At 43.3% G+C, this 72,089-nt stretch overlaps 3 protein-coding genes across 4 annotated transcripts in view; 1 reads left to right on the top strand and 2 right to left on the bottom strand.

The window, feature by feature from the left end:
- si:dkey-199f5.8 (beta-1,4-galactosyltransferase 3) overlaps window positions 1-21,552 on the top strand; it is a 30,650-nt gene extending 9,098 nt beyond the window's left edge. For both annotated transcript variants that reach the window (XM_046302093.1, XM_046302092.1), the window contains exons 2-7: window positions 11,251-12,547; window positions 13,600-13,835; window positions 16,974-17,161; window positions 17,394-17,516; window positions 17,690-17,794; window positions 18,020-21,552. In XM_046302093.1, coding sequence (XP_046158049.1) covers window positions 12,259-12,547; window positions 13,600-13,835; window positions 16,974-17,161; window positions 17,394-17,516; window positions 17,690-17,794; window positions 18,020-18,257 — 1,179 coding nt within the window. In that variant the 5' untranslated portion in view covers window positions 11,251-12,258 and the 3' untranslated portion in view covers window positions 18,258-21,552. The remainder of the gene's footprint in view (window positions 1-11,250; window positions 12,548-13,599; window positions 13,836-16,973; window positions 17,162-17,393; window positions 17,517-17,689; window positions 17,795-18,019) is intronic.
- A 12,239-nt stretch (window positions 21,553-33,791) lies between these two features.
- On the bottom strand, window positions 33,792-46,061 carry LOC123997545 (serine/threonine-protein kinase Nek8-like). The gene is made up of 5 exons (XM_046301903.1): window positions 45,961-46,061; window positions 36,428-36,573; window positions 36,103-36,241; window positions 35,787-35,894; window positions 33,792-35,616 (listed from the first exon to the last, which is right to left on the bottom strand). The coding sequence occupies exons 2-5, from the start codon at window positions 36,571-36,573 to the stop codon at window positions 34,405-34,407; spliced, it is 1,605 nt and encodes a 534-aa protein (XP_046157859.1). The 5' UTR covers window positions 45,961-46,061; the 3' UTR covers window positions 33,792-34,404.
- An 11,619-nt stretch (window positions 46,062-57,680) lies between these two features.
- LOC123996355 (aurora kinase-like) lies at window positions 57,681-70,314 on the bottom strand. Its single transcript, XM_046299729.1, has 5 exons — window positions 70,213-70,314; window positions 63,561-63,706; window positions 60,053-60,191; window positions 59,755-59,862; window positions 57,681-59,568 (listed from the first exon to the last, which is right to left on the bottom strand). Exons 2-5 carry the CDS (start codon window positions 63,704-63,706, stop codon window positions 58,444-58,446), a joined length of 1,518 nt encoding a protein of 505 aa, XP_046155685.1. The 5' UTR covers window positions 70,213-70,314; the 3' UTR covers window positions 57,681-58,443.
- Window positions 70,315-72,089: the final 1,775 nt, after the last annotated feature.

The following is a 72,089-nucleotide window of genomic DNA, read 5'->3' as shown; positions in this document are numbered from 1 at the left end:
CCCCTGGTAAGACAACTGTGACTTGTCAGTGAAGAGCACTTTTTGCCAGTCCTGTCTGGTCCAGCGACGGTGGATTCGTGCCCATATGCGATGTTGTTGCCGGTGATGTCTGGTGAGGACCTGCCTTACAACAGGCCTACAAGTCCTCAGTCCAGCCTCTCACAGCCTATTGTGGACAGTCTGAGCACTGATGGAGGGATTGTGCGTTCCTGGTGTAACTCAGGCAGTTGTTGTTGCCATCCTTTACCTGTCCCGCAGGTGCGATGTTCGGGTGTACCGATCCTGTGCAGGTGTTACACGTGGTCTGCCAATTCAAGGATGATTAGCTGTCCGTCCGGTCTCCCTGTAGCTGTCTTAGGCGTCTCACAGTACGGACATGGCTATTTATTGCCCTGGCCACATCTGCAGTTCTCATGCCTCCTTGCAGCATGCCTAAGGCACGTTCATGCGGATGAGCAGGGACCCTGGGCATCTTTCTTTGGGTGTTTTTCAGAGTCAGTAGGAAGGCCTCTTTCGTGTCCTAAGTTTTCATAATTGTGACCTTATTTGCCTACCCTCTGAAAGCTGGTCTTGTCTTAATGACTGTTCCACAGGTGCATGTTCATCAATTATTTATGGTTCACTGAACACTCATTGGAAACAGCGTTTAAACCCTTTTACAATGAAGATCTGTGAAGTTATTTGGATTTTTACGAATTATTTGAAAGACAGGGTCCTAGAGAATTTTTAAAATGTTTATATGTATATATACTGCTCAAAAAATAAAGGGAACACTTAAACAACACAATGTAACTCCAAGTCAATCACACTTCTGTGAAATCAAACTGTCCACTTAGGAAGCAACACTGATTGACAATAAATTTCACATGCTGTTGTGCAACTGGAATAGACAACAGGTGGAAATTATAGGCAATTAGCAAGACACCCTCAATAAGGGAGTGGTTCTGCAGGTGGTGACCACAGACCACTTCTCAGTTCCTCTGCTTCCTGGCTGATGTTTTGGTCACTTTTGAATGCTGGCGGTGATTTCATTCTAGTGGTAGCATGAGACGGCGTCTACAACCCACACAAGTGGCTCAGGTAGTGCAACTCATCCAGGATGGCACATCAATGCGAGCTGTGGCAAGGTTTGCTGTGTCTGTCAGCGTAGTGTCCAAAGCATGGAGGCGCTACCAGGAGACAGGCCAGTACATCAGGAGACGTGGAGGAGGCCGTAGGAGGGCAACAACCCAGCAGCAGGACCGCTACCTCTGCCTTTGTGCAAGGAGGAGCACTGCCAGAGCCCTGCAAAATGACCTCCAGCAGGCCACAAATGTGGATGTGTATGCTCAAACGGTCAGAAACAGACTCCATGAGGGTGGTATGAGGGCCCGACGTCCACAGGTGGGGGAGAACACCAAGATTGGCAAATTCGCCACTGGCGCCCTGTGCTCTTCACAGATGAAGGCAGGTTCACACTGAGCACATGTGACGGACGTTACAGAGTCTGGAGACGCCGTGGAGAACGTTCTGCTGCCTGCAACATCCTCCAGCATGACCGGTTTGGCGTTGGGTCAGTCATGGTGTGGGGTGGCATTTCTTTGGGGGGCCACACAGCCCTCCATGTGCTCGCCAGAGGTAGCCTGACTGCCATTAGGTACCGAGATGAGATCCTCAGACCCCTTGTGAGACCATATGCTGGTGCGATTGGCCCTGGGTTCCTCCTAATGCTAGACCTCATGTGGCTGGAGTGTGTCAGCAGTTCCTGCAAGAGGAAGGCATTGATGCTATGGACTGGCCCGCCCATTCCCCAGACCTGAATCCAATTGAGCATATCTGGGACATCATGTCTCGCTCCATCCACCAACACCACGTTGCACCACAGACTGTCCAGGAGTTGGCGGATGCTTTAGTCCAGGTCTGGGAGGAGATCCCTCAGGAGACCATCCGCCACCTCATCAGGAGCATGCCCAGTTGTTGTAGGGAGATCATACAGGCACGTGGAGGCCACACACACTACTGAGCCTCATTGTGACTTGTTTTATGGACATTACATCAAAGTTGGATCAGCCTGTAGTGTGGTTTTCCACTTTTAATTTTGAGTGTGACTCCAAATCCAGACCTCCATGGGTTGATAAATTTTGATTTCCATTGATCATTTTTGTGTTTTTTTTGTCAGCACATTCAACTATGTAAAGAAAAAAGTATTTAATAAGAATATTTCATTCATTCAGATCTAGGATGTGTTATTTTAGTGTTCCCTTTATTTTTTTGAGCAGTGTATAAATATGACATCCATCTAAACTGGAGGATTTACCAAAAACTTAAGTGGCAGTGACAATGAGAGTGAATATGCACGGTGCACACTCACCAGGGATATGGCTGATTCTCTCTGCTGGTCCCAATAAGATTAGGCTATGGGTCTACTGTTGTTCACTCATTTAAAAATCAGCTTAGTCTTTTCATTGTCTTTACAGCAATAGCCATTTGCTTTCCACACTATTTTCCCTCAATTTGTATTTTGAAATATTGTGATATCCCTGGCTGGGCTCCTACATTTCACTGACTGTCGCAACTCAACAATCATTTTTCCTTTTTAGTTAGCACATTTTTCATACTTTTTTGAAACTCCGCATTGTTGGTTAACCAGAAGGGGACTAGGGTTCCAATTTTGGAACACCCCCCCCCCCCCACGTTCAGCTGGAAGGTGGAGCATGGAACGCAAAAATATTCCTAAAAATATTTTACCTCCACACATTAACAAGTCCAATGGCTCAAATGAAAGATAAACACCTTGTTTATCTACCCAGCAAGTCAGATTTCTAAAATGTTTTACGGCGAAAACATAGCACATATTTATGTCAAACCACCACCGAAGACACAGCTAATTTGCATAGCCAATTTGAAAAAAATATGCAATCAACAAACAAACAGTCCTTCCGACTGTAGGCAATGCGATTTTAAAACGACCTACAAATTGTTTTTTTTAAGGCTCGGTTCAGCTAATGATCCTCTGTGGCCAAATCATACTTTAGTAGCCTATTTTGAATTATTTTATTTCTGGAGAGGAGTATGGTAATAAGGCTACATAATTTTGGCAATTAAATGTATTTATTTAAGGAAAGCTTAGCTTCCCCTAGACTTATGGATGTGCTGCCTTTTGATATAGGCTCAATCTACCATCCACCATAGTACAAAAGTTGACCTATTTCATTGGCCAGCTTGTCAAAAGAAATAGCCCAAACAGGCTCTGGGACAGTTGTGGGATGATGGATCCTAGACTACGTAGAACAATGTTAAAAAGTAATGAATCTGATGCAACGGATGAGAACGTTTAGTTTCAAAAATTTGATAAACCTATTCCCCCCCCCCCCCTTAACATTATTAGTGCAGCAACGCATACAAGACAACGTGCGATTGTGCATTTGGCTACCAGACAATGAAACAAGGTTGATGACCAATAGCACATTAGAGAAATAGGCTACTAGTTTCAATGGCATGTGGATGTCTGTATAAAATAATTGCCTCCACGGATATGGTCAGATTTTGTCTAGGCTACTTTAAAGCAAGCTAAAACATGCCTCATATGTAGTAAAACGTTCAGGATTCAAGCAATTACGGTGCATTCAGAAAGGATTCAGACCCCTTTACACTTTAACGCATTTTATGATATTACAGCCTTATTCAATTTTTTTAAACCCCCCCTCAATCTACACACACTACCCCATAATGACAAAGCAAAAACATAAAAAATGTACAAAATTGCAAATATGTTACATTACTGAAATATGACACCTACATCAGACCCTTTACTCAGTACTTTGTTGAAGCACCTTTTGGCAGTGATTAGTCTTGGGAATGACACTACACGCTTGGCACACCTGTATTTGGAGAGTTTCTCCCATTCTTCTCTGCAGATCTTCTCAAGCTCTGTCAGGTTGGATGGAGAGCATCACTGTACAGCTAAATTAATTTCAGGTTTCTCCAGGATGTTTGATCGGGTGCAAGTCCAGGCTCTGGCTGGACATTCAGAGACTTGTCCCGAAGCCACTCCTGCGTTGTCTTGTCTGTGTGCTTAGGGTCGACTTAAATGTAAATGTAATGTAATGTCGTTGTCCTGTTGGAAGGTGATCCTTCGCCCCACTCTTTCATCAAGAATCTCTCTGTACTTTGCTCTGTTCCTCTGTCCCTTGACGCTGACTAGTCTCCCCCGTCCCTGCTGCTGAAAAACATCCCCACAGCATTACATTTACATTTACATTTAAGTCATTTAGCAGACTCTCTTATCCAGAGCGACTTTACAAATTGGTGCATTCACCTTATGACATCCAGTGGAACAGTCACTTTACAATAGTGCATCTAAATCTTAAAGGGGGGGGGGGTGAGAGGGAATACTTATCCTATCCTAGGTATTCCTTAAAGAGGTGGGGTTTCCGGTGTCTCCGGAAGGTGGTGATTGACTCCGCTGTCCTGGCGTCGTGAGGGAGTTTGTTCCACCATTGGGGGGGCCAGAGCAGCGAACAGTTTTGACTGGGCTGAGCGGGAGCTGTACTTCCTCAGTGGTAGGGAGGCGAGCAGGCCAGAGGTGGATGAACGCAGTGCCCTTGTTTGGGTGTAGGGCCTGATCAGAGCCTGGAGGTACTGAGGTGCCGTTCCCCTCACAGCTCCGTAGGCAAGCACCATGGTCTTGTAGCGGATGCGAGCTTCAACTGGAAGCCAGTGGAGAGAACGGAGGAGCGGGGCGACGTGAGAGAACTTGGGAAGGTTGAACACCAGACGGGCTGCGGCGTTCTGGATGAGTTGAAGGGGTTTAATGGCACAGGCAGGGATCCCAGCCAACAGCGAGTTGCAGTAATCCAGACGGGAGATGACAAGTGCCTGGATTAGGACCTGCGCCGCTTCCTGTGTGAGGCAGGGTCGTACTCTGCGGATGTTGTAGAGCATGAACCTACAGGAACGGGCCACCGCCTTGATGTTGGTTGAGAACGACAGGGTGTTGTCCAGGATCACGCCAAGGTTCTTAACGCTCTGGGAGGAGGACACAATGGAGTTGTCAACCGTGATGGCGAGATCATGGAACGGGCAGTCCTTCCCCGGGAGGAAGAGCAGCTCCGTCTTGCCGAGGTTCAGCTTGAGGTGGTGATCCGTCATCCACACTGATATGTCTGCCAGACATGCAGAGATGCGATTCGCCACCTGGTCATCAGAAGGGGGAAAGGAGAAGATTAGTTGTGTGTCGTCTGCATTGCAATGATAGGAGAGACCATGTGAGGTTATGACAGAGCCAAGTGAGTTGGTGTATAGCGAGAATAGGAGAGGGCCTAGAACAGAGCCCTGGGGGACACCAGTGGTGAGAGCGCGTGGTGAGGAGACAGATTCTCGCCACGCCACCTGGTAGGAGCGACCTGTCAGGTAGGACTCAATCCAAGCGTGGGTCGCGCCGGAGATGCCCAACTCGGAGAGGGTGGAGAGGAGGATCTGATGGTTCACAGTATCGAAGGCAGCCGATAGATCTAGAAGGATGAGAGCAGAGGAGAGAGAGTTAGCTTTAGCAGTGCGGAGCGCCTCCGTGATACAGAGGAGAGCAGTCTCAGTTGAATGACTAGTCTTGAAACCTGACTGATTTGGATCAAGAAGGTCATTCAGAGAGAGATAGCGGGAGAGCTGGCCAAGGACGGCACGTTCAAGAGTTTTGGAGAGAAAAGAAAGAAGGGATGCTGGTCTGTAATTGTTGACATCGGAGGGATCGAGTGTAGGTTTTTTCAGAAGGGGTGCAACTCTCGCTCTCTTGAAGACTGAAGGGACGTAGCCAGCGGTCAGGGATGAGTTGATGAGCGAGGTGAGGTAAGGGAGAAGGTCTCCGGAAATGGTCTGGAGAAGAGGAGGGGATAGGGTCAAGCGGGCAGGTTGTTGGGCGGCCGGCCGTCACAAGACGCGAGATTTCATCTGGAGAGAGAGGGGAGAAAGAGGTCAGAGCACAGGGTAGGGCAGTGTGAGCAGAACCAGCGGTGTCGTTTGACTTAGCAAACGAGGATCGGATGTCGTCGACCTTCTTTTCAAAATGGTTGACGAAGTCGTCTGCAGAGAGGGGGGAGGGGGAGGAGGATTCAGGAGGGAGGAGAAGGTGGCAAAGAGCTTCCTAGGGTTAGAGGCAGATGCTTGGAATTTAGCGTGGTAGAAAGTGGCTTTGTAGCAGCAGAGACAGAGGAGGAAAATGTAGAGAGGAGGGAGTGAAAGGATGCCAGGTCCGCAGGGAGGCGAGTTTTCCTCCATTTCCGCTCGGCTGCCCGGAGCCCTGTTCTGTGAGCTCGCAATGAGTCATCGAGCCACGGAGCGGGAGGGGAGGACCGAGCCGGCCTGGAGGATAGGGGACATAGCGAGTCAAAGGATGCAGAGAGGGAGGAGAGGAGGGTTGAGGAGGCAGAATCAGGAGATAGGTTGGAGAAGGTTTGAGCGGAGGGAAGAGATGATAGGATGGAAGAGGAGAGAGTAGCGGGGGAGAGAGAGCGAAGGTTGGGACGGCGCGATACCATCCGAGTAGGGGCAGTGTGGGAGGTGTTGGATGAGAGCGAGAGGGAAAAGGATACAAGGTAGTGGTCGGAGACTTGGAGGGGAGTTGCAATGAGGTTAGTGGAAGAACAGCATCTAGTAAAGATGAGGTCGAGCGTATTGCCTGCCTTGTGAGTAGGGGGGGAAGGTGAGAGGGTGAGGTCAAAAGAGGAGAGGAGTGGAAAGAAGGAGGCAGAGAGGAATGAGTCAAAGGTAGACGTGGGGAGGTTAAAGTCGCCCAGAACTGTGAGAGGTGAGCCGTCCTCAGGAAAGGAGCTTATCAAGGCATCAAGCTCATTGATGAACTCTCAGAGGGAGGCTACCGGAGACCTGGAACTCCACGTGGGTCGTGCGCGCTGGGACCACCAGATTAGGGTGGCCGCGGCCACGCGGTGTGGAGCGTTTGTATGGTCTGTGCAGAGAGGAGAGAACAGGGATAAACAGACAGTTGACAGGCTACAGAAGAGGCTACGCTAATGCAAAGGAGATTGGAATGACAAGTGGACTACACGTCTCGAATGTTCAGAAAGTTAAGCTACGTAGCAAGAATCTTATTGACTAAAATGATTAAAATGATACAGTACTGCTGAAGTAGGCTAGCTGGCAGTGGGTGCGTTGTTGACACTACACTAATCAAGTCGTTCCGTTGAGTGTAATAGTTTCTGCAGTGCTGCTATTTGGGGGCTAGCTGGCTAGCTAGTAGTGTTGTTTACGTTACGTTGCGTTAAAAGAACGACAATAGCTGGCTAGCTAACCTAGAAAATCGCTCTAGACTACACAATTATCTTTGATACAAAGACTGCTATGTAGCTAGCTACATAGCTAGCTACATAGCAGTCTTTGTATCAAAGATAACGGTTTGATTTGTTTGATCGTAGCTAGCTACATAGCTAGCTACGATCAAACAAATCAAACCGTTGTACTGTAATGAAATGAAATGAAAATGTGATACTACCTGTGAATGCGACCGGGTTGTGAGTCTATTCGGTAGACGTTGGCTAGCTGTCGGCTAGCTGTTGGCTAGCTGTTGGCTAGATAGCAGAGTCTCCTACGTTAAGGACGACAAATAGCTGGCTAGCTAACCTCGGTAAATTAAGATAATCACTCGAAGACTACACACTCTAAACCTAAACAACACAATTATCTTGTAACGAAGATACGAAGACAGCAAAGACAGCTATGTAGCTAGCTAACACTACACTAATCAAGTCGTTCAGTTGAGTGTAATAGTTTCTCCAGTGCAGCTAATCAGTGGACTTTAGCTAGCTGGCTAGTGAAGACTACGTTAGGACGGCGAAATACGATAATTACGCAATTATCTTTGATACAAAGACGGCTATGTAGCTAGCTGAGAAGAAAATGCTAAGATTAGACAAATCAAACCGTTGTGCTATAATGAAATGTAATGAAATGTAATGAAGAAGTTATACTACCTGCGGGAGCGAAGTGCCGATGCGACCACTCGCTCCAAACCGGTGAGGTAGTCCCCTGCAATGATGCTGCCACCACCATGCTTCACCGTAGGGATGGTGTCAGGTTTCCTCCAGACGTGACGCTTGGCTTTCAGCCCAAATAGTTCAATCTTGGTTTCATCAGACTAGAGAATCTTGCTTATCAAGGTCTGCGAGTCTTTTAGATGCCTTTTGGCAAACTCCAAGCGGGCTGTCATTTGCCCTTTTCACTGCTTCGTGGCTTCCGTCTGGCCACTACCATAAAGGCCTGATTGGTGGAGTTCTTCAGAGGAGCTCTGTCAGTGACCATGGGTTCTTGGCCACCTACCTGACCATGGCCCTTCTCCCCTGATTGCTCGGTTTGTTCGGGCGGCCATCTCTAGGAAGTGTTTATTGGTGATTCCATACTACTTCCATTTAAGAATGATGGAGGCCACAGTGTTCTTGGGGACCTTCAATGCTGCAGACATTTTTTGACCGGTGGATGGACAAATCCTTCGACTTCATGGCTTAGGTTTTGCATTGACAACTGAGACCTTATATAAATGTGTGCGTGTGTGCCTTTCCAAATCATGTCCAATCAATTGAATTTACCACAGATGGAAACAGGATGCACCTGAGCTCAATTTTGAGTCTCAAAGTAAAGGGTCTGAATACTGATGTAAATAAGTTATTATATATTTTGCAAAAAATGTTAAAATCCTGTCTTCACTTTGTCATTTATGGGTATTGTGTGTGAAATTAGGGGGGGATCCATTTTTTTTTATAATGCTGTAATAGAATTTGGATAAAGTCGAGGGGTCTGAACTTTCCGAATGCACTGTAAGTAGCTATACATTTTCAAAATATATACTGCCTCCAGCTCATTGCAAAGTGGTGTGTGTGATGTGCTGATGAAGCCTGCCTTCCGTTGACTATGCATTTGAATGGGAAGCGAGCTTCAATTACCAGTTGATGATGATTTTTTTTTAAGTGCATGTACGTACGCCCCCCACCCACCCACCCACTCCCGGTCAAACGTTTTAGAACACCTACTCATTCAAGAGTTTTTGTACTTTATTTTTACTATTTTCTAATAGTGTATAATACCAGTAGTGAATAATAGTGAAGACATCAACTATGAAATGGCACAAGTTACAAGTTCGAATCCCCCGAGCTGACAAGGTACAAATCTGTCGTTCTGCCCCTGAACGGGCAGTTAACCCACTGTTCCTAGGCCGTCATTGAAAATAAGAATTTGTTCTTAACTGACTTGCCTAGTAAAATAAAGGTTAAAAAAATATATAAAAAAATATGGAATCATGTAGTAACCAAAAAATATATACATATATTTGATGTTCTTCAAATAGCCACCATGTGCCTTGACAGCTTTATACACTCTGGGCATTTTCTCAACCAGCTTGATGAGGTAGTCCCCTGCAATGCATTTCAGTTAACAGGTGTGCCTTAAGTTGTGGAATTTATTTCCTTAATGCATTTGAGCCAATCAGTTGTTGTGACAAGGTTTGGGGGTGTATACAGAAGATGGCCCTATTTGGTAAAAGACCAAGTTCATATCATGGCAACAGCTCATATAAGCAAAGAGAAATGACAGTCCATCGTTACTTTAAGACATGAAGGTCAGTCAATACAGACAATTTCAAGAACTTCAAGAAGTGCAGTCGCAAAAACCAAGCGCTATGCTGAAACTGGCTCTCATGAGGACTGCCACAGGAATGGAAGACCAAGAGTTACCTCTGCTGCAGAGGATAAGTTCATTAGATTTACCAGCCCCAGAAATTGCAGCCCTAATAAATGCTTCAGAGTTCAAGTAACACACACATCTCAACATCAACTGTTCAGAGGAGACTACTTGAAACAGGCCTTCATGGTTGAATTGCAGCTAAGAGACCATTACTAAAGGATACCAATAAGAAAGAGAATTGCTTGGGCCAAGAAACATGATCAATGGACATTAGACCGGTGGAAATCTGTCCTTTTGGTCTGAGTCCAAATTGGAGTAATTGGAGGTTTCAACCGCCATGTCTTTGAGATGTGGTGGGGGTGAATGGATGAACTCTGCATGTGTGGTTTCCACCGTGAAGCATGGAGGTGGAGGTGTGGTGGTGCTTTGCTGGTGGCAGTCTGTCTTATTTAGAATTCAAGGCACATTTAACCAGCATGGCCACCACAGTATTCTGCAGTGATATGCCATCCCATCAGGTTTGAGCTATCATTTGTTTTTCAACAGGACAATGACACAAGACACAAAACACGCCTCCCAGGCTGTAAGGACTATTTTATCAAGGAGAGTGATTGACTGCTTCATCAGATAACCTGGCCTCCACAATTTCCCTACCTAAACCATATTGAGATAGTTTGGGATTGAGTCGGACCGCAGAGTGAAGGAAAAGCAGCCAAAAAGTACTCAGAATATGTGGGAACTCCTTGAAGAATGTTGTGAAGCTGGTTGAGAGAATGCCAAGAGTGTGCAAAGCTGTCATCAAGTAGGTGGCTACTTTGAAGAATCTCAAATATAAAATAGATTTAGATTCGTTTAACACTTTTTTTGGTTACTACATGATTCTATATGTGTTCATAGTTTTGATGTCTTCACTATTATTCTACAATGTATTGTACGACGACTACAATTCAGTAATTTCATTTATCAGTGTTTCAATTTTTTTTATTTACGGCCAAAAGCCAGCTATCAGAAACCCTGCTACATATCATTATTATACACACACACTCTCATCCTGTTTTCTGTATCTCTCTACCATTCTGCCAATCCCCAGGCTCTCCATGTGGGATTAGGATTAGAGTTAGTCTGAGGCTGGCGTCTTTAATGAGCACTAATTGATCCATGAGTGCCGGCGTGTCGGATATTCTCCAACGGCCATCGCAAGGACAGAGGATTACATGAGCACAAGTAGCAGGACCGTTTAACGACCCACGATCGTTCTATGGTCTGTCTGAGGAGGTAGTAGTGCCTAGCGCTAGAACGACCACTGCTTTTTAACTGGATTCCCTTCAGTTTCTATAAGCATGTCTCTTTCCTCTCCTCGGTTGCTTTCAGTGGTCTATCGACGAAGGCGTCCGTATTGGAGCCCCTGTTATCCCTGAATCCTCCTGGCTCTGTTTAGCTGAAAACAAACTGTTTTATTCCGGCTGTGCATCATTTGTGGTAAACAGTTAGTCTATTTGGGAAAGATGCTAGCAGCAAGAATGGATTGTTTATAGGATTTAAATCGTAACAACTTCTTAACCACCTACCTATCTCATTGTCTTTCAGAGCACCATTCTCGTGATTTGGTCCGAGCCCCTGTCTGTCAGGCCCAGTGGACCCCTTCCCCTTGGAAGTGTCTTTCAGCCCAGTGTGTCAGTCAGAATGGGACAATAGCCGCAGTCGCCATCGGACCTCCCCCTTTCTCTCTTTGCTCTCTGTCTGCCCCGTCCCCACACCCCTTAACACTCGCACATATATATACATATATATATATACATACATACATACATACACACATACACATACAGACCCTGACCACTCCTCCCACTGTACTGGTTTTGGTCCACTCCCTCTTCCTACCGCTCTAGGCAGCCAGCCTTGTCAAGCCAAATGAAACCATAATCCCCTGTAAAAGATAGAGGCCTATACAGCTGCCTATCCTCCCTTTGTTGTTGGTGGCTTTTTGTTTAGAGGGCCCCCATGAGAGTAGCGGCTAGAGAACACAAGGCAGCACAACAGCACCCAGTCAGCCGTTTTACTGGAAACAAACGAGCTGTGGTGGTGGTTGGGACACTGATGGAATTCTAATAGCATGATGTTGGGCTGGCATAGCCACCACACGCCATCAATGAACCAGAGGGCCACCAGCAGACTTTGGAGATTGACACATCTCAACTTGTGGTGGGACAAGAGGTTGAAATAAAATATTTTTATTCAGGATATTTTTTGCCTCCTTTTTTTGCTTCTCCAGTGATCAGCTAAACCAAAGTGCCTTTATTGGTTTCTCACTGTGCTTTTACTATAAACTTGATCTAACTTCATATTACACTCCAATATCTGAAAATAATATCTATAAGAAACATTTCAAGGATTTTGCACTTTTCATTCATACACCTCCGTACCCATTGCCTGTTGCACTTGTCATATCATACAGTTGTCCAGTACTGACAGTGCACAGGTGTTTACAGTAAAAACATACACCCCCGTAGTTAGTCTTAGGTTGCTAAGACTAACGAAGCCAAACATATCACCAAACCGCTCTCCAAGGTCCTTTGTTGTGACACAGCCGGTGACATGGCGACGTGGCTACAGTCAAAATGGCGCTACCTGTTCATGTTTCTGGGTGTCCAGCTGGTTGTCATGGCGCTGCTGTCCCGTGAGGGCTACCACAAGCGAGTGTCATACTTCATCAGGATTTTCCGCAAGCTGGAGACCACTGCGACGGGGACGTTCGGTGCCGGCTCTCTCCACGCAAGCAATCACACGGGCGGTGACGTCTACGCCAACTTGTCCCTCCTGGCCAAGGCTCACCACGGCCGGGGCGAGGACATGCCTTACTGCCCCAAGACGTCTCCCCTGATAGGTGAGTTCACACACACAAGTCCTAGAACTGGCAGCCCCATCTTATTTCTCTTGAGTTCACCAGCCACTGTCTTCAGTTATCCAGCCCTCCCCCTGTATCTCTTACTTCATTCCCTCTTCAGAATGAAACTGAAAAGGGAATGTTTTTTTTTTTTTTATATTGTATGCCAGAACAATACTTTCTCGTAAAAATAAAGTGGCTCAGATACTTGATTAGTGTGCCAGAAAACGTAATGTGAAATGTGGGCAGTCAGAAAGCCTCGGTTGGTTTGTTGTGAAAGGGAATTTCCAAATAATTCCACACATGCCACTGTCCTTGCTAGTTAGCTACTGATCTGACCAGGTTGGATGGGTAGCGGGCTTGCCAAATCCTGGTTGGAGAATTCTGTATTTCCTGCTTATAATGTTGTGATTCCGGGAGGCCTTCAACTAGGATTTCTGGGATAGTTACCAGAATTTTGAGTAGACATGATATGGTGGAACCTTGGCTTCGCATATAAAGTCAGGTTTGGATCAATGTTCAATGATGGCCCTGGATAAGAGAAGGAAGGATGTGATTTGACTTTGAGATCATTCAAACTGAGCTGAGACTTGGTGGCGGCTGACCCAACAGGAGAGTTTGTTGTACGCTTCCATTAGAGGGACTGAATATACTTGTGTTCAAATGGTCAGTTTACCTTGTGTCCAACTTCCTACTTTTTTTCATTGAAATAAAAAAAAGTGACACTTCAAAGCACATAGGCTACACTCCCCTAAGTATTTATTTGGACAGTGAAGCTAAAACTTTTTTGTCTCTACTGCAGCATTTTGGATTGGAGATGCAATGTTTTTGAGAGACGACAGAACAGCATGGATAAAAGGGGGCACGCTGCATTCTGTGCTGTCGCCTCATGTAAAAGTTTTGATCTCAAATCCAAAAAACCCTGTTAGAATGAGCATACTAGCATGGACAACCTACAGATTTTTAATTAATTGGTGTGTGTTATGATATAGGTATAACAATAAAATGCCGTTTTGACATCTGGCTTCCTCTCACCCCGTTTCTCTTTTCAGGTGGACCAATCCACGTCATCTTCCCCTCTGGGTTGACACTGGCCCAAGTGGCGCGGAAGAATCCTTTGGTGGTCCGCGGGGGGCGCTACAGGCCGCCTGACTGTGAGGCGCGGCACCGCACCGCCATAATCATTCCCCACAGAAACCGGGAGCACCACCTGAAGTTCCTCCTCTACTACCTTCACCCATTCCTACAGCGACAGCAGCTCAATTACGGCATCTACGTCATCCACCAGGTGAAATGCATATGTGCAGCCACACACACTTTCAGAAGGTTAATTTTTAAAGGGGCAATCTTCAGTTGCTACATACATTTTTAGGTGTATAAATGAAGATGTACCCATTTTGATTCTTGAACAATATAACTTATAAATACCTCATGAGCTTAGTTCAACTGGCACACTCCATGAGAACCGAAAATATAAGCTTGGTTTACTCCAATGTTTGTAAACAAAGTAAATGTAAACAAACGCTGCTTAGCCTCAAAACATGGTTAAAACTATGTCATGAATGGTCAGTCCTTGCATCCATACCTCTATGAATTGGAGTGGTTACACACTTCTCCAGCCCCATCCTTCAGCCTTTTACCGAAATGGGTTTGTGAAAAACACTATTGTTTCAACTGCTGATTGCTGTTTTTAAAGACAATATGAATGTTATCAATTGATTGTGCAATCTGTAACACAGCCTATCTGTATGAAGATGTTCTTTACACTTCCTACAATTGACCAAAAACATATTCAATGGACTACCTTCTAGCTGTAGTGGTGAGGCCAAGTATACATTCAGCCTAGATCAAAACCACCCTCTGGTGTCCTAACCATGGAATCACACACAGCCTTGTGGTTGAAAGATGCTCACCGGAAGGCTTAATCTTCTTAACAACATTGCTTACACATTAAACATGCACTTTGTCTTACCCTCACACTGTTAGTCAAGTTGTCACTGCCTGCTTGTTGTTTACCTGCAACATATGAATGCCAAGCCAACCTCTACCAAGTTAGAGCCAGCTTAATTTTGAGACTCTAAGGCATTTGTCATTAGAAAGACGTTACAGCATCATGTCTAAAGCATTTATTCATGACTCTGCATGTGTGCAGTATTTTTGCATAACCAGTGCCAGATTGCACTCAGCTCAAACAAGATAATGCAGGCTAGTAGCAGTTCAAGCATCTTCATGTTTTCAGCTGTCATAGTTTCTCTCTCACACACACACACACACACACACACGCACACACGCACACGCACACACACACACACACACACACACACACACACACACACACACACACACACACACACACACACACACACACACACACACGCGCGCGCACACATACTGAACCACAGGGACAAATACTACTCATTCTATTGACCTCAGTGATGCTCTCAAATGTCATATCTTGTCATGGATTAGGTGTAATCCTCTTGAGATGTTTTAAATCCTAATTTTGTGAATATTATTAAACCATTTGAGTATGCTGTACTATTGTATCGATTTACAGGTGATCCGTTGTACTGTAAATGATCAGACTATTGATTTCATTGTATGTAGACGACACAATTCATTTCCATGTTGAATAGTTGCAGGTGACTAGGGTCTGGTTTCAATTATGGACTTTTCTGGCATAGAGGAACTAGTAATTCAATGCCTGTCGATAAGGGGAAAAAATATATACTTCCGGACACTCCCCCCAACAAATCACGATGCAGACATGCCAGAGCGCTGTATATCATTAGTGGATAATTTCACTGCTCTCAGGGCAGGTCTGCCGGCTTTGACAAGAGGAAGTGACTTTTCATAGCAGGTTAGGAGCATTATTAACGTAGCAGGTTAGCTAAAACGTAAAAATTGTCCCTGACGTGACTTGAAAATATGTAGCTTACAACCAGCCCTGAGACCAGTCTTGGTTTCCACTAATGCGATCCACGGTGCGATTCAAAACCAAAGTTTGCAGGCAAAACCTTTTGCAGTGGTTTTATTCAAGCAGATAAAGTAGTAACCTAGGCAGTGATGTAGTTCCTTTATGCCAACAGAGACATTGTAACCAGACCTGTGTTGCCTAGGGTCGGCTTTACGAGACCAGTAACAGAGAGTAAACTGTATAAAAATGAAGTCGCACACTCCGTATATTTAACGGGTTAACCCCATTACCCATTATTGTTGTATGGACACAATATGTCATTGTGTTGTCATGTATGGAACCACCGTCGTCAGTGTTTACCCTATATTCATTTAGCAGCGGGGACCCAAATATGATTTATGCACCAAATGGTCAAAAGTATGTGGAGACCCCTTCAATGTGAATTTGCCTATTTCAGCCACACCCATTGCTGACAGATGAAATAATATTGCGCACACAGCCATGCAATCTCTATAGACAAACATTGGCAGTAGAATTGCCTGTACTGAAGAGCACAGTGACTTTCAATGTGGCACCGTCATAGGATGCCACCTTTCCAACAAATCAGTTCATCTATAGAGCAGTGGAAACGCGTTCACTGGAGTGATGAATCACTCTTCACCATCTGGCAGTCTGATGGACGAATCTGGGTTTGGCGGATGCTACCTGACCCCTAATGCATAGTGCCAACTGTAAAGTTTGGTGGAGGAGGAATAATGGTCTGGGGATGTTTTTCGTGGTTTGGGCTAAGCCCCTTAGTTCCAGTGAAGGGAATTCTTAATTGGCAACAGTTTGGGGAAGGCCTTTTCCTGTTTCAGCATGACAATACCCCTGTGCACAAAACGAGGTCCATACAGAGATAGTTTGTTGAAATCAGTGTGGAAGAACTTGACTGGCCTGCACAGAGCCCTGATCTCAAACCCATCAAACACCTTTGGAATGAATTGGAATGTCGACTGCGAGCCAGGCCTTAATCGCCCAATATCAGTGCCCGACCTAACTAATGCTCTTGTGGCTGAATGGAAGGAAGTCCCCGCAGTAATGTTCCAACATCTAGAGGAAAGCCTTCCCAGAAGAGTGGAGGCTGTTATAGCAGCAAAGGGATGACCAACTCCATATTAATGCCCATGATTTTATAATGTTTGACAAGCAGTTGTCCACATACTTTTTGCCATGTATATCTTTATCTAGCTATCGTTCTGCTGAGACAAGCTTTTAAATGGATAGTCATTAGCTCAATGACTGGAAGTCTATGGGAACAGCTAGCATGTCATTGCGCTACCACTTGCAGCAATGCACCCCGCTACCCTTGCCACCACTGCTAAAAAAAATCCTAGGGGAAATACTGAACGTTCATATTGAATAACCTATTGTTATTTGTATAGAAACCATGTCAAGATTGAATATTTTTCGGTTGTTGCTAGCGTAAGGGTCTCTAAAAATAAATAACTGTCTGTTGTGCCTCTTTAGGCTGGTAACTACACATTTAACCGGGCCAAGCTGATGAACGTTGGGTTCCGAGAGGCCATGCGGGAGGAGGACTGGGACTGCCTGTTCTTCCATGATGTGGACCTCATCCCTGAGGACGACCGCAACACCTACATGTGCGACGCCAACCCCAAGCACACCGCCATCGCCATGGACAAGTTTGGATACAAGTCAGTCTATTCTCTTTATTTTATTTTGGCTTCTTTTTCCCCCTCATGGTTTATTAGTTCCTGTTTTCACTGTAAGTCTCTCTTGGATTTTCACAAGTTTATTCAACACAATGTATTCCATTTTAATTGTGAATACTCTAGTTCTTTCATTGTGTGGCTTCACTAATTTCTGATTTGACTTGTTCCTTATCTGATCCTATATTTTTATTTGAATCTGCTGTCATTCTCCTAGGCTGCCATACAAGATGTATTTTGGAGGGGTGTCAGCATTGTCTCCACTGCACTACCTGAAGATGAACGGCTTCCCCAACAACTACTGGGGCTGGGGAGGAGAGGACGATGACATTGGAGTCAGGTGAGAGGGGGTCCTTGGCAGTTTTGGGGGTGGAACATTGAGCCAATTCATTGAGCTATGGACCCATTGTGGTCAAAATGACAGAACAAAATGATACAATTTGAAGACACTGAATAACCCTATTATTTATAATTGATAACTAAATTAAAATTCCTTTCCGATCCCTCTCTCAGAGTATCCCTAGGAGGGATGTTCATCTCTCGTCCATCGGTGAAGGTTGGCCGATACAAGATGATCAAACACAAGCTGGACAAGGGAAACGACGTGAACCCCAGGAGGTATGGTACAAGACTGACACACACGTGTGTGCATTGCATGCATGTGTTTGTGTATGGCTGGGGTCCATTCAGTAGGGTGACAAGTTCAGATTATTTTAAATGGGATGTGCCGCCTATCTGTACATATCCATCTGCTACCTCTGAATGTTGCCCTCTGTCGAATAAGACAGAGGTCTGTTGAACAAACCCACAGTCCATCACTAACCTCTCCCTGCCTCCCCCTAGGTTCAACATGCTGGCCAAGACGCGCCAGACGTGGAAGCTGGACGGCATGAACACGGTGGAGTATGAGGTGCTGTCACGTGACTACTTCCCCCTTTACACCAACATCACTGTGCACATCGGCACAGAGGCGGGCCTGCATGCCACGGCTCCGTCCCCCAAGATCCTTGCCAAAGCCCCAGCAAAGCCGCCGGTCGAAGCTCCCGCCAAACCTCTAACCAAGCTCCATCAGAACCACTGACTTGGATCAACTTTACCCACTCCACTCCCATCCCTCACCCTCCTGCCGCCGACTCTCCCCTCCTAACTTATGCCTGGGAGCAGGGATGTGACAGAGGGGCCCTGGGCCCTTAAAGCGCTCCTTTCTTTGCCTTCACCCTTCAACTGAACCTCATATCAATGCCTACAGGTGGCAGGTAGCCTAGTAGTTAGATCGTTGGGCCAGTAACCGAAAGGTTGCTAGATCGAATCCCCGAGCTGACAAGGTAAAAATCTGTTGTTCTGCCCCTGATCAAGACAGTTAACCCATCAGCTGTCATTGTAAATAAGAATTAGTTCTTAAATTACTTCCAGTCGGGAGAGGTGGGTGGCTCCCCCTATTGGACTAGAGGCCATGCCTTTTCCTTCTGTTCCTTCCCCTGATCTGATCAGCATTCTCAACTGAAACTTTATCAATAGTATAGCAGACTTTGAACTTGAAGACCAATGCTCTCCACTGCCTAGATAGAATCTGTGGGCCGAGGCTTTGTCTGTCTGAATGAATTACTGTAGCATTCTCCACCCTAGTTCTGATTTTCCAGCTATATCTCACCACTCCACTGACTTTGACTCTATGAAAGGGACTTATGGTAGAGGAGAGAAAAAAAGACTGACTCTATGAGCTTTTATATCGCTGCCGAAAACCCCCGTTGCCTTAGAACACCTGTCTTGTTCTATTTTTCCTTTTTAGTAGAACTTCAGGTCGAGAGTTATGAATGGAACCGGTTTCTAGTGATAGATAGCGAGATTAGGGGATAGAATAAATAAATGAAAAAAACATTTTATGCTACTGATATTGCAATGGCATATGGGTCTTTCTGCCAATTAGGTGCCTTTTTTGAGTAGTGTAAAACTTGATTTCACCCAATTTTAACAATCTGCCATAAAGAGCACATGTTCAAAACACGTTTTCCCATCTTGAGGTTAAATTAAATAAATGACCATAGTAAGTGCCAAATAAAGTAACAGGGTTAAATCAGCCATAAATCCCCTTGTGACAGAGGAAATGGAAGCTTGTTGTGTGTGTGCAACAGGGAGGGGCAATTTTAATGCAAATTAAATTGTTCAAACATTTCTAGCCTGTCTATTTATGGGTAACAGGGTAGACGTGTTATGTTCAACCGGCTCTGTTTTCCACAAAAAAAACCACCAGAAAATTGCCAAAAAGAGTAGAACCAGCTCACCTGCTTGTACGCTATGATTTGACTAGAGAAATATTTACAAAGGCATTTCACCATATTAAAACGAGAGTTCAGTTTGTTTTTCGTTTTTTTTTTTTTACTTTAAAATGAATCACTAATCACATGAAATAATGAACTCTTCAGAAATTACTTTGTCAAAGCAACAAAATAACTAGGGCTTTCAAATTAAGTGGGTTAAAATCTTCCTAGGAGTCACAGGATGCTTAGAGGGAAATGTCAAATCTGATTTAATATGAACAAAAGGTTCCATGTGGTCAGTATTAAAGGGCACTTCACTTAATATAACAGGCTTTTAATATTTGTAACTGGCACTAATTTCGGAACGACCCATATGTAACTGATTTTACAGTTTAATATTATACGAAGTGAAGCTGCTCTCCTGAATATTGACGGGGGTATGTGCTGTTTGCAGTTAGCATGGTAGTCGCCCCCTGGGCCCAATCTTCATAAATCGTCTGAGTAGGAGTGCAGATCTAGGATCAGGTTTTCTATGTTCATATCAAATTCATTATTACCTTAAAGGCAACCATGATCCTAGATCAGAACACCTAGTCTGAGGCACACGCACAATACAGGCCCTGAATAATCAGGCTGATTTATTGAAGGATTTTCTCACAGTAGGTTCACAGTTCGGGCACAGCGTTTTGGTATGGTTGGGTTTCATCTTATCGCTACAATCAGAATGTGTCTTTTCTCCAATTATCTCCTTCAATCCCTAGATTGCATTGATGTGGGGTTGCATTTTGCCTTGTGTCAAATAGAATAGGTGCGGGTGAAATGGTCAATGCACTACCTTCAGGTGGGCTGGCTATATTCACATCAGAATGGTGGTTTGTCTTTTCCATTTGTGTTTTATGTTATTGTTCATTACCTTATGGAGCTTTTATGTTGGTTTCCTATGATTGTCAATGTAGCTTAAAACTGAGGGATTCAAGTCCTAGTGGACTCTCCATAGTCAGAGACTTGGGATCTATCTCCATACTCTAAATTGGCTGAAAGGTTTGAAAACCAGGAACTTTGTCCATGGATGACCAGAAACCACTATGGTCTATAAACGGAATCAGGCACTGGTAAGTGACATGAGAACTGATGCCTGTAAGACTGTGTAGTACACTCATTGGTTGTACTGATTCTGCTGAACCACTGATTTAAAGATTGATATAGGTACACTGGGTTAGCATTTACAGCATTACCCCACTAGCCATTCTTTCATTCTGTGCTGTCTAAAATCTGTCACCCCTAGAATTCCCCAGTGCAATGTCCTCCTCACTGCATGGCTTGTCCTCTGACTTTCCTCTTTGCACACCGTCTCGACCCCCTGACCAATATGATTGTTTAATCTAGATCCCTACTGGGAATTGAACCTCTGTGTGTGCATCACATAGAGGACTCGTGCCACTTGGCTGAAACCAAAGATGGCTTAGAGAGAAAGCATTGGACGCCTGATAGTTGTGCTGGCGGATGCATGGTGACATGGGAATAGATGGGATTCCACTTACTCCGGGTATGCTGAGTTTTTGTGTGTGTGTGTGTGTGTGTGCTACTATCTGATCTAGGAATCTCTTGAATGACCTTCTTCACTATGTAGGCTGTCTTTACCTTTTCTACTCTATATGAAGCCTGATTATGCATGACACACAGACCCTGTATTAGATGAGTGGGATGTACAGAGAACCACACACAGACCGCTGACATGACTTCACATTTGAGTCTCCTGAAGCATGCAACCGTGTATGCTTGTGTAGTGATTCGTAAGACATATGTCCACATGCACCATGTACTTTTTTAACACTTCATGCAGTGGTTTATTATGTCATATCATGTCTATTTGTACTCTTCAGTTTGCTTCAGTTGATGTATAACTTGACTTTTACTCCATTATGATGTGGATATGCTGTCCAGGGTGACTGCGCCAGGAGATGGAGCTCACCGCAGGGCATTGAAAATGTAACAAGGACAATGTGATACTGTATTTCTGATTTAATTCCTCCTCTCTAAATGAAGTCTGCACAGTCCAGAGTGGCCTTATACAACGATTAATAAACAAAAAGATTAGTCAAACACTGGTGAAGTGGATAAACTGAGTGTGTTACCATTTCTGTTGCTGAGCATGGCTCTGGTTAACTGTCTTGCAAGAGGCCATTTTGTACACTATTGTAAATAGTCTGGCTAACACAGCTCTCGGTCACAGCTCTTCGCTGTGTAGTCACGTGGGTCGCGTCAGCCAGGCTAGTTGTAAAGAGGATATAACGCAATATATTTGTGGAAAGTGACTTATTCTTAAGAGTAACAACTTCTTGTCGTAAATTATACAAAGCAAATGCTTTTTACAAGGGCAACAGGGTTCTTTTGTCTACTGTAGTGGTAAATTGTCACTTTTGGATACGTATCGTTTCACTGGACATTAGAATGATTAGATTCCTTAATCCCACCTCCCAAATATAATATTCGCCCCCTCTCCATAAACATGTCAGATTAAGGGGAGTGGCCCACCCTCTGGAGAAGCAGTCAAATCACTATTTCACAAACACTCATAACCTTCTTATGACTTGTTAAACATCACATCCTCAAACTTCACTACCCTCCCTCCTTTAGTCGACACCTCGTTCTGTTCTAACTGAACAGCGTTGCATATATCCAGATTATATACCTGTCCCAAACAGTAGCCCCCCCCCCCCTCTAAAATATAAACACATACCTAGATAGGTGTTGTCATGGATACTGATACAAAGGGGTGGCTCAGAATCTCTCTGTTCAAGCCAGTCCTTAGCTTCTGCCACTTGTCAAGAATTATCCACCACTGCTCACTGATAGGCTACATTCTAATCGGGGGGAGGCAATAGGGCAAGGGGTTGGTTTGAGACTCACCCTTTGTTCCCACCCCTAGACACCTCTTTTAGATCTGAAAGGGTAATATGGATGTGTACACGATATGGTCATGGCTCCAGGAAGGTGGCGTTTCCCATCTTATTAGCTATCCATACATAGGGAAAAGGTCTGCTTCTGGTCAGGGGTCTGTAAGGACTGAATGGGTACACAGTGGATTGGATGCACACACGCACAAGTGGTTTGATCAACATTTAAATAGATGAATTGATTATAGTATGGCATGAATATGTAATGATCCTTCTCCAAGATAATGAATGAGGACCTTTTCACCAAAATAAGTAGGATGAAACAAAAACTGAAACTAACAGTAACATCCCTCCCCTTTTCTGTTGGCAATTGTAAAGTGACTGGATAAAAAACTGGATGAGCTCATTTCGAGTTTCCTATCAACGGGACCTGAAAACGGTAATATCCTATATTTCTCAGAGTCGTGGCTGAATGAGGACATGGACAATATACATCTCGCTGGTTTTTCATCGTCAAACCAGAGAGCAGACCCGGGCAAGATTGCAGGATTACAGCTGGATTCGCAATCTGTAATGTTATGAAAGACAAGTTTTTGCTCGCCTGAGTTAGAATACCTCATGATAATCTGCAGACCATACTTTTTAAGAAGCGACCCACATGTACAAATTCTACAGTTTGCTATAGAAGACTATAGTACTTACGATAGAATACGATAAACTAATATACAGTACAATACTATACTACACACTGTAGTATCCCTCAATCATGTGTAATACTTACTATAGATTGCTGTAGAATACTATATCAAATACTGAAGTACTTACTATAAAAGCACTGTATTCAATTCTACAGTAATGTCTGCAAAAACACTACACTTTTTCAACTACAGTATTTCATTTGCATATACACTGCCAATTCCCCTCCCCCATATCGCAATTTGTGCCACCCATATGTGAGAAACAAACATACCAAGTAGAGATGATATATTGTGTTCCCTACAGTTTATATAAAAGAGCAGAAGTGCTGAACAATCTGTTTAGACCCCAGTCCTACATAGCTACAGATTATAGCAAAGGTGTTTTACTATTTCTGCTGAAGGTTTCCTCCACTTCTACAGTGCCTTGGGAAAGAATTCAGACCCCTTGACTTTTTCCACATTTTGTTACGTTACGGCCTTATTCTAAAATGTTTTTTATTTATTTAATTCACACAATACCCCATATTGACAAAGTGTAAACAGGTTTTTTAACATTTTTACAAAAGTATTAAAAATGAAAGTCGGAAGTTTACATACAACAGCCAAATACATTTAACCTCAGTTTTTCACAATTCCTGACATTCAGTCCAATTAAAAATTCCCTGTCTTAGGTCAGTTAGGATCACCACTTTATTTTAAGAATGTGAAATGTCAGAATAATAGTAGAGTGATTTATTTCAGCTTTTATTTCTTTCATCACATTCCCAGTGGGTCAGAAGTTTACATATACTCAATTAGTATTTGGTAGCATTGCCTTTAAATTGTTTAACTTGGGTCAAACGTTTTGGGTAGCTTTCCACAAGCTCCCCACAATAAGTTGGGTGAATTTTGGCCAATTCCTCCTGACAGAGCAGGTTTGTAGGCCTCCTTGCTCGCACACACTTTGGCAGTTCTCCCCACGGATTGTCTATGGGATTGAGGTCAGGGCTTTGTGATGGCCTCTCCAAGACCTTGACTTTGTTGTCCTTAAGCCATTTTGCCACAACTGATGGCATCTATTTTGTGAAGTGCACCAGTCCCTCCTGCAGCAAAGCACTCCCACAACATGATGCTGCCACCCCCGTGCTTCATGATTGGGATGGTGTTCTTCGGCTTGCAAGCTTCCCCTTTTTTCCGCCAAACATAACGATGGTCATTATGGCCAAACGGTTCTATTTTTGTTTCATCAGACCAGAGGACATTTTTCCAGAAAGTACGATCTTTGTCCCCATGTGCAGTTGCAAACTGTAGTCTGGCAATTTTTATGGCAGTTTTGGAGCAGTGGCATCTTCCTTGCTGATCGGCCTTTCAGGTTATGTCGGTATAGGACTCGTTTTTACTGTGGATATAGCTACATTTGTACCTCTTTCCTCCAGCATCTTCACAAGGTCCTTTGCTGTTGTTCTGGGATTGATTTTCACTTTTTGCACCAAATTACATTAACCTCTAGGAGACAGAACGCGTCTCCTTCCTGAGCGGTGTGACGGCTGCGTGGTTCAATGGTGTTTATACTTGTGTACTATTGTTTGTACAGATGAACGTGGTACCTTCAGGTGTTTGGAAATTGTTCCCAAGGATGAACCAGACTTGTGGAGGTCTACAATTTTTTTCTGATGTCTTGGCTGATTTCTTTTGATTTTCACATGACGTCAAGCAAAGAGGCACTGAGTTTGAAGGAAGGCCTTGAAATACATCCTTAGGTACTCCTCCAATTGATTCAATTATGTCATTTAGCCTATCAGAATCTTCTAAAGCCATGACATGAAACTATTTAATCCATTTTAGAGTAAAAAAGTGAAGGGATCTGAATACTTTCCGAAGGCACCGTATGTCAAAGATAATAAAACAAAAACAGTATAGTAAATATTACATTAATGTCTGAAAAACTGTCCAGTTAATACTACAGTCCACAAAAACACTCCAGTAAACATTTGTGTATTACAGTCCGCAAAAACCCTACAGTAAGTATTACAGTATACTACAATCCACAAAAACATGACATTCATTACGGTAGTATATACTAGTTTCCTTTTAGTATAGTTATTGAAGAATTTTAAAAACAATGGGAAAATATCGGACAATCCAGGTGTGCAAACCTCATGAAGACTTACCCCAAAAGACACTCAGCTGTAATCGCCTCCAAAGGTACTTCTACAAAGTATTGACTCAGGGGTGTGAATAATTATGTAAAACATTTTTTTTCTGTATTTCATTTTCAACAAATTTGCTAACATTTCTGAAACCATGTTTTCATTTTCTCATTCTGGGGTATTGTGTGTAGATGGGTGAGAAACTATATATTTAATCGATTTTGAATTCAGACTGTAACATAACAAAATATTGAGTGGGATGAGTCAAGTAGGATGAATACTTTCTGAAGGCAGTGTGTGTGTGTGTGTGTGTGTGTGTGTGTGTGTGTGTGTGTGTGTGTGTGTGTGTGTGTGTGTGTGTGTGTACAGTGGGGCAAAAAGTATTTAGTCAGCCACCAATTGTGCAAGTTCTCCCACTTAAAAAGATGAGAGGCCTGTAATTTTCATCATAGGTACACTTCAACTATGACAGACAATGTTAAAAAAACATCCAGAAAATCACATTGTATGATTTTTTTTATTAATTTATTTGCAAATTCTGGTGGAAAATAAGTATTTGGTCAATAACAAAAGTTTATCTCAATACTTTGTTACATACCCTTTGTTGGCAATGACAGAGGTCAAACGTTTTCTGTAAGTCTTCACAAGGTTTTCACACACTGTTGCTGGTATTTTGGCCCATTCCTCCATGCAAATCTCCTCTAGAGCAGTGATGTTTTGGGGCTGTTGCTTGGCAACACAAACTTTCAACTCCCTCCAAAGATTTTCTATGGGGTTGAGATCTGGAGACTGGCTAGAACACTCCAGGACCTTGAAATGCTTCTTACGAAGCCACTCATTCGTTGCCCGGGCGGTGTGTTTGGGATCATTGTCATGCTGAAAGACCCAGCCATGTTTCATCTTCAATGCCCTTGCTGATGGTAGGCTTTGTTACTTTGGTCCCAGCTCTCTGCTGCAGGTCATTCACTAGGTCCCCCCGTGTGGTTCTGGGATTTTTGCTCACCGTTCTTGTGATAATTCTGACCCCACGGGGCGAGATCTTGCGTGGAGCCCCAGATCGAGGGAGATTATCAGTGGTCTTGTATGTCTTCCATTTCCTAATAATTGCTCCCACAGTTGATTTCTTCAAACCAAGCTGCTTACCTATTGTCTTCCCAGCCTGGTGCAGGTCTACAATTTTGTTTCTGGTGTCCTTTGACAGCTCTTTGGTCTTGGCCATAGTGGAGTTTGGAGTGTGACTGTTTGAGGTTGTGGACAGGTGTCTTTTATACTGATAACAAGTTAAAACAGGTTCCATTAATACAGGTAACGAGTGGAGGACAGAGGAGCCTCTTAAAGAAGAAGTTACAGGTCTCTGAGAGCCAGAAATCTTGCTTGTTTGTAGGTGACCAAATACTTATTTTCCACCATAATTTGCAAATAAATTCATAAAAAATCCTACAATGTGATTTTCTGGATTTTTTCCCCCTCATTTTGTCTGTCATAGTTGAAGTGTACCTATGATGAAAATTACAGGCCTCTCTCATATTTTTAAGTGGGAGAACTTGCACAATAGGTGGCTGACTAAATACTTTTTTACCCCACTGTATGTATGTGTATATGACTAGAAGTACACCTGTCATCGAACTTCTCATTCTATAATCATGGGCATTAATATGGAGTTGGTCCCCCTTTTGCTGCTAAAACATCTTTCACAACAGCCTCAACTCTTCTGGGAAGTCTTTCCTCTAGTTAGAACATTGCTGTGGCGACCTCCTTTCAATCAGCCACAAGAGCATTTGTGAGATGGGCACTGATGTTGGGCAATTAGACCTGGCTGGCAGTCTGCGTGCAATTCATTCCAAAGGTATTCGATGGGTTTGAGGTCAGGGCTCTGTGCAGGCCAGTCAAGTTCTTCCACGCCGATCGCAACAAACCATTTCTGTATGGACTTCACTTTGTGCACAGGGGCATTGTGATGCTGAAACAGAAAAGGGCCTTCCCCAAACTGTTGCCAGAAATTTGGAAGCACAGAATCATCTAGAATGTCATTGTATGCTGTAGCGTTAAGATTTCCCCTCACTGAAAATAAGGGGCGTAGCCCAAACCATGAAAAACAGCTCCAGACCATTATTCCACCTCCACCAAACTGTACATTTGGCACTATGCATTGGGGCAGGTAGCGTTTTCCTGGCATCCATCAAACCCAGGTTTGTCAGTGAAGCTGATGCTAAGCTACAGGACTATATCGCTAGCATAGACTGGAATATGTTCCAGGATTCATAAAATAACATTGAGGAATTTACCACATCAGTCACCAGGTTCATTAATAAGTGTGTCAATGACATCATCCCCACAGTGACTGTACATACAAACCCCAACCAGCAAAAAATAGATTACAAGCAACATCCGCACTGAGCTAAAGGCACTAATCCGGACGCTTATAAGAAATTCCGCTATGACCTCCGATGAGCCACCAAACAGGTAAAGCGTCAATTTAGGACTAAGATCGAATCCTGCTATGCCAGATCTGACATCAGACAGATGCCCACAGGTCCTCAAAATGTTCTACAACTGAAACATTGAGTGCATCTTGACTGGTTGCATCACGGCTTTGTATGGCAACTGCAAGGCACCCAACTGGAAGGCGCTACAGAGGGCGGTGAGTATGGCCCAGTACATGACTGGGGCTGAGCTCCCTGCCAGCCATACCAGACGGTGTCAGAGGAATGCCCCCAAAATTGTAAGACTCCAGCCACCCAAGCCATAGACTGCTCTCTCTGTTAATGCAAACTAGTGGTACCAGTATACCAAGTCTGGAACCAACAGGACCCTGAACAGCTTCTAACCCCAAGCCCAAAGACTGCTAAACAAGACGGCTTAATAGCTAATCAAATGGCTACCCAGAGTACTTGCATTGACCCCTTTGGCACTAACTCTCTTGCATTGATTCTATGCACACACACGCTGGACTCTACCCACACAATCACACATACTTACACTACCACCCCAACACACACAAACACACTAAATACGCCCACACACGCATACTGATGACACACACACACAAATAACAAAAGACCAAGTCCATATTATGGCAAGAACTGCTCAATAAGCAAAGAGAACCAACAGTCCGTCATTACTTTAAGACATGACGGTAAGTCAATACGGAACATTTGAACATTTCTTCAAGTGCAGTCGCAAAAACCATCAGGCACTATGATGAAACCGGCTCTCACGAGGACAGCCACAGGAATGGAAGACTCCTCTGCTGCAGAGGATAAGATAAGTTCATCAGAGTTAACTGCACCTCAGAACTTGCAGCCCAAATAAATGTTTCACAGAGTTCAAGTAACAGACACATCTTAACATCAACTGTTCAGAGGAGACTACTTGAACCAGGCCTTCATGGTCGAATTGCTGCAAAGAAACCACTACTATATGACACCAATAAGAAAAAGAGACTTTCTTTGGCCAAGAAACACAAGCAATGGACATTAGACCGGTGGAAATCTGTCCTTTGGTCTGATGAGTCCAAATTTGAGATTTTTGTTTCCAACTGCCGTGTCTGGTGCTGTACTTACTCTGACACTTCAACACATATATACACACACACATATGCACACTCACACATAATATGTACACACATTTGCCACACACACTTACACACTCTATCCTGTTGCCTAGTCACTTTACACCTACCTATATGTACATATCTACCTCAATTTCCTCGTAACCCTGCACATCGCCTCGGAACTGGTACGCAATGTATATCCAAGCTATCATTGCTCATTTTGTATTTATTTCCCATGTTAATGTCTTTTTTCTATAATAATTTTAATTGTTTTATTGTATTCTGAATTGTTGGGAAGGGCTCATAAGTAAGACTTTCACTGTTAGTCTACACCTGTTGTTTACGAAGCGTATGACAATTTAAAATGTATTTGGTTAGATTTGTATTAGATGAGTGGAATGTATAGAAAACCACGCATAGACCACTATGAATTCACATTTGAAAATGCTGAAGCATGCTATAGTGTTTGTGTACTAATTAATTAGACATACACTATACGCACCAGTGGAGGCTCTTCATAGGAAGGAGAGGACCATCCTCCTCAGTGAATTTCAGAAAATGTTTAATAGTGGAACATTAAAGTTGTTCTTTTTAGATAAAAGTTTACTAAATATATTCACGTCACCAAATAATTTATTAAAACACTGTTTGAGAATGAAGGCCTACAGTAGCCTCAACAGCACTCTCTGGGGTAGCACCATGGTATAGCCGGAGGACAGCTAGTTTCCATCCTCCTCTGTACATTGCCTTCAATACAAAACCTAGGAGGCTCATGGTTTTTAGCCCCTTCCAAAGATGACAACTTCTGGAGGACGTTCTCCAACATATCAGAGCTCTTGCAGCATAAACTGACATGTCCACCCAATCAAAGGATCAGAGAATAAGTATAGTACTGAATCTATAAGCTACAGCTAGCACTGCAGTGCATACAATGTGGTGAGTAGTTGACACAGAGAGAGAATGACAATAGTTGAACAGTTAACAAAATAATTTTGCCAAAAATGAAGGAAAAGCAAGAGAGAGTAATATATATTTTTTCCCACTTTCACTTACTTAGCTAGTGAATACAGCTAGCTAGTTTAGCCTACTCAAACACCCGTGTCAAACAGAGAGGAATGCTATGTTAGTTAGCTGGCTATGGCTATCCAACACTGGCTTGATTTATTGTCACCGGGCCCATCGGTGTAACTACTAAACTGCTTGCTGTACTGCATGATTGTAGTGGGTTTCTAACACGTTAGTTCAAGTAGCTACGTTGACTATGACGTTAGCTAATATGGTGACACAACGATGTAGGCTGTGTATAGTGGTTAGTGATTATGGTATGAAGGTTTAACTTGGAAATATTATTTTGCCTGGTCACAATGAAGTCCACAAGCAAAGGAAAAAGTTGAGAGGAAGAGAGTGCGTAGATGCGAGATAGAATCATACGATGAGCAAAGTGATCATGCCGTTTGTATGTGGCGGATATGAAAGTGAACCGTGTTTGCTGGTGATCAGGGGTGTATTCATTTCGCGGATTCTTAAACGGAAGCAAATGGAACAAAATTTGAATAAAAATACCTGAATTTGTCCATTAGAAACTCTCGTTTGAAACTGTTTGGACTTATGATTACACCCTCGATCACATCGATGCATGCAAGAGTGTGCAAGGTGGTATTGAATGTGTCACTTTCTGTCACCTTGATTGAACAAAATGTTCTCTCGGCCTGTGTGCACCTATATCGTAAACTATTATTCGTAGTCTAAGTTGTAGCAACCTCATGATGGCTATAGGGAATATTTGATGATCATGTAGTAGCCTAAACCTATTGATATTACATTGAGCTGGGTGAATGGAATATGAATGACAGTCATTCAATATGCTGTAATAGAAATAAAAATAACGTCTTCCCTGATCTAAAACGGCACGACCACCACTGATATGCACCATGTACCCTCTAACAGTTCATGCAGTGACTTATAATCAAATCATAATATTGTGTTATCATGTCTGTATGTATGCTCTTTAGTTTGCTTCAGTTGATGTATAACTTGACTTTCACTACATTGTGATGTGGATATACTGTCCAAATCAAATCAAATCAAATTTTATTTGTCACATACACATGGTTAGCAGATGTTAATGCGAGTGTAGCGAAATGCTTGTGCTTCTAGTTCCGACAATGCAGTGATAACCAACAAGTAATCTAACTAACAATTCCAAAACTACTGTCTTATACACAGTGTAAGGGGATAAGGAACATGTACATAAGGATATATGAATGAGTGATGGTACAGAGCAGCATACAGTAGATGGTATCGAGTACAGTATATACATATGAGATGAGTGTGTAGACAAAGTAAACAAAGTGGCATAGTTAAAGTGGCTAGTGATACATGTGTTACATAAGGATGCAGTCGATGATGTAGAGTACAGTATATACATATGCATATGAGATGAATAATGTAGGGTAAGTAACATTATATAAGGTAGCATTGTTTAAAGTGGCTAGTGATATATTTACATTTCCCATCAATTCCCATTATTAAAATGGCTGGAGTTGGGTCAGTGTCAATGACAGTGTGTTGGCAGCAGCCACTCAGTGTTAGTGGTGGCTGTTTAACAGTCTGATGGCCTTGAGATAGAAGCTGTTTTTCAGTCTCTCGGTCCCAGCTTTGATGCACCTGTACTGACCTCGCCTTCTGGATGATAGCGGGGTGAACAGGCAGTGGTTCGGGTGGTTGATGTCCTTGATGATCTTTATGGCCTTCCTGTAACAACGGGTGGTGTAGGTGTCCTGGAGGGCAGGTAGTTTGCCCCCGGTGATGCGTTGTGCAGTCCTCACTACCCTCTGGAGAGCCTTACGGTTGAGGGCGGAGCAGTTGCCGTACCAGGCGGTGATACAGCCCGCCAGGATGCTCTCGATTGTGCATCTGTAGAAGTTTGTGAGTGCTTTTGGTGACAAGCCGACTTTCTTCAGCATCCTATGGTTGAATAGGCGCTGCTGCGCCTTCTTCACGACGCTGTCAGTGTGAGTGGACCAATTCAGTTTGTCTGTGATGTGTATGCCGAGGAACTTAAAACTAGCTACCCTCTCCACTACTGTTCCATCGATGTGGATAGGGGGGTGTTCCCTCTGCTGTTTCCTGAAGTCCACAATCATCTCCTTAGTTTTGTTGACGTTGAGTGTGAGGTTATTTTCCTGACACCACACTCCGAGGGCCCTCACCTCCTCCCTGTAGGCCGTCTCGTCGTTGTTGGTAATCAAGCCTACCACTGTTGTGTCGTCCGCAAACTTGATGATTGAGTTGAGGCGTGCGTGGCCACGCAGTCGTGGGTGAACAGGGAGTACAGGAGAGGGCTCAGAACGCACCCTTGTGGGGCCCCCGTGTTGAGGATCAGCGGGGAGGAGATGTTGTTGCCTACCCTCACCACCTGGGGCGGCCCGTCAGGAAGTCCAGTACCCAGTTGCACAGGGTGGGGTCGAGACCCAGGGTCTCGAGCTTGATGACGAGCTTGGAGGGTACTATGGTGTTGAATGCCGAGCTGTAGTCGATGAACAGCATTCTCACATAGGTATTCCTCTTGTCCAGGTGGGTTAGGGCAGTGTGCAGTGTGGTTGAGATTGCATCGTCTGTGGACCTATTTGGGCGGTAAGCAAATTGGAGTGGGTCTAGGGTGTCAGGTAGGGTGGAGGTGATATGGTCCTTGACTAGTCTCTCAAAGCACTTCATGATGACGGAAGTGAGTGCTACGGGCGGTAGTCGTTTAGCTCAGTTAACTTAGCTTTCTTGGGAACAGGAACAATGGTGGCCCTCTTGAAGCATGTGGGAACAGCAGACTGGTATAGGGATTGATTGAATATGTCCGTAAACACACCGGCCAGCTGGTCTGCGCATGCTCTGAGGGCGCGGCTGGGGATGCCGTCTGGGCCTGCAGCCTTGCGAGGGTTAACACGTTTAAATGTCTTACTCACCTCAGCTGCAGTGAAGGAGAGACCGCATGTTTCCGTTGCAGGCCGTGTCAGTGGCACTGTATTGTCCTCAAAGCGGGCAAAAAAGTTATTTAATCTTCCTGGGAGCAAGACATCCTGGTCCGTGACTGGGCTGGATTTCATCTTGTAGTCCGTGATTGACTGTAGACCCTGCCACATGCCTCTTGTGTCTGAGCCATTGAATTGAGATTCCACTTTGTCTCTGTACTGACGCTTAGCTTGTTTAATAGCCTTACGGAGGGAATAGCTGCACTGTTTGTATTCAGTCATGTTGCCAGACACCTTGCCCTGATTAAAAGCAGTGGTTCCGCGCTTTCAGTTTCACGCGAATGCTGCCATCAATCCACGGTTTCTGGTTAGGGAATGTTTTTATCGTTACTATGGGAACGACATCTTCGACGCACGTTCTAATGAACTCGCACACCGAATCAGCGTATTCGTCAATATTCCCATCTGACGCAATACGAAACATGTCCCAGTCCACGTGATGGAAGCAGTCTTGGAGTGTAGAGTCAGCTTGGTCTGACCAGCGTTGGACAGACCTCAGCGTGGGAGCCTCTTGTTTTAATTTCTGCCTGTAGGCAGGGATCAGCAAAATGGAGTCGTGGTCAGCTTTCCCGAAAGGGGGGCGGGGCAGGGCCTTATATGCGTCGCGGAAGTTAGAGTAACAATGATCCAAGGTTTTACCACCCCTGGTTGCGCAATCGATATGCTGATAAAATTTAGGGAGTCTTGTTTTCAGATTGGCTTTGTTAAAATCCCCAGCTACAATGAATGCAGCCTCCGGATAAATGTTTTCCAGTTTGCAAAGAGTTAAATAAAGTTCGTTCAGAGCCATCGATGTGTCTGCTTGGGGGGGGGGGATATATACGGCTGTGATTATAATCCAGAATGCTCTTTAGGTTTTATCCCCCAAAAGACATGGTAAATCTCCTGTCAGTGTTATCCCCCAGAGGCCCATCCTCAGTAGAACACACACACAATAGTTAAGAATACTCTATTCTGTTGCGTAAAACAACCATTTGATGCAATAAAAGTATTATAACATAATCTTGCAATTTCTCCACCATATTGTAAAGAGGATATAACACAGCATATATTTGTGAAAAGATGACTTTAATTCTTAATTGTAAGCTAAATGTAAGATCTCTTGTCTTAGAAGATACAAAAATGTTTTTTACTATGTTCACAGTCAGATGAATGACATCAAGCTAAAGATAAAACTGATTTGCAAGAGGGATGAGATTTCAGAAACATTCACAGATAGTTATTTGACTCCAGTTCCCTCTGCAAACTGGCACCTAACCAGATGTGCAACATTGTAGCAATACTGTAAAGTGATATAGTCCTTCAACATCATTCATGACTCCTTACTCAACCTCAGGTTTCCTTCTTAATAGTGCAATACAACTCTTATTGTTGTTGTTCTGGAGAAGCAGAGTCAAATCAACTCCCTACTATTTCACAAACTGTCAATAACCTACTTACGACTTCTTGTTAAACTTCACATCCTCAAACTTGACTATCCTCCCTCCTTCAGTCTCCACCTCCTTTTGCTCCCAAGTCTCCACTTCCCCATTCCTTTGCTCATAACGGCGGATTCACACCTTGCCTGTTGTTGGGAGTGGGCATGGGAGACCCTTCAAGGCCTCTTCGTAGAGAAGCTGTTTCATGACATTTTGATTGGGTTGAGCTATGCCTGATGGAACCAGAGTATTACCATGGTCTACCTTTTTGAAGGGGAGTTGGTGAGTTCTTGACCTCAGTCTTTGGCAAGGCTGCTCGCTCCCATCTTGACAGGGAAGGTGAACGCTGTACGGGTTGTGGTTGCAGTGTCGCCTTGACCTCAAACTTCAACTCAGTCTTTGGCAAGGCTGCACGCTCCCATCTCGATGGAGAAGGTGCTCGCACAGGAGCTCGCACTAGCGTCTTGACCTCAGGCTTTGGAGAAGCTGTACGCTCCCATCTCGATGGAGAAGGTGCTCGCACAGGAGCTCGCACTAGCGTCTTGACCTCAGGCTTTGGAGAAGCTGTACGCTCCCATCTCGATGGAGAAGGTGCTCGCACAGGAGCCCGCACTAGCGTCTTGACCTCAGGCTTTGGAGAAGCTGTACGCTCCCATCTCGATGGAGAAGGTGCTCGCACAGGAGCCCGCACTAGCGTCTTGACCTCAGGCTTTGGAGAAGCTGTACGCTCCCATCTCGATGGAGAAGGTGCTCGCACAGGAGCCCGCACTAGCGTCTTGACCTCAGGCTTTGGAGAAGCTGTACGCTCCCATCTCGATGGAGAAGGCGCTCGCGCAGGAGGCCCCACTAGCGTCTTGGCCTCAGACCTTGGTAAAGCATTGCGCTCAAATCTGGATGGAGATGGTGAACGCTGTAGAGGAGCTTGAGGACTTAGTGTTCTCTTGACCTCAGGCTTTGGAAAAGCTGCACACTCAAATCTCGATGGAGAAAGTGAGTGCTGTACAGGAGCTTGAGGACGTGGCAAGGTGACTTTTACCTGAGTGTGAGGAAAGGGTGTCAGAAGATGTCCTCTTTTTTCCCCCCCGGTGTTGCCAACACCGCAATCTATCCCTGCCCTTTGTATCTCCGGCATGATTCCGGCCATGGTGGCTCGCACTGTGGGGTCTCTCTGCACCATCCTACAGACAGCGTTACAGTACTGCTGGCCTTGGAGACTGAGGATCTCCTGGATCTTAGTTGGACAGACACTGGGGGTGTACAGCCTGACTCTGGCATAAAGTTCGGTAATGATTTTACCCATAGCCCACACATCCGAGCGCTGATCTCTCTGGCCCCTCCTCTGCAGGACCTCAGGTGGAGAGTAGGCCTCATTGCCCATATCCATGGCAGAATTTAGGCCATTGCAGAAGAATTTGGCAAGTCCCATATCAATGATCACAGCTCTGTGAGAATCATGCTCTACCTGGAAGAGATCATTTGAGAGGGGTGGAGAAATATAGTTTTATATCTAGTCTATTTATTTACAGTGATAATGTGATAGTGATAAATAACAGATGGACAACTGCTTCTAAAGTCTTGCATCATTAATGACGAACATCAGAACAACAAAAACAACTTTATTGCCTTTCTCACCATGATGTTCTCGGGCTTGAGGTCCTGATGGACGATGTCTTTGCTGTGTAGGTGAAGCAGTCCTTCACACATGCCTGTGATGATGGTGGCCTTTATAGCTGGAGTCAACTGTGGGGAATAAAGGCTTTGATTATCAACCGATGAGCTAACTTGCACATAGAAATATTTTAATAAAGTTGGGAAGGCCCCCTGAAAATCCTGTAGGCATAGATACTTGTTAAATCAGATATTTCAGACTAACATTTTGCTAGGGTGAACTTTCATCAACACTGTCACACGTGTGTTTGGTGGCAGCAGTGGGATCCCATAGACCTACCTGTATTTTAGATTTTTGTGATTTGAAGATGGTTGTCTCCAGTTCCTCTCCAAAGATGAACTCCATGGGGATGATCCACTTAGAGTCCTTGAGTGTTGGATTACCCAGAAGCTTCACTATGTTAGGATGAATTGCCTTTCTGGTGTCCCAGGTCACAGAGGGGGTGTGAAAGAAAACGGAGAGAAAGGGTTATGAGAGGCATTGGACTACAGCAAAACCAAGCACTTCTGTAATGCACTTCTCATCAGCACCCTCATCAACACCATCTCTGACGTCATCACCTTTTAGCAACATACCATGATAGCACAGTGTCTGTCACACTCACTTGTATACTTGACACTCTCTCTCCAGGTCTCTCCTATTGATTAAGTGTTGTGGCACCTTCTTGATTGCAGCCCAGGTGTCATTGTACTTCTCCTTGTATACCTTCCCAAAGCTGCCAGCAGCAAGAGTTTTGGTGGAGTACGCCATCTAGGGGTTTGGTGGGGAGTGGGCAGTGAGGTCAAGATCCAATAGAAATGTTAAACATTGTGACCAAAAACAACAAAAGCATTCACCTCTGCATACCATTTTATCGTATTACTATTGTTAGGGTAAGTAGCGGTAAGTACACCCTACAGAGTCACTTCTCTCAAAGTTATAAAGGGAGAATTCCAAACAGAAAAGGATAATGAAGTGGGAGAGAAGGGTGTGCATGTTGACTACAAATTAAAGCAAACAGTGCTGAAACTGTAGAACAGAGGAATTCTGCGGACAGTTTATCATATAGTAAGGTGGAAAATCTGTTGAAAAAAAAATCATACTGGTATTCTAATCCACAAAAAAACAACCAACTCTGAGGCATTCCTAAATCCCTGTTTGCACTATTTATGCCAGCACAGTCAAATGTTGTCAAACTCTACACAGGAACAAAAAAGTCACATGCTGTGTTATGTGTCGTTGGCATAGTAGCAATACAGTGCCTTTGGAAAGTATTCAGACCCCTTGACTTTTTCCACATTTTGTTACATTACAGCCTTATTCTAAAATGGATTAAACAAATACAAATCCTCAGCAATCTACACACAATACCCCATAATGACAAAGTGAAAACAGGTTTGGAGAAATCTTTGCAAATGTATAAAAAATGGTCTACCTTATTTACATAAGTATTCAGACCCTTTGCTATGAGACTTGAAATTGAGCTCAGGTGCATCCTGTTTTCATCAATCATCCTTGAGATGTTTCTACGACTTGATTGGAGTCCACCTGTGGTAAATTCAATTGATTGGACATGATTTGGAAAGGTACACACCTGACTATAAGTTGGCATTGCATGTCAGAGCAAAAACCAAGCCATGAGGTCAAAGGAATTGTCCGTAGAACTCAGAGACAGGCATGTTTTGAGGCATAGATCTGTGGAAGGGTACCAAAACATTCCTAAAGCATTGAAGGTCCCGAAGAACACAGTGGCCTCCATCATTCTTAAATGGAAGACGTTTGGAACCACCAAGACTCGCCGCCCGGCCAAACTGAGCAACTGGGGGAGAAGGGCCTTGGTCAGAGAGGTGACCAAGAACCTGATGGTCACTCTGACAGAGCTCCAGAGTTCCTCTGTGGAGATGGGAGAACCTTCCAGAAGGACAACCATCTCTGCAACAGACCTTTATGATAGAGTGGCCAGACGGAGGCCACTCCTCAGAAAAAGGCACTTGACAGCCCGCATGGAGTTTGCCAAAAGGCAACCTAAAGACTCTCAGACCATGAGAAACAAGATTTTCTGGTCTGATGAAACCATGATTGAACTCTTTGGCCTGAATGCCAAGCAAGGAAACCTGGCACCATCCCTACAGTGAAGCATGATGGTGGTAGCATCATGCTGTGGGGATGTTATTCAAGGGCAGGGACTGGGTGACTAGTCAGGATCGAGGGAAAGATGAACAGAGCAAGGTAAAGAGAGATCCTTGATGAAAACCTACTCCAGAGCACTCAGGACCTCAGACAGGGGTGAAGGTTCACTTTCCAACAGAACAATGACCCTAAGCACGCAGCCAAGACAATGCAAGAATGGTTTCGGTACAACTCGCTGAATGTCCTTGAGTGGTCCAACCAGAACCCGGACTTGAACCTGATCGAACATCTCTGGAGAGACCTAAAAATAGCTGTGCAGCAACACTCTGCATACAACCTGACAGAGCCTGAGAGGATCTGCAGAGAAGAATGGGAGAAATTCCCCAAATACAGGTGTGCCAAGCTTGTAGCGTCATACCCAAGAATACTCAAGGCTGTAATCGCTGCCAAACGTGCTTCAACAAAGTACTGACTAAAGGGTCTGAATACTTACACTACCATTCAAAATGTTGGGGTAAATTAGAAATGTCCTTGTTTTTGAAAGAAAAGCTGCATTTTTTGTCCATTGAAATAACATTAAGTTGACCAGAAATACAGTGTAGACAATGTTAATGTTGTAAATGACTATTGTAGCTGGAAACAGCTGATTTTCTATTTTCTATATCTACATAGGTGTGCAGAGGCCCATTATCAGCATCCATCACTCCTGTGTTCCAATGGCACCTTGTGTTAGCTAATCCAAGTTTAGCATTTTAAAAGGCTAATTGATCATTAGAAAACCCTTTTTCAATTATGTTAGCATAGCTGAAAACTGTTGTCCTGATTAAAGAAGCAATAAAACTGGCCTTCTTTAGACTAGTTGAGTATCTGGAGCATCAGCATTTGTGGGGTCGATTACAGGATCAAAATGTCCAGAAACAAATAACTTTCTTCTGAAACTCATCAGTCTATTCTTGTTCTGAAAAATGAAGGCTATTCCATGTGAGAAATTGCCAAGAAACTGAAGATCTCGTACAATGATGTGTACTACTCCCTTCACAGAACAGCGCAAACTAGCTCTAACCAGAATAGAAAGAGGAGTGGGAGGCCCCTGTGCACAACTGAGCAAGAGGACAAGTACATTAGAGTATCTAGTTTGAGAAACAGATGATTCACAAGTCCCCAACTGGCAGCTTCATTAAATAGTACATGCAAAACACCAGTCTCAACGTCAACAGTGAAGAGGCGACTCCGGGATGCTGACCTTCTATTATTTGTGGCTGAATGGCAGCAAGTCCACACAGCAATGTTTCAACATCTAGTGGAAAGCCTTCCCAGAAGAGTGGAGGTTGTTATAGCAGCAAAGGGGGGGACTAACTCCATGTTAATGCCCATGATTTTGGAACCTTTCAGTGACCATTTGTGGCCTGCCATCAGATATAATGTGGCCCCTACTTCTGTTCTCAACACTACAATGATTTAAAAAGAAATCATGTTGGGAATGACAACATATTACAATAATGAATTCAGAGCTTATGCTACAGTATTCAAACAAAGAGGTAATTGTTCAACTATGAACAAGCAGAATATAAAAATGCCATTTACATTAATGTGCAGTTTTCCTAACATTAGCTTTTACACAAATGGCCACATTTGGCAAATTACATTGACACCTCTAAAATAGAGCAATAACTTGTTCAACCCTCTTTACATGACATACATTTCATTCAGTGGAGGCTGCTGAGGGGAAGACGGCTCATAACAATGGCTTGAACGGAGTGAATGGAATGACATGTGTTTGATGTACTTGATACCCTTCCAGCCATTTCCAGCCATTTCCACAAAGCTGTCCTCCCCAATGCCACTAACCTGAGTTCATTGGATACTGATACAACACACAAAATCTCATTTGTTCTATTTTACAAAAGCAACGTTGATTAACTTCATGCTTGTTATACATGGGAAATAAATATCCTAAACCTAACCAGCTAGACAGTGTTATCCGCATGCTAAAACTGGGGAGAGAGGGAGGAGAGAATTCACTTTCTGTTTCGTCTGCTGTTGGCTTGATAGCGTTCACGCAAATGTTTTTCCACATGTTATTGCTGAAATAAGATTGTAATTGTGTCAATATGTTGTGAATATTTTGGAGGAAAAAAAACCCAGCCGCTTTCCATAACTAAGTGAAATGAAGTGCCACATTTTTATTTATTTAACCTTTATTTAACCAGGTAGGCAAGTTGAGAACAAGTTCTCATTTACAATTGCGACCTGGCCAAGATAAAGCAAAGCAGTTCGACAGATACAACGACACAGAGTTACACATGGAGTAAAACAAACATACAGTCAATAATACAGTATAAACAAGTCTATATACAATGTGAGCAAATGAGGTGAGAAGGGAGGTAAAGGCACGCCCAATTTTTCAGTTTTTGATTTGTTAAAAAAGTTTGAAATATCCAATAAATGTCGTTCCTCTTCATGATTGTGTCCCACTTGTTGATTCTTCACAAAAAAATACAGTTTTATATCCTTATGTTTGAAGCCTGAAATGTGGCAAAAGGTTGCAAAGTTCAAGGGGGCCGAATACTTTCGCAAGGCACTGTACCTGCTGGAGCGTGTGCTACAGGTGGGAGATGCTATGGTGACCAGCGAGCTGAGATAAGGGGGGACTTTACCTAGCAGGGTCTTGTAGATAACATGGAGCCAGTGGGTTTGGCGACGAGTATGAAGCGAGGGCCAGCCAACGAGAGCATACAGGTCGCAATGGTGGGTAGTATATGGGGCTTTGGTGACAAAACGGATTGCACTGTGATAGACTGCATCCAATTTGTTGAGTAGAGTATTGGAGGCTATTTTGTAAATGACATCGCCAAAGTCGAGGATTGGTAGGATGGTCAGTTTTACAAGGGTATGTTTGGCAGCATGAGTGAAGGATGCTTTGTTGCGAAATAGGAAGCCAATTCTAGATTTAACTTTGGATTGGAGATGTTTGATATTGGTCTGGAAGGAGAGTTTACAGTCTAACCAGATACCTAAGTATTTGTAGTTGTCCACGTATTCTAAGTCAGAGCCGTCCAGAGTAGTCATGTTGGACAGGCGGGTAGGTGCAGGTAGCGATCGGTTGAAGAGCATGCATTTAGTTTTAATTGTATTTAAGAGCAATTGGAGGCCACGGAAGGAGAGTTTTATGGCATTGAAGCTTGCCTGGAGGGTTGTTAACACAGTGTGCAAAGAAGGGCCGGAAGTATACAGAATGGTGTCGTCTGCGTAGAGGTGGATCAGAGACTCACCAGCAGCGAGAGTGACCTCATTGATGTATACAGAGAAGAGAGTCGGTCCAAGAATTGAACCCTGTGGCACCCCCATAGAGACTGCCAGAGGTCCGGAAAGCAGACCCTCCGATTTGACACACTGAACTCTATCAGAGAAGTAGTTGGTGAACCAGGCGAGGCAATCATTTGAGAAACCAAGGCTGTCGAGTCTGCCGATGAGGATGTGGTGATTGACAGAGTCGAAAGCCTTGGCCAGATCAATGAATACGGCTGCACAGTAATGTTTCTTATCGATGGCGGTTAAGATATCATTTAGGACCTTGAGCGTGGCTGAGGTGCACCCATGACCAGCTCTGAAACCAGATTGCATAGCAGAGAAGGTATGGTGAGATTCGAAATGGTCGGTAATCTGTTTGTTGACTTGGCTTTCGAAGACCTTAGAAAGGCATGGTAGGATAGATATAGGTCTGTAGCAGTTTGGGTCAAGAGTGTCCCCCCCGCCCTTTGAAGAGGGGGATGACCGCAGCTGCTTTCCAATCTTTGGGAATCTCAGACGACACGAAAGAGAGGTTGAACAGACTAGTAATAGGGGTGGCAACAATTTCGGCAGATAATTTTCGAAAGAAAGGGTCCAGATTGTCTAGCCCGGCTGATTTGTAGGGGTCCAGATTTTGCAGCTCTTTCAGAACATCAGCTGAATGGATTTGGGAGAAGGAGAAATGGGGAAGGCTTGGGCGAGTTGCTGTTGGGGGTGCAGTGCTGTTGACCGGGGTAGGAGTAGTCAGGTGGAAAGCATGGCCAGCCGTAGAAAAATGCTTATTGAAATTCTCAATTATGGTTGATTTATCAGTGGTGACAGTGTTTCCTATCTTCAGTGCAGTGGGCAGCTGGGAGGAGGTGTTATTATTCTCCATGGACTTTACAGTGTCCCAGAACTTTTTTGAGTTAGTGTTGCAGGAAGCAAATTTCTGCTTGAAAAAGCTAGCCTTGGCTTTTCTAACTGCCTGTGTATAATGGTTTCTAGCTTCCCTGAACAGCGGCATATCACGGGGGCTGTTCGATGCTAATGCAGAACGCCATAGGATGTTTTTGTGATGGTTAAGGGCAGGTCTGGGGAGAACCAAGGGCTATATCTGTTCCTGGTTCTAAATGTTTTATTTAAGATGGTTAGGAAGGCATTTAAAAATAATATCCAGGCATCCTCTACTGACGGGATGAGATCAATATCCTTCCAGGATACCCCGTGCCAGGTCGATTAGAAAGGCCTGCTCGCTGAAGTGTTTCAGGGAGCGTTTTACAGTGATGAGTGGAGGTTGTTTGACCGCTGACCCATTACGGATGCAGGCAATGAGGCAGTGATCGCTGAGATCTTGGTTGAAGACAGCAGAGGTGTATTTAGAGGGGAAGTTGGTTAGGATGATATCTATGAGGGTGCCCGTGTTTAAGGCTTTGGGGAGGTACCTGGTAGGTTCATTGATAATTTGTGTGAGATTGAGGGCATCAAGTTTAGATTGTAGGATGGCTGGGGTGTTAAGCATGTTCCAGTTTAGATCGCCTAGCAGCACAAGCTCTGAAGATAGATGGGGGGGCAATCAGTTCACATATGGTGTCCAGAGCACAGCTGGGGACAGAGGGTGGTCTATAGCAAGCGGCAACGGTGAGAGACTTGTTTTTAGAGAGGTGGATTTTTAAAAGTAGAAGTTCAAATTGTTTGGGTACAGACCTGGACCTTATCACCGCTACACATGGCTATCAGCGGAGCCTTGACTGGCAGAGAAACAGTTAATTCAACCTCGTTCACTGCCTTTAAAAAAAACATACCTGATATGGATGACTTGCTTAAACAAATATGGTTTCTACTGACAATTGAGATGTACACGCTATGGCATAAGGGGATGAAGAGTGGATAAGAGGCCGTCTGTAATTTCGATTAAGACATTAATGAGCGAGCCTGCCCGGACGTTGTCAATATAACTATTTGTTCAGCACTTTTGAAATGTACAGCACCAGATTTCAGAACATGAACCATTCTTACAGTATTCTCCCTGTACACCAAGTCAGAACTGTAGGATAAATAAAGGTGGCATATAAGCAGACAATGAATGCTTTTACAATGTTCAATGATAACATTTATCAAAAAACAGGTTAAAGGCTACATGTGCACCACCAAGTCAGAACATTAGGCTAAATTATGAGGGGAACAGGGAGAAAATTATTAGGGTGAGGCACATGGGCTACTAACAGCTTACTACACAACATACACTTAGTATTACTTTCTTAGCTACAGTATACATATCTCCCTGGCATATAACATAATTTATGTAGCAGATTACAATACATTTTTAAATTTACGTTCTTGTGCTAACTTGAAGTGGAAGGTAGCACGGTGGTCCTTCGTGGGTAAATTTTGTCATAAACTTTGTCATCAAAGTCTGGCATTCTATGGATTTCAAGACAACTGGAGAAAAAATGTTGAATCATGCCGTTAGTGATCTTCAGGTTGAAGCTTGAGTTCCCGACTTGGAAATCCGAGTTGGACCATTCAAAACTATTTTTCTCAGTCGGAGCTCATTTTTTTTCAGAGTTCCCAGTTGTCTTGATCTCTGGATTGACAGCATGGCCAATGTTGAATGTTTATCCTTTTAAGCTTGTAAAATAAGCCATTAAACCCAGACTTGAACCACACATCCACTCCACTGAATAGAAGGCTAGTGATTGCTTTGCAATGTTTGCAGTTAGCTACTGATTCCTCCCAAACTACTCAATGTTGAATTTGCGATTTCAAACTTGTTGTGTAATGTTTATGTCCAATGGCCAATAAACACCGATACGTTTTATCTATAATGTCTCTTCATAATTGATACATAATGACGACTGCTAGCTTTGAAAGTATGATGTTGACATGATCAGTCCAAAACTAATGTAGATATAACGGGATTTGATGTCATTTTATCTGTGGCCAATGACCTTATAAGAATATTTTGAAGATAAATAGACAACGCAGAGGATGAGAGGACTAAAACTAGAGTACTAATGACGTTCTGTACATTGAGTCTGGGGCATTATAAATGGCATCCTGTTCCTTTGTTCTGTGGAGAAAGGCTGAGGACAAGGAAGACTGAACATCTAACGCTCAACATAACATCTAAGATTTGTCCTTCTCAAATAAATCTATTTTTCTCCCCCTGATTTGCTTTGGAGTTTGTGTTATTGAAGAATAACATCAACTGCTAACAACATTGACCCTTCTTGGATAGCCACTTCTAATATAACTCTATGGCAGCACCCAAGCACCTTGAATTTTGAGCTCTCCCCGTAGATTTTGCGGTAACGTAGTGTACCCATGAGTGACAGAACACTGAGCCAATCACGACGCAACTAGAGAACATTACCAACCCGTACCCGCCTTATTTTCCGCTAGCTGCCCCACCACCACTGAAAGCACTGAGCTAAGCTGAAACACCTGCATTTTGGAGCTGACTTACTCAAGAAAGCAACAAAGAGACCATGTTTGTATGTGGCTTTATTAACTCAGTGATTTTTTTTTTTAACATTGTTTGCAAACTGATATGTGACATGGATTAATGCCAAAATAACATGCAAACAGGTAATTTTTCTAAACAGGTGGGGCTCAAAACAGATGGTCCTCTGCGGTAAGTACACCCTACAGAGTCAATTATCACAAAGTTACAAAGACAAAGAGAGAATTCCAAACAAAAGATGATAATGAAGTGGGTGAGAAGGGTGTGTCTGTTGACTACAAACTAAAGCAAACAGTGTTGCAACTGTAGATCAGAAGAATTACACATACAGTTTCACACATAGTAAGGTGGACGTTCTGTTGAAAATCTAACCTGGTATTCTAAACCATTCAAAACCAACCAACTCTAATTGAGGAATTCCCAGATCCCTGATAGTACAGAAGCCTATTTATGCCAGCACAGTCAAATGTTGACAAACTACAAAATCACAAAGAAGTCACATGCTGTGTTGTGAGTCAACCATTTGTCATTCATTGGCATAGTGTCACGTTCATTATAATGATTGGACCAAGGCGCAGCATACTTAGAGTTCCACATATTTTAATAAACGGAAACCGAAACTCAAGCAAAAACAATAAAGCACAAACAAAACGTGAAGCTACTGGTGTGCACACAGGCAACTAACTATAGACAAGATCCCACAAACACAATGAGGAGAATGGCTACCTAAATATGATCCCCAATCAGAGACGATAAACAGCTGTCTCTGATTGGGAACCATACCAGGCCAACATAAAACATGAATCACCTAGATGACCCACCTTATTCACTATCACGCCCCAACCAACAGAGAATAAACAGCTCTCTATGGTCAGGGCGTGACACATAGTATCAATATAGATTAGACACAGAGACACAGAAAGATACAGAGCAATAGTCACAGCAAGAAAAAGCAAGAGTAGGAATTTGAAATGTAAAAGTCAGAGATGATGAATAGGAGCAAAGCTGTCTGAGGGAGAGACATTAGTATATCAAGAGAGGTAGATACCTTTCAGTGACCATCCGTGGCCTGCCATCAGATATAATTGGTCCCCTAATTCCCAATACTAAAATTATATGAAAATATTTGATGTTGGGAATGACAACACATTAGAATAATAAACACTGTCTCTAACAAAGAATATTTCTAGTTTAAACCCATGTGGCTATATTAGTCAAATAAATTGACAGCACCAGATGTCCATTATCTGCTACCTGGGCTTCAAGATAAAATTCTATTAAAATATCCTTACCTCAACCTCTGTCAGTTTAGTTCAGGAACGGCTGCTGTCTTGGTGCGTCAGGTTTAAACATAAGAGAATACCGCTGTCTGTGTTTTTTATGTCTCCTCTGCCCCACCCCTAAAGTAGTCACGCCCATTTCTTTGGAAATTACGGAGAATGTGGTCTGTCATTCATAGAGAAAATATGCCAGGCGCATGTTTGTATAGGATGCATGGGGAGTGAGTATATCTGTTTTGTACCGACAAAACTGTGGTTATATGTAGAAGCCAGACAACAAAGTTCAAATTAAGCCTCTATAATTGATAAATTGAGTTGCGCAGCGGTCTAAGGCGCTGCATCTCAGTGCTAGAGACGTCACTATAGACACCCTGGTTCCAGGCTGTATAACAACAGGCTGTGATTGGGAGTCCCATAAGGCGGCGCACAATTGTCCCGGGTTTGTCACTATGAATAAGAATTTGTTCTTAACTGACATGCCTAGTTAAATAAAGGTTCAATTAAGAAATGTTAATAATTCTCCCAGAGCAAAAGACAAGGAGCAACTTGGAGATGCAAATGAGGGTAATAAACAGTTAAAGGATATCCAGGAAAACATAGCTAAAATGCTCTCAATGCTCACCAAAACAAACTAACTGCTACAATCTGTTGTCAAACTTTGGAACTATCCAAGTCAACATGGGGGAAAGGAGATCAAAATCCAAGGCCAGTCCATTTGATTTGTCCAGGACCTATCTGCTAGGCTGAGGAAAAAAACACAAGCGATACATTCTGTTTCAACAGTCAAGGAGGAAAAAGAGGAAGAGGGAATCAAATCTCAACCCCCGCTTCCCGACAGTACTGTAGGTATGGAAGGGAACGCAAAGGATAGAATTCACAAGCGCAGATGAAGCCCTAATCAAGCTACAAGAAAGCACCCTGCTCTGAGAAGAAGTCGTAGGAAATAACGATGAGCGCATCAGGCTACATACAGTGATGTCTTAGACCAGCTTATTGTAAGTTGAGACAATATAATTTTCTCCTCCCCCAAATTCAATCTATACTTTACTTTCCCCAAATAACTGTTCTTCTCTATGAAGTAACAATAGAAGTAGCCAATGCCATGGACTACATGGACACTGAAATGACAATTCAAGGGGGGAAATATAGCATGTGTCAATAACTGTTCTATGGATGTGTGTGTGTGTGTGTGTGTGTGTGTGTGTGTGTGTGTGTGTGTGTGTGTGTGTGTGTGTGTGTGTGTGTGTGTGTGTGTGTGTGTGTGTGTGTGTGTGTGTGTGTGTGTGTGTGTGTGTGTGTGTGTGTGTGTGTGTGTGTGTGTATGAATGGACGGATTTGGGAAGAGTGTGGGATGGTGAATATGAATATGTGTAGGAGGATGGGAGAGAATGGGTGTGCGAATGCATTAGGTATAAATTAGGCAGGAATTCATGAGAAAGCATGGGAAGTTGAGAAAAGCTTGGCTTGGTGGGGTGGGGTAAAGGGGGGAGAAAACAGGGAGGGGAGGTGGAGAGGGATGGGTTTGGCTTGGTAGCGGGAGAAGGAAGGATTTAATTATACTACAGTGTAATTGTATACATTTTTGTGACTTGCAAAATTAGGAGAGGATGTCGAGGGCATCAGACACTTCTCTTCTATGTATAGCCCCGTTGGAAAATATAAATGGACTTAAAAAAAAATGTTGATCACATTTTTATTTGGCGTACCCCCGACAGCATTGCACGTATCCCTGTTGTTACCTGGTCTATAATAACTAGAATAATATCTATTGTGATCAAAAATATAAACGCAACAATTTCAAAGATTTTACTAAGTTACAGTTCATATGAGGAAATTAGTCCATTGAAATAAACCCAGTACCCCAGTTTGGGATACCTGCCGTAGAGGATATGGAACCGCTATCAGCTGTGCTGTTTAGAATGGTGCTTTCTCATGTGCGCTGTTTATAATGGTGCAAATTACAAAATGACATTTTGAGATATGCACCCAATGCACATGGGTCCGGTAAATTTCTCAAATGGCCAGTAAATTTTATCTTACATTTATCTTTACATTTTCCTCACGGAAACCCTGGACCACATGTACATACCCCAAACAGAAGCCATGGATTACAGGCAACATCCGCACTGAGCTAAAGGCTAGAGCTGCTGCTTTCAAAGACCATAACACTAATCCGGACTCTTATAAGAAATCCTGCTACGACGTTCAACGAACCATCAAACAGGTAAAGTGTTAATACAGGACTAAGATCGCATTCTACTTTGCCGGCTCTGATGCTCGACGGATGTGGCCGGGCTTGCAAACTATCAGAGAATACAAAGGGGAAACCCAGTCACGAGCTGCTCAGCGACGTAAGCCTACCAGAGGAGCGAAATGCCTTCTATGCTTGCTTCGAGGCAAGCAACACTGAACCATGCATGAGAGTACTAGCTGTTCTGTGTGATCTCGCTCTCCGTAGCCTATAAGAATAGCCTATAAGAGTAAGACCATTAACCTTTCTAGTGCAGGCGTTCCGCTAGCAGAACCCCTCGACAACATTCCGCTGAAAAGGCAGTGAGCGAAATTCAAAAATATTTTTGGAAAATGTAACTTTCACACATTAACAAGATGGGGTGAAGGTTGGCCTTGAAATTCATCCACAGGTACACCTTCAATTGACTCAAATGATGTAATAAGTTAGCCTATCAGAGGCTTCTAAAGCCATGACATAATTTTCTGGAATTTTCCAAGCTGTTTAAAGGCACAGTCAACTTAGTGTATGTAAACGTCTGACCCACTGGAATTGTGATACAGTGAATGATAAGTGAAATAATCTGTCTGTAAACTGTTGGAAAAATTACTTGTGTCATTGGTTGAAAAACAAGTTTTAATGACTCCAACCTAAGTTTATGTAAACTTCCGACTTCAACTGGAGCTACATCCATTTCCTCATACCCCTCCCTGCACATCACGTGTATGACAAAACATACATTTTTACTACTCTAATTCAGTTGGTAACCAGTTTATAATAGCAATAAGGCACCTCGGGAGTTTGTGGTATATGGCCAATATACCATGGCTAAGTGCTATATCCAGGCAACCCTTAGCCGTAGTATATTGGCCATATGACACACCCCCTCAGGGCTTTTTGTTTAAATATACTGTATCTACAGCACCAGAGTGGCTCCTGAAAACACTGTTGCCTAAGAAACCCTGTCTTGTTCTATTTGTCCTTTCACTTTACTTTTGATTAAACTTCATGTCGAGATTTATGAATGGAACCGGTTTCTAGTGACAGCAAGACTAGTTGATAGAATAAATACATGAAAAACCTCTTTCAGCCACTGATAATGCAGTAGCATATGGGTCGTTCCACCAATTACAGTGCCTTCAGAAAGTATTCATACCCCTTGATTTATTCCACATTTTTGTGTTACAACCTGAATTTAAAATGGATTCAATTGAGATTTGCTACTGGCCTACACACAATATGTCATGTTTTGTCATTGATTATCATGTCTTGTCCCTGTGCTTCCCTTCTATTCGTTTCCCTCTGCTGGTCTTATTAGGTTCTTTCCCTCTTTCTATCCCTCTCTCTCCCCCTCCCTCTCTCCCTCTCTCGCTCTCTCTCTCTATCGTTCCGTTCCTGCTCCCAGCTGTTCCTCATTCTCCTAACTACCTCATTTACTCTTTCACACCTGTCCCCTATTTTGCCCTCTGATTAGAGTCCCTATTTCTCCCTGTTTTCCGCTTCTGTCCTTGTCGGATCCTTGTTTGATGTTTGCTGTTCTTGTCCTCGTTCCGTCCTGTCATGTTTTTTGCCTTCTTCAGATGCTGCGTGTGAGCAGGTGTCTAGATCAGCTACGGCCTGCGCCTTCCCGAAGCGACCTGCAGTCTGTGGTCACATCTTCAGTTGTTCCCCTCTACTGACTAGAGGGTTTCAGTATTCCTGTTTTGACTTGGAATAAACTCTGTTTCTGTAAAGTCGCTTTTGGGTCCTCATTCACCTGCATAACAGAAGGATCCGACCAAGAATGGACCCAGCGACTACGGATTCTCACAACACTGCCGTCGAGATCCAGGGAACTATGCTCGGCAGACACAAGCAGGAATTGTCTGCTGCTCGTCATGCCGTTGAGACCCTGGCCGCTCAGGTCTCTGACCTCTCAGGACAGTTTCAGAGTCTTCGTCTCGTGCCACCAGCTACTTCCTGGTCTTCCGAGTATCCGGAACCTAGGGTTAATAACCCACCATGTTACTCTGGGCAGCCCACTGAGTGCCGCTCCTTTCTCACCCAGTGTGATATTGTGTTCTCTCTCCAACCCAATACTCTAGAGAGAGAGGACCAAACACATACTCTAGAGAGAGAGCTCGGATCGCCTACGTCATATCACTCCTTACTGGTCGGGCTCGGGAGTGGGGCACAGCTATCTGGGAGGCAAGGGCTGAGTGTACTAACGATTATCAGAACTTTAAAGAGGAGATGATACGGGTTTTTGATCGTTCAGTTTTTGGGAGGGAGGCTTCCAGGGCCCTGGCTTCCCTATGTCAAGGTGATCGATCCATAACGGATTACTCTATAGAGTTTCGCACTCTTGCTGCCTCCAGTGACTGGAACGAGCCGGCATTGCTCGCTCGTTTTCTGGAGGGACTCCACGCTGAGGTTAAAGATGAGATTCTCTCCCGGGAGGTTCCTTCCAGCGTGGACTCTTTGATTGCACTCGCCATCCGCATAGAACGACGGGTAGATCTTCGTCACCGAGCTCGTGGAAGAGAGCTCGCGTTAACGGTGTTCCCCCTCTCCGCATCTCAACCATCTCCTCCCACCGGCTCAGAGACTGAGCCCATGCAGCTGGGAGGTATTCGCATCTCGACTAAGGAGAGGGAACGGAGAATCACCAACCGCCTTTGCCTCTATTGCGGTTCTGCTGGACATTTTGTCATTTCATGTCCAGTAAAAGGCCAGAGCTCATCAGTAAGCGGAGGGCTACTGGTGAGCGCTACTACTCAGGTCTCTCCATCAAGATCCTGTACTACCTTGTCGGTCCATCTACGCTGGACCGGTTCGGCAGCTTCCTGCAGTGCCTTGATAGACTCTGGGGCTGAGGGTTGTTTTATGGATGAAGCATGGGCTCGGAAACATGACATTCCTCTCAGACAGTTAGGGGAGCCCACGCCCATGTTCGCCTTAGATGGTAGTCTTCTCCCCAGTATCAGATGTGAGACATTACCTTTAACCCTCACAGTATCTGGTAACCACAGTGAGACCATTTCCTTTTTGATTTTTCGTTCACCTTTTACACCTGTTGTTTTGGGTCATCCCTGGCTAGTATGTCATAATCCTTCTAAACAGCCCTCTGCCCCAGAGTCTATTAATGCACTGCCACCCCCGACGGTAAGGTAGTACATGTACTTGCGGAGAGGACCGTTTATTAATTGGTCTAGTAATTCTATCCTATCCTGGAACGTTTCTTGTCATGTGAAGTGTTTAATGTCTGCTATCCCTCCTGTTTCTTCTGTCCCCTCTTCTCAGGAGGAACCTGGTGATTTGACAGGAGTGCCGGAGGAATATCATGATCTGCGCAAGGTCTTCAGTCGGTCCAGAGCCAACTCCCTTCCTCCTCACCGGTCGTATGATTGTTGTATTGATCTCCTTCCGGGGACCACTCCCCCTCGGGGTAGACTATACTCTCTGTCGGCTCCCGAACGTAAGGCTCTCGAGGATTATCTGTCTGTTTCTCTCGACGCCGGTACCGTGGTGCCTTCTTCCTCTCCCGCCGGAGCGGGGTTTTTTTGTTAAGAAGAAGGACGGTACTCTGCGCCCCTGCGTGGATTATCGAGGGCTGAATGACATAACGGTTAAGAATCGTTATCCGCTTCCCCTTATGTCATCAGCCTTCGAGATTCTGCAGGGAGCCAGGTTCTTTACTAAGTTGGACCTTCGTAACGCTTACCATCTCGTGCGCATCAGAGAGGGGGACGAGTGGAAAACGGCGTTTAACACTCCGTTAGGGCATTTTGAATACCGGGTTCTGCCGTTCGGTCTCGCTAATGCTCCAGCTGTCTTTCAGGCATTAGTTAATGATGTACTGAGAGACATGCTGAACATCTTTGTTTTCGTTTACCTTGATGATATCCTGATTTTTTCTCCGTCACTCGAGATTCATGTTCAGCACGTTCGACGTGTACTCCAGCGCCTTTTAGAGTATTGTCTCTACGTGAAGGCTGAGAAGTGCGTCTTTCATGTCTCCTCTGTCACATTTCTCGGTTCTGTTATTTCCGCTGAAGGCATTCAGATGGATCCCGCTAAGGTCCAGGCTGTCAGCGATTGGCCCGTTCCTAAGTCACGTGTCGAGTTGCAGCGCTTTCTCGGTTTCGCTAATTTCTATCGGCGTTTCATTCGTAATTTCGGTCAAGTGGCTGCCCCTCTCACAGCTCTTACTTCTGTCAAGACGTGCTTTAAGTGGTCCGGTTCCGCCCAGGGAGCTTTTGATCTCCTCAAGAAGCGTTTTACATCCGCTCCTATCCTTGTTACTCCTGACGTCACTAAACAATTCATTGTCGAGGTTGATGCTTCAGAGGTGGGCGTGGGAGCCATTCTGTCCCAGCGCTTCCATTCTGACGATAAGGTCCATCCTTGCGCTTATTTTTCTCATCGCCTGTCGCCATCGGAACGCAACTATGATGTGGGTAACCGCGAACTGCTCGCCATCCGCTTAGCCCTAGGCGAATGGCGACAGTGGTTGGAGGGGGCGACCGTCCCTTTTGTCGTTTGGACTGACCATAAGAACCTTGAGTACATCCGTTCTGCCAAACGACTCAATGCACGTCAAGCTCGTTGGGCGTTGTTTTTCGCTCGTTTCGAGTTTGTGATTTCTTATCGCCCGGGTAATAATAACACCAAGCCTGATGCCTTATCCCGTCTCTTTAGTTCTTCTGTGGCTTCTACCGACCCCGAGGGGATTCTCCCTGAAGGGCGTGTTGTCGGGTTGACTGTCTGGGGAATTGAGAGACAGGTAAAGCAAGCACTCACTCACACTGCGTCGCCACGCGCTTGTCCTAGTAACCTTCTTTTCGTTCCTGTCTCTACTCGTCTGGCTGTTCTTCAGTGGGCTCACTCTGCCAAGTTAGCTGGCCACCCCGGCGTTCGGGGTACGCTTGCTTCTATTCGCCAGCGGTTTTGGTGGCCTACTCAGGAGCGTGACACGCGCCGTTTCGTGGGTGCTTGTTCGGACTGCGCGCAGACTAAGTCAGGTAACTCTCCTCCTGCCGGTCGTCTCAGACCGCTTCCCATTCCTTCTCGACCATGGTCTCACATCGCCTTAGACTTTATTACCGGTTTGCCTTCGTCTGCGGGGAAGACTGTGATTCTTACGGTTGTCGATAGGTTCTCTAAGGCGGCACATTTCATTCCCCTCGCTAAGCTTCCTTCCGCTAAGGAGACGGCACAAATCATCATTGAGAATGTGTTCAGAATTCATGGCCTTCCGTTAGACGCCGTTTCAGACAGAGGCCCGCAATTCACGTCACAGTTTTGGAGGGAGTTCTGTCGTTTGATTGGTGCTTCCGTCAGTCTCTCTTCCGGTTTTCATCCCCAGTCTAACGGTCAAGCAGAAAGGGCCAATCAGACGATTGGTCGCATATTACGCAGCCTTTCTTTTCGAAACCCTGCGTCTTGGGCAGAACAGCTCCCCTGGGCAGAATACGCTCACAACTCGCTTCCTTCGTCTGCTACCGGGCTATCTCCGTTTCAGAGTAGTCTTGGGTACCAGCCTCCTCTGTTCTCGTCCCAGCTCGCCGAGTCCAGCGTTCCCTCCGCTCAGGCTTTTGTCCAACGTTGTGAGCGCACCTGGAGGAGGGTCAGGTCTGCACTTTGCCGTTACAGGGCGCAGACTGTGAGAGCCGCCAATAAACGTAGGATTAAGAGTCCTAGGTATTGTCGCGGTCAGAGAGTGTGGCTTTCCACTCGTAACCTTCCCCTTACGACAGCTACTCGCAAGTTGACTCCGCGGTTCATTGGTCCGTTCCGTGTCTCTCAGGTCGTCAATCCTGTCGCTGTGCGACTGCTTCTTCCGCGACATCTTCGTCGCGTCCACCCTGTCTTCCATGTCTCCTGTGTCAAGCCTTTTCTTCGCACCCCGTTCGTCTTCCCCCCCGTCCTTGTCGAGGGCGCACCTATTTACAAGGTACTGAAGATCATGGACATGCGTTCTCGGGGACGTGGTCACCAGTACTTAGTGGATTGGGAGGGTTACGGTCCTGAGGAGAGGAGTTGGGTTCCATCTCGGGACGTGCTGGACCGTTCGTTGATTGATGATTTCCTCCGTTGCCGCCAGGGTTCCTCCTCGAGTGCGCCAGGAGGCGCTCGGTGAGTGGGGGGGTACTGTCATGTTTTGTCATTGATTATCATGTCTTGTCCCTGTGCTTCCCTTCTATTAGTTTCCCTCTGCTGGTCTTATTAGGTTCTTTCCCTCTTTCTATCCCTCTCTCTCCCCCTCCCTCTCTCCCTCTCTCGCTCTCTCTCCCTATCGTTCCGTTCCTGCTCCCAGCTGTTCCTCATTCTCCTAACTACCTCATTTACTCTTTCACACCTGTCCCCTATTTTGCCCTCTGATTAGAGTCCCTATTTCTCCCTGTTTTCCGCTTCTGTCCTTGTCGGATCCTTGTTTGATGTTTGCTGTTCTTGTCCTCGTTCCGTCCTGTCATGTTTTTTGCCTTCTTCAGATGCTGCGTGTGAGCAGGTGTCTAGATCAGCTATGGCCTGCGCCTTCCCGAAGCGACCTGCAGTCTGTGGTCACATCTTCAGTTGTTCCCCTCTACTGACTAGAGGGTTTCAGTATTCCTGTTTTGACTTGGAATAAACTCTGTTTCTGTAAAGTCGCTTTTGGGTCCTCATTCACCTGCATAACACAATACCCCATGTCAAAGTGGAATTATGTTTTTTGAAATGTTTACAAATTAATTAAAAATTAAAAGCTGAAATGTCTTGAGTCAATAAGTATTCAACCCCTTTGTTATGGCAAGCCTAAATAGCGTCAAATAAAGTGAGAGAGAAACATTGGATGTCTGATAGCTGTGCATGTGGTTGCATGCTGACAATAGGGATAGATGGGCTTCCACTGACTGCAGGCATGTTGAGTTTTGTGTGTGCGCTACTGTCTGATCTAGGAATCTCGTGGATGACCTGCTTCACTATGCAGTCTGTCTTTACCTTTTCTACTCCATATGAAGCCTGATTATGCATGACACAGAGACCCTGTATTCGATGATTGGGATGTACAGAGATCCACACACAGACCACCACAGCAGGACTTCACATTTGAGTTTCCTGAAGCATGCTAAAGCGTATGCTTGTGTAGTGATTCGTAAGACGTATGCTACATGTACTGTACAGTATGTACCTTTTATCACTTCGTGCCATGGTTTATTATCATATCGTGATGTCGTATTATCATGTCTGTATGTGCGCTCTTTGGCTTCAGTCGATGTTGAATTTGACTTTCACTCCATTATGATGTGGATATAATGTCCAGGGTGCCTGCGCCAGAAGATGGAGCTCACTGACAATGTGATACTTCTGATTTAATTTATCTTCTCTCAATGAAGCCTGCACAGTCCAGAGTGACTTTATACAATGATTGATTCACAAAATGATTACTCAAACACCATTGAAGTTCCTTCTGACGGGATGAAGTGGATGAACTGCGTGGGACACAGTTTCTGTTGCTGAACACAGCTCTGGTTAACAGTCTTGCAAAAGGTTATTTTGAACACTGTTGTTGTAAAGAGGATAACACAGTAATTTTCATAAATATATGCTTTTATTCTTAATAGTAAAAGAAATGTAACAACTTTTTGTCTTAGATGATACAAAACAAATGCTTATTATTGTAGTACCAGTCAAAAGTTTGGACAACTTACTTTTACATTTTTAAAAACTATTTTCTAGAATAACAGTGAAGACATCAAAACTATGAAATAACACATGTGGAATCATGTAGGAACCAAAAAAGTGTTAAACAAACAAAATCTATTTTTTATTTGAGATTCTTCAAAGTAGCTGCACTTTGCCTTGATGACAGCTTTTCACACTTGGCATTCTCTCAACCAGCTTCATGAGGTAGTCACTTGGAAAGCATTTCAGTTAACAGGTGTGCCTTGTTAAAATGCAGGAAAGAAATTCCACAAATTAATGCGTTTGAGCAGTTGTGTTGTGACACGGTAGGTGTGGTATATATGGTAAAATGACCAAGTCCATATTACTGAAGGAACAGTTCAAATAAGTGAAGAGAAAGGACAGTCCATCATTACTTTAAGACATAAAGGTCAGTCAATTTGGAACATTTCAAGAACTTTGAAAGGTTCTTCATGTGCAGTCAGTCGCAAAAACCATCAAGCGCAATGATGAAACTGGCTCGCAGGAAAGGAAGACTCAGAGTTATCTCTGCTTCAGAGGATAAGTTCATCGGAGTTAACTGCACTTCAGATTGCAGCCCAAATAAATGCTTCACAGAGTTCAAGTAACAGACACATCTCAACATCAACTGTTCAGAGGAGACTGTGTAAATCAGGCCTTCATGGTCAAATTCCTGCAAAGAAACGATTACTAAAGGACACCAATAAGAAGAAGGGACTTGAGTGGGCCAAGAAACACAAGCAATGGACATTAGACTGGTGGAAATCTGTCGTTGGTCTAACGAGTCCAAATTTGAGACTTTTGGTTCCAACCGTCATGTCTTTGTAAGACGCAGAGTAGGTGAACTGATGATCTCTGCATGTGTAGTTCCCACTGTGAAGCATGGAGGAGGAGGTGTGATGGTGTGTGGGAGTGCTTTGCTGGTGACACTGTCTGTGATTTATTTGGAATTCAAGGCACACTTAACCCACATGGCTACCACAGCATTCTGAAGCAATACACCACCCCATCTGGTTAGCAATTAGCGGGACTATCATTTGTTTTTCAACAGGACAATGACCCGACACACCTCCAGGCTGTGTAAGGGCTATTTGAGCAAGAAGGAGGAGAGCGATGGAGTGCTACATCAGATGACCTGGCCTCCACAATCACCAGACCTCAACCAAATTGAGATGGACTGGGATGAGTTAGACCGCAGAGTGAAGGTAAAACAACCAACAAGTACTCAGCATGTGTGGAAAGCATTCCAGGTGAAGCTGGTTGAGAGAATGCCAAAGCTGTCATCAAGGCAAAGGGTGGCTACTTTGAAGAATCTCAAATATAAAATAGATTTTGATTTGTTTAACACTTTTTTTGTCATGTTTTGTCTTATATTGTCTTGTCATTATGCTTTCCCTTCTGTTCGTTTCCCCCTGCTGGTCTTATTAGGTTCGTTCCCTTTTTCTCTCTCCCTCCCTCTCTCTCATCTCTCTATCGTTCCGTTCCTGCTCCCAGCTGTTCCTATTCTCCTACTCAATCATCTAGTCTTTTCACACCTGTTCCCTATCTTGTCCTCTGATTAGAGTCCCTATTTCTCCCCTTGTTTTCCGTTTCTGTCCTGTCGGATCCTTGTATGATGTTCGCCGTGCTGTGTCTTTGTCTCGCCCTGTCGTGTCTTGTTTCCCTCAGATGCTGCGTGTGAGCAGGTGTCTGAGTCTGCTACGGTCGGTGCCTTCCCGAGGCAACCTACAGTTAATGGTCGAGTCTCCAGTCTGTCCTCGTCACTACGAGTGGAATTAAGTTTTTTATATTTTGTTTTCTGCTCTGATTGTCCAGGAGTATTGCTTATATCCTTTACTGGAATAAAGACTCTGTTTTCGCCAAGTCGCTTTTGGGTCCTCATTCACCTGCATAACATTTTTTGGTTGTTACATGATTCTATATGTGTTATTTCAAAGTATTGATGTCTTCACTGTTATTCCTCAATGTAAAACATAGTAAATAGAAAAGATAAACCCTTGAATGAGTTGGAGTGCCCAACCTTTTGATTGGTACTGTATGTACACAGTCAAATGTATGATATAGAACTAAAGAGTCAACTGATTTGCAACAATGATGAGATTCCCAAAACAAAAAGTTTTCAAAAACATTCACAGATAGTTATTTGACTCCAGGTGCCTCTGTACACTGTCACCTAACCAGTTGTGCAACATTGTAGCCATACTGTAACATGATGTAGCATTAGAAGAAGTGATAGTACATTCAAGATCATCCCTAAATCCTTACTCAACCTTAACTCACTCAAAGGTTTCCTTCTTACCAGTGCAAGAACACTTTTGTTGTTAGTAGTCTTTTTCGGAGGGGGTGGGGGTCTCAAGTTGTGGGATATTGTGCCACTTTGTTTTTAGGCACAGTACATCTGGTATAGTTTCACTGGATGTTAGAATTCTTACATTAGTTTGTCCCATCTCCCAAATATACTCTTCCCCTTCTCCATAAAAATGTCAGACTTTTACAATGAAGGATATAAGGGGAGTGACCAGAGTCAAATCAACTCCCAACTATTTCAGAAGCAGAGTCAAATCAACTCGCAACTATTTCACAACCTCTCAATAACCTACTTATGACTTGTTGTTAAACATCACATCCTCAAACTTGACTATCCTCCCTCCTTCAGTCTCCACCTCCTTTTGCTCCCAAGTCTCCACTTCCCCATTCCTTTGCTCATAACGGCGGATTCGCACCTTGCCCGTTGTTGGGAGTGGGCATGGGAGACCCTTCAAGGCCTCTTCGTAGAGAAGCTGTTTCATGACATCTTGACTGGGTTGAACCATACCTGATGGAACCAGTGCATTACCCTGGTCTACCTTTGGAAGGGGAGATGATGAGTTCTTGACTTCAGGATTTGGCAAGGCTGCACGCTCCCATCTTGACGGGGAAGGTGAACGCTGTACGGGTTGTGGTTGCAGTGTCGCCTTGACCTCAGTCTTTGGCAAGGCTGCACGCTCCCACCTTGACGGGGAAGGTGAACGCTGTACGGGTTGTGGTTGCAGTGTCGCCTTGACCTCAGTCTTTGGCAAGGCTGCACGCTCCCACCTTGACGGGGAAGGTGAACGCTGTACGGGTTGTGGTTGCAGTGTTGTCTTGACCTCAGTCTTGACCTCAGTCTTTGGCAAGGCTGCACGCTCCCATATCGATGGAGAAGGTGCTCGCACAGGAGCTCGCACTAGCGTCTTGACCTCAGGCCTTGGTGAGGCCGCGCACTCAGCTCTTGATAGAGGGAGTGATTGCTGTACAGGAGCTTGAGGACGTGGCGATGTGACTTTTATCTCAGTGTAAGGAAAGGGTGTCGGAAGATGTCCTCTTTGTTGTTCCTCGGTGTTGCCACCTCCCACTGCCTTTCGTATCTCTGGCATGATCCCGGCCATGGTGGCTCGCACTGTGGGGTCACTCTGCACCATCCTACAGACAGCGTTACAGTACTGCTGTCCTTGGAGACTGAGGATCTCATGGATCTTAGCCGGACAGACACTGGGGGTGTGCAGCCTGACTCTGGCACAGAGTTCAGCAATGATTTTACCCATAGCCCACACGTCCGAACGCTGGTCTCGGTGGCCCCGCCTCTGCAGGACCTCAGGTGGAGAGTAGGCCTCGTTGCCCATATCCACGGCAGAATTTAGGCCATTGCGGAAGAATTTGGCCAGTCCCATATCAATGATCACAGCTCTGTGAGTGTCATGCTCTACCTGGAAAAGATCATTTGAAAGGGAAGGAAAAATATAGTTTTATATCTAATCGAAGCATTTAGCGTGATAATGCTAAATAAGTTAGCGTTCTTTATTCCCAATAACAGATGAACTACTGCTTCGGAAGTCTTGCATAATTAATGAAGAACATTAAAACAACAAAAAACATTATAATTCCTATCTCACCATGATGTTCTCAGGCTTGAGGTCTTGATGGACGATATCTTTGCTGTGTAGGTGAAGCAGTCCTTCACACATGCCTGTGATGATGGTGGCCTTTATAGATGGAGTTAACTGTGGGAGATCAAAGGCTTTCATTACCAACTGATGAGTTAACTTGCACTTTTTTGTAATAATGTTTGGAACACCCCCTGAAAATCCTGTAGGCTTAGATATTTATTTATCAAATATGAGTTTTTCTTGTGAACTTCATCAACACTGTCACATGTGTGTTTGGTGGCAGCAGTGGGATCCATAGACCTACCTGTATTTTAGATTTTTGTGATTTGAAGATGGTTGTCTCCAGTTCCTCTCCAAAGATGAACTCCATGGGGATGATCCACTTAGAGTCCTTGAGTGTTGGATTACCCAGAAGCTTCACTATGTTAGGATGAATCGCTTTACTGGAGTCCCAGATCACAGACAAAGTGTGAAAGAAAATGGGGAGAAAGAGTTGAGGGCATTGGAGTCTACAGACAGCACAACTAATCACTTCTGTAGTGACCTTCATCAGCACCATCTCTCCTATAGCAAAGCAAAGTCCAAGAAGAGACCATCTTTTCCCCCTTTGTTTCTCCTAGACACAAATTATATCTCTTTAACACCAAAATGAGACTAAGAGCATTTTCTTACATTTCAAAATGTCTACTTAACCTCTACAGGATCGGTTGGTCCCCGCGGATGGTTGAGCTAATGTAGGCTAATACGATTAGCATAAGGTTGTAAGTAACAAGAACATTTCCCAGGACATAGACATATCTGATATTGGCAGAAAGCTTAAATTCCTGTTAATCTAATGGCACAGTCCAATTTACAGCAGCTGTTACAGTGAACGGATTCCATGCTATAGTTCGAGGAGAGTGCACAGTTAGGAACTTATTAATAAACCATTTAGGCACATTTGGGCAGTCTTCGTACCAAATTTTGAACATAAATAAAATGGTTCATTGGATCAGTCTAAAACTTTGCACATACATTGCTGCCATGTATTGGGCTGGAATAATACATAATGGCCTTTCTCTCGAGTGGCTACTTTGAAGAATCTCAAATCTAAAATACATTTTGATTTGTTTAACACTTTTTTGCTTACTACATGATTTCATGTGTTATTTCATGGTTTTGATGTCTTCACCCTTATTCTACAATGTAGAAAATAGTAAAAATAAAGAAAAACCCTTGAATGAGTAGGTGTGTCCAAACTTTTGACTGGTATTGTCTATCTTTTTTTCTATTCATTATGATCACAATATTAAACGTGGCAACTTTTGTTTAACCTAAACCCTCTTTCTGTCATTGTGTTTCTGTCAGACATTCCAGATACAGCGCTGGGCTGTTGACCGGCTGTCTCCTCCTCAGTGGGGGTATACAAAGATCCCCTTTATCTGGAGGACCCCCATGCACCTTCTGAAGACCCCTATCACAGGGGTCACCCACCTACCGCACCCTTCCGTCCTAACAAGCACCCTGCTCTACCCCGCATATCCTAACGCTGGAGGGGCTGAACAGCACATGGCACAGCACCCTGCAATGCCTTCTCCACCCCTTGCACCCCAGGCCGACAGAGTGGGACAGCGACTCAGATGGGATCGTCTCTAGAAGGTGATCTTACCAGGAGGCCACTCAGAGCGAGAGAGAGGGGAAAGGGTCTACAGATGAGTCAGCTTGGGCTACAGAGACCACGGCAGACCCTGTAACCACTACTCACACAACCACAGCAGCTACCACAGGCATATATTTGTGCTATTTGTGAATAGTGTGAGGTAAAATTACGAGTTATATTGATACGAGATGTGAATATCAGTGACAAAAAGGCTTTGCAGTGGTATCGTGATACTTTCACATACATTGTTTTGTGGGTAATATTTTGGCATCGGGACAACCCCAATAGTGATGTGGCAAAAAATATATACAGTTACATATCAGGATATTATCACTATGTTGAATCGTTATGAAAATGCCACAATATTATTTTTTGCGCTAGTTGGCTGTACCTGCACAAAAAGGGATTCGATTTGTTTTCGGCATTTATTTCTATGACGGATCAAAACTTCTCTTCTCATGGCTCTCTCGTCTCACTGTAGCAGACGTATGGTCATGTTTGGAACATTGAATCACAATAAAATCACAGTATGGAATTGCAATACATATAGAATAGTGAGAATCGCAAAACATATCGTATCGTCACCAAAGTATCACGATAATATTGTATTGTCCCTGGCAATTCCCAGCCCTAAACCCTAATACATTACGTCATTTCATATGGGTTAAGCTGCATTTCAGTTGAACTCCAGGTCCATTTTGACACATGTAAGATTTTTGCAATCATTTTCAGTATTTATAACAGAGTTTCACTAGGTGTGGAGGTGGTACAGTTTGTACCAGTTATGAGCTGGTACTGTATGTGCTGACTGACAGCTTTTTAGGCAGCTCCCCCCAGGCATTTGCAGGGAGTTTTACACTTTGGCTTTGTCTAAATGGTGAAACGTTTGTGGTTTACCCAATAAATTACTGGGAGCCTGTATATAGTGTTTAACTCTTTATGTTTTAATAGAATGCAGTTTACGTGCCAGTTAGTCAGCACCTATACACACTTTTTTTGGTGGGGGTGTGCGCCAGACTCCTATTTTTTTGTGTAGGGTTAATGACAGCACTTTCAATTTCACACCAATTTTTTGGACTATTTTGTTATTTCATAAGCAATACGACTTTGTATTAAAAGCAATTAAAACCTCTTCCCAGTCACTTTTTGGGGGTATTATTTTGTTCATTAAACATTAAAAGTAGTTAACATTTAAAGAATGTGTTGTTGTGAAACTTGAATGTGTTTAATGCATGCACATTTATAGAATGTATACAGTTAAAGTCGGAAGTTTACATACACTTAGACGGAACCCAAACCGGATGCGAGCCTGCGTTATCGTGCATAAATGTATTTTGTCCCCCTACACCAAACGCGATCACGACACACATGTTAAAATATCAAAACGGGCCTCCCGGTTGGCGCAGTGGTTAAGGGCGCTGTACTGCAGCCCCAGCCCCAGCTGTGCCATCAGAGACTCTGGGTTCGCGGCCAGGCTCTGACGTAGTATCAAAAGTAAAAATATAAATAATTTCAATTTAGCAAACCAGATGGCACCGTTTTCTTGTATTTTTTTATTTACAGAAAGTTAACATTTCTGTAAAAAAAGCACAACATTCAGACATCATGTGTGTTTAGGGAGTCCGCCAGATCAGAGATCAGACCAGGGATGTTAGGTTGAGAAGTGCGTAAATCCCTTCAAAATATAACGAGCACTTTTGGGTGTCAAGGAAAATGTATGGAGTAAAAAGTACAATATTTTCTTAAGGAATGTAGTAAATGTAGTAAAGTACAGATACCCCAAAAAACTACTTAAGTAGTACTGTGAAGTGTTTTTACTTAAGTACTTTACATCACTGTGTATATATATCTTCTTGATGCTCAAAAAGGCTTTTCTGGCACAATAAATGAGACATTAATGAGCTCATGTGGGGACAATGATAAGATCTCATCTATTTCTCATGCTTCTCAAATGGAAGTCTCAATTGAAGCTCATTTGTCTCCTGAAGATTTCAAGAATGAATTATCTTAGGAGAAACAGATCAGATATAAGGGATCGCTAAATTATACAAAATTGAGATCTTCCATTTCTCTTCAGAGATGAAAAAAAGACCACTGATCAAAATAATTTCCCTCTGGGCTGATATCACCTTTTAGCAACATACCATGATAGCACATTGTCTGTCATACTCACTTGTATACTTGACACTCTCTCTCCAGGTCTCTCCTATTGATTAAGTGTTGTGGCACCTTCTTGATTGCAGCCCAGGTGTCATTGTACTTCTCCTTGTATACCTTCCCAAAGCTGCCAGCAGCAAGAGTTTTGGTGGAGTACGCCATCTAGGGGTTTGGTGGGGAGTTGGCAGTGAGGTCAAGATCAGAAATGAGAAAAATGTTGACCAAAAAACGACAAAAGCATTCACCTCTACATAACATTTGTTATAGTACCGTTGTTATGGTAAGTAACTGTAAGTACAGCCTACAGAGTCGATTCTCTCAAAGTTACAAAGACAAAGAGAGAATTCCAAGATTATAATGGAGTGGCAGAGAAGGATGTGTCTGACTAGGAACTAAAGCAAACAGTGTTGCAACCGTCCAAAATAGTAGGCTGTTTGAGTATGTGAAAAAGTCAAGTTTAATAGTAAGCAACATTTTGAAAATCGATTTTTCTTTAAATGCCTAGATGTCATACTCATTTGGGCTTTGACAAATCAATTAGATATGGGCATGGTGGAAAAATAACCCAAATGTCATACTTGAGTAAAAGTAAAGATAACTTAATTTAATAGAAAATGTCTCAAGTAAAAGTGAAAGTTACACAGTGAAATACTACTTCAGCAAAAGTCTAAAAGTATTTGGTTTTAAATTCACTTGTTTCAAAAGTAAATACCAATGCTAAAATATACTTAAGTATCAAAAGTTCAAGTATAAATCATTTCAAATGACTGATATTAAGCAAACCAACCAGTACAATTTTCGTGTATTTATTTTATGGATAGCCAGGAGCACACACCAACACTTATACATATTTGGCAAACAAAGCATATGTGTTTAGTGAGTCCACCAGATCAGAGGCAGTAGGGATGACCAGGATGTTCTGTTCCTGTCTTGTCAAGCATTGAAAATGTAACGAGTACTTTTGGGTGTCAGGGAACATGCATGGAGTAAAAAGTACATTATTTTCTTTAGGAATCTAGTGTAAGTAAAAGTTGTCAAAAATAGAAATAGTAAAATAAAGTAAAAATACCGCAAATAACTACTTAAATAGTACTTTAAAGTATTTTTTTAAACTTACTTAGGCTACTTTACACCACTGGATATGGGAATGCCCTAGCGAAATCAATAAATAGCAAGGAAACAGTGCAGTCACACATGAGGCATTGTAAGTATTACAAAATATGTTTTAATATGTGAATTTTTGAAAATCGAGTATGGTTTATATACAATCCACACTTTTCCACAATGCATTGGAAGAGGTGGGCTACCAGTGATAGGTCCTAGTTCTCTTCAAGTAGCCAAACAACAAAACTAGGATACGTAATTGTGAAGATGCCAAAAAGCAAAGCCTCTGTGGTAGTGTTCAAATGTAGGCAAAGTAGTTTTTGTTCTCCTTAAAATGATCACTGTATTGCATCGTAGGTTACATCTTTGAAAACAGAAGCTTTATCTTTTATTCATTTTTAAATCCAAAAAGTGGATTTCTGTTTTCTCACTGAAAAGTTTTTATTTTTCTCTTGACCTTCCTCAGAGCTCTTTCTGAATGTGTCTGCACCGGGGACTCAGCATGATGTCATTATTGATGTCATCGTTAAATCAGGACTTTTGATTTTGAACATATGGAATGTTTTAGTTTTGTAGGCTAGACTACCTATTTATTTACTTTATGGATCAAGCCTTAGCAGTCCTTCTGATCTTGTTCCCAATGATAAGTGCTGTCCAGTGATTCTGAATTTGTGATGCACCTGACTATCCACGTTTCTATGTGCAATAGCCTTTTGATTTGAACATTTGAAATGTTTTGCTGTGTGTACTAGGTTACTTGGTTTCACTAATAAATATGTTGAAATGGAACCAAATGATATTTTTCTGTCTTCAGTCCTTTCTAAATAGGATAGATGCCTTACGGGCTACGAATGCGATAGTCTGCCTATAACTAGCAGAGGAGGCTTATAACTCCATTCCTATTCAGAGTTTACAGAAATTAATCAAATTGGAAATAAGCTATTATATAAAATAGCTATTATCAGGCTGGTTAAAGCATGCATGTCTGTTGAATTTGGAAAAATCTACCCGCACTCGGTCCCACCCCACCTACTCAGCCAATCAGGAGTCACTACTACACTGTGGCTGTGGCATATGGCATACTTTTTACTAAATGGTATGTACTAAATAGCATGCAACGATGAGTACAAAGTATGCAGTTTAAGCACAGTTGAAGTCAGAAATGTACATACACCTTATCCAAATACATTTATACTCAGTTTTTCACAATTCTTGACATTTAATCATAGTAAAAATTCCCTGTTTTAGGTCAGGATCACCACTTTCCTTAAATAATGTGAAATGTCAGAATAATAGTAAAGAGAATGATTTATTTCAGCTTTTATTTCTTTCATCACATTCCCAGTGGGTCAGACGTTTACATACACTCAATTAGTATTTGGTAGCATTGCCTTTAAATTGTTTAACTTGGGTCAAACGTTTCAGGTAGCCTTCCACAAGCTTCCTACAATATGTTTGGTGAATTTTGGCCCATTCCTCCTGACAGAGCTGGTGTAACTGAGTTAGATTTGTAGGCCTCCTTGCTCGCACACACTTTTTCAGTTCTGCCCACAAATGTTCTATAGGATTGAGGTCAGGGCTTTGTGATGGCCACTCCAATACCTTGACTTTGTTGTCGGTAAGCCATTTTGCCACAACTTTGAAGTATGCTTGGTGTCATTGTCCATTTGGAAGACCCATTTGCGACCAAGCTTTAACTGATGTCTTGAGATGTTGCTTAAATATATCCACATAATTTCCCATCCTCATGATGCCATCTATTTTGTGATGTGCACCAGTCCCTCCTGCAGCAAAGCCCCCCCACAACATGATTCTGCCACCTCCATGCTTCACAGTGGGATGGTGTTCTTCGGCTTGCAAGCCTCCCCCTTTTTCCTCCAAACATAACAATGGTCATTACGGCCAAACAGTTCTATTTTTGTTTCATCAGACCAGAGGACATTTCTCCAAAAAGTACCATCTTTGTCCCCATGTGCAGTTGCAAACCGTAGTCTGTCTTTTTTATGGCGGTTTTGGAGTAGTGGCTTCTTCCTTGCTGAGCGGCCTTTCAGGTTATGTCGATATAGGACTCGTTTAACTGTGGATATAGACACTTTTGTACCCGTTTCCTCCAGCATCTTCACAAGGTTCTTTGCTGTTGTCCTGGGATTGATTTGAAGTTTTCGCACCAAAGTACGTTCATATCTAGGAGACAGAACGCATCTCCTTCCAGAGTGATATGACGGCTGTGTGGTCCTATGGTGTTTATACTTGCGTACCATTGTTTGTACAGATGAATGTGGTACCTTCAGGTGTTTGGAAATGTGCAGACTTGTGGAGGTCTACACATTTTTGTCTGACGTCTTGGCTGATTTCTTTTGATTTTCCCGTGATGTCAAGCAAAGAGGCACTGAGGTTGAAGGTAGGCCTTGAAATACATCCACAGGTTCACCTCCAATTGTCTCAAATGATGTCAACTAGCCTATCAGAGGCTTCTAAAGCCATGATGACGTTTTCTGGACTTTTCCAAGCTGTTTAAAGGCACAGTCAACATAGTGTATGTAAACTTCTGACCCACTGGAATTGTGATACAGTGAATGGTAAGTGAAATGATCTGTCTGTAAACAATTGTTGGAAAAATGACTTGTGTCATGCACAAAGTAGATGTCCTAACTGACTTTCCAAAACTATAGATTGTTAACAAGAAATTTGTGGAGTGGTTGAAAAATGAGTTTATGACTCCAACCTAAGTGTATGTAAACTTCCGACTTCAACAGTATGTAGTATGGGTATCTGGACAATTCCAGTTTCTCATATAGTAAGGTGGAAATTCTGTTAATTCTAAACTGGTATTCTAATCCATTCAAAACCAACCAACTATAATTGAGGCACTCCCAGATAGAGCAGTACCCTATTTACGCCAGCTGGGTAAAATTGTCAAACACGTTAATCCATACTCTACACAGGAACAAAAAGTCACATCCTGTGTTGTGTGCCATCCATTTGTCATTCATTGGCATAGTAACAATATACACGAGTGTACAAAACTGCTCTTTTTATGATAGACTGACCAAGTGAAAGCTATGATCTCAAGGTTGACTGTTAAATCCACTTCAAATCAGTATAGATGAAGGGGAAGAGACAGGTTAAAGATTTTTTTTATTTTTAGCATTGACACAAATGAGACATGGATTGTGTATGTGTGCCATTCAGAGGGTGAATGGGCAAGATAAAATATGAAAGTGCCTTTGAAAGGGGTATGTTAGTAGGTGCCAGGTGCACCGGTTTGAGTGGTGTCAAGAACTGCAATGCTGCTGGTTTTTTCACACTCAACAGTTTCCCGTGTGTATCAAGAATGGTCCACCACCCAAAGGACATCCACAACTATGGAAAGTATTGGAGTCAACATGGGACACCATCCCTGTGGAACGCATTTGACACATTGCAGAGTCCATGCCCCGATGAATTAAGGCTGTTCTGAGGGCAAACGGGGGTAAAACTCAGTAGGAAGGTGTTCCTAATGTTTTGTACACTCAGTGTAGATTATGATGCAAAGCTGTCTGAGGGACATACATCAAGATAGGTAAATACCTTTTAGTTACCATTTGTGGCCTGCCATGAAATACAGTATATTTTGGTCCCTATTTCTGTTCCCAACACTACAATTATTTGAAAAGATCTTATCTTGGGAGTGACCACACATTACAATAATGAATTCATAGCTCATGCTATTCAAGCAAAGAGGGAATTTCTAAACTATGAGTATGTACAGTGCCTTTAGAAGGTATTCACACTCCTTAACTTTTTGTTGTGTTACAGCCTCAAATTTCACCCATCTACACACAATAGCCCATAATGACAAAGTGAAAACATGTTATTTTTTAATTTTGCAAATGTATTGAAAATGAAATACAGAAATACACATCTCTAAGTATTCACACCCAGAGTCAATTCCTTGTAGAATAACATTTGACAGTGATTATAGCTGTAAGTCTTTCTGGGTAAGTCTCTAAGAGCTTTCCACACCTGCATTGTGCAACATTTGCCCATTATTATTTTCAACATTCTTTAAGCTCTGCCAAATTGGTTGTTGATCATTTCTAGACAACCATTTTAAGGTCTTGCCATAGAATTGCAAATAGATTTAAGTCAAATCTGTAACTCAGCCACTCAGGAACATTCACTGTCTTCTTGGTAAGCAACTCCAGTGTATATCTGGCCTTGTGTTTTAGGTTATTGTCCTGCTGAAAGGTTAATGACTCTCCCAGTGTCTGGTGGGAAATAGATTGAACCAGGTTTTCCTCTAGAATTTTGCCTGTGCTTAGCTCCATTCCGTTAATTTTTTTATCCTGAAAAACTCCACAGTCCTTAAGCATACACATAACATGATGCAGCCACCACTATGCTTGACAATATGTACTCAGTATTGTGTTGTATTGGATTTGCCCCAAACAAAATGTTAATTGCTTTGCCACATATTTTGCGATATTACTTTAGTGCCTTGTTGCAAACAGGATGCATGTCTTGGAATATGTTTTATTCTGTACAGGCTTCCTTCTTTTAACTCCATCAATTAGGTTAATATTGTGAAGGAACTAAAATGATGTTGATCCATCCTCAGTCATGTTCCCCTATTATAGCCATTGTTTTAAAGTCACCATTGGCCTCATGGTGAAATCTCTGAGCAGTTTCCTTCCTCTCCAGCAATTGAGTTAGGAAGGATGCCTGCATCTTTGTAGTGACTGGGAATATTGATACAGCATCCAAAGTGTAATTAATAACTTCACCATGCTCAAAGGGATATTCATTGTCTGTTATTTAAAAACAAAAACAAATACCAATAGGTGCCCTTCTTTGCGAGGCATTGGAAAACTTTCAGGGTCTTTGTGGTTGAATCTGTGTTGGAAATTCACTGCTTCACTGAGGAAACTTTCAGATAATTGTATGTGTGGGGTACAGAGATGAGGTCATTCAAAAATCATGTTAAACAATATTATTGCACACATAGTGAGTCAATGCAACTTATGTGACTTAAGTACATTTTTACTCCTGAACATAATTGAATAGTTATTGACTCAAGACATTTCAGCTTTTAATTTTTTTATCAATTGCAAAAATGTCAAAAAACATAAATCCACATTGACATTATGGAGTATGACAGTGAAAAAAAATCTAAATGAATCTATTTCAAATCCTGGCTGTAACACAACAACATTTTGCAAAAGTCAAGGGGTGAGAATACTTTCTAAAGGCACTGTAAGTATGCAGAATATGAACATGATTTCCTCCCCACCAATGTGCAGCTCTCCTGACATTGCCTTTACACAAATGGCCACATTGGGCAAATAACGCTGACACCTCTACAAACCGGATATAGATGTGTTTTTAATGCCTCATGATAGGCAATAACATTTGCAATCCTCTCTAGTAGATAATTACATTTAATTGGACATTGATACAACACGCAAAATCCCAATTTCCTTTGTTCTACTTTACAAAAGCAAAGTTGATTAACTTAATGCTTGTTATAAACGGGAAGTTAATCAAATACAGTTTATATCATCTTAAAATAAAATGATCCTTACCTATAACGCCGTCTGTTTAGCTCAGGAATGGCTGCTGTCTTGCTGTGTCAGGTCTAAACATGAGAGAACACAGTTGTCTGTGTTTTTTACCTCTCCTCTGCCCCACCCCTAAAGTAGTCACGCCCCTTTATCTGGTGTCATGCAGTGATGAAACTGTAGGACAGCTTGCAAGGAAAGACATGTCCAAATAATGAACTAATTGCTCGTACCTGTTCCTGCTTGCTAAACTCTGCCCGGGACTCTGAGAAACTGATATAAGGCAGAGCCGAGAGCGCATGAAGGTCTTGGCGGGGGAGCTGGTGCTTTGATGTATATTGGACTCTTTAACCCTTAGAGATTTCCGCAGTTTCAGTTTCGAGCTTTTTATGCCACGTGTACAAGTACAGTGAAATGCCTTTCTTGCAAGCTCCAAACCCAGCAATGTAGTAATCAATATCAATGTAGCACAAAAACATTTAATATGGTAGAAAAACACACAATAAATACAAATAAGAAATGAAAACAACTGGAGAAAGTAAGAAGCTATATACAGTTGAAGTCGGAAGTTTACATACACTTAGGTTGGAGTCATTCAAACTTGTTTTTCAACCACTCCACAAATTTCTTGTTAACAAGCTATAGTTTTGGCAAGTCAGTTAGGACATCTACTTTGTGCATGACACAAGTCATTTTCCAACAATTGTTTACAGAAAGATTATTTCACTTATCATTCACTGTATCACATTTCCAGTGGGTCAGAAGTTTACATACTCTTAAGTTGACTGTGCCTTCAAACAGCTTAGAAAATTCCAGAAAATGATGTCATGGCTTTAGAAGCTTCTGACATCATTTAAGTCAATTGGAGGTGTACCTGTGGATGTATTTCAAGGCCTACCTTCAAACTTGCCTCTTTGCTTGACATCATGGGAAAATCAAAAGAAATCAGCCAAAAATGTGTAGACCACTACAAGTCTGGTTCATCCTTGGGAGCAATTTCCACACGCCTGAAGGTACCACGTTCATCTGTACAAACAATAGTATAAACACCATGGGACCACACAGCCGTCATATCGCTCAGGGAGGAGACACAGTCGGTCTCCTAGAGATTAACATACTTTGGTGCGAAAACTGCAAATCAATCCCAGAACAACAGCAAAGGACCTTGTGAAGATGCTGGAGGAAACAGGTACAGAAGTATCTGTATCCACAGTAAAATGAGTCCAAAATCGACATATCCTGAAAGGCCGCTCAGCAAGGAAGAAACCACTGCTCCAAAGCCGACATAAAAAAGCCAGACTACGGTTTGCAACTGCACATAGGGACAAAGATCGTACTTTTTTGTAGAAATGTCCTCTGGATTTTTGATGAAACAAAAATAGAACAAAAATAGAACTTTCACATTCTTAAAATAAAGTGGTGATCTGAACTGACCTAAAACAGAGAATTTTTACTAGGATTAAATGTCAGGAATTGTGAAAAACTGAGTTTAAATGTTTTTGGCTAAAGTGTATGTAAACTGCAGACTTCAACTATACATGGGTAGTTTTTATACCATACTTACAATGTGCAGAGACACTGGAGTGATAGAGGTAGATATGTATAGGGGTAAGGTGACTAGGCATCAGGATATATACTAAAACAGAGTAGCAGCAGCGTAAATTAGGATTGTATGTGAGTGTGTGCATGTTGGTAGATGCAGTATTTTATTAGAGGAGCAGCGAACCTCCACTGTGGGGACAACGACGCCGATGCATTTACTTATGAAGCCGGTGACAGAGGTGGTTAGCTTGTCGATGTTATCTGCGGAGTCTCAGAACATATTCCAATCAGCGCCAGCAAAGCAGTCCATAATCTCTGTTTCTGATGACCATTTCTCAACGGAGCGAGTCACAATCGGA

The sequence above is a fragment of the Oncorhynchus gorbuscha genome, linkage group LG15 (assembly GCF_021184085.1).
Source record: "Oncorhynchus gorbuscha isolate QuinsamMale2020 ecotype Even-year linkage group LG15, OgorEven_v1.0, whole genome shotgun sequence".
In the NCBI taxonomy this organism is placed as follows: domain Eukaryota; kingdom Metazoa; phylum Chordata; class Actinopteri; order Salmoniformes; family Salmonidae; genus Oncorhynchus; species Oncorhynchus gorbuscha.
This window is presented reverse-complemented; position numbering and strand designations above follow the sequence as displayed.

Excerpts from the sequence above, each read along its gene's own strand:
- LOC123997545 (XM_046301903.1), bottom strand. The coding sequence starts at position 36,573 with ATGGCGTACTCCACCAAAACTCTTGCTGCTGGCAGCTTTGGGAAGGTA. Across the intron at positions 36,242-36,427 it reads AGAGAGTGTCAAGTATACAA|AAAGGCAATTCATCCTAACA; the intron begins GTGAGTGTGACA and ends CTGGGACACCAG. Across the intron at positions 35,617-35,786 it reads TCAAGCCCGAGAACATCATG|GTAGAGCATGATTCTCACAG; the intron begins GTGAGAAAGGCA and ends GATCTCTTCCAG.
- LOC123996355 (XM_046299729.1), bottom strand. The coding sequence starts at position 63,706 with ATGGCGTACTCCACCAAAACTCTTGCTGCTGGCAGCTTTGGGAAGGTA. Across the intron at positions 60,192-63,560 it reads AGAGAGTGTCAAGTATACAA|TAAAGCGATTCATCCTAACA; the intron begins GTGAGTATGACA and ends CTGGGACTCCAG. Across the intron at positions 59,863-60,052 it reads CACAAAAATCTAAAATACAG|TTAACTCCATCTATAAAGGC; the intron begins GTAGGTCTATGG and ends GATCTCCCACAG.